This window comes from Synchiropus splendidus, chromosome 2 (genome assembly GCF_027744825.2).
Source record: "Synchiropus splendidus isolate RoL2022-P1 chromosome 2, RoL_Sspl_1.0, whole genome shotgun sequence".
NCBI lineage: Eukaryota > Metazoa > Chordata > Actinopteri > Syngnathiformes > Callionymidae > Synchiropus > Synchiropus splendidus.
This window is the reverse complement of record NC_071335.1, coordinates 39596927-39669015: the sequence shown is the minus strand read 5'-3', so window position 1 is coordinate 39669015 and position 72089 is coordinate 39596927. Positions and strand designations below refer to the sequence as shown.

At 43.2% G+C, this 72089-nt stretch overlaps 3 long non-coding RNA genes across 3 annotated transcripts; 1 reads left to right on the top strand and 2 right to left on the bottom strand.

The window, feature by feature from the left end:
* Nucleotides 1-47788: 47788 nt before the first annotated feature.
* Nucleotides 47789-48694, top strand: LOC128754955 (uncharacterized). Its single transcript, XR_008413991.1, has 4 exons — nucleotides 47789-47853; nucleotides 47927-48019; nucleotides 48104-48265; nucleotides 48586-48694. It is a non-coding gene; the product is annotated as an uncharacterized LOC128754955 (long non-coding RNA).
* A 7130-nt stretch (nucleotides 48695-55824) lies between these two features.
* LOC128755022 (uncharacterized) lies at nucleotides 55825-56711 on the bottom strand. The gene is made up of 4 exons (XR_008414011.1): nucleotides 56647-56711; nucleotides 56481-56573; nucleotides 56235-56396; nucleotides 55825-55911 (listed from the first exon to the last, which is right to left on the bottom strand). It is a non-coding gene; the product is annotated as an uncharacterized LOC128755022 (long non-coding RNA).
* A 679-nt stretch (nucleotides 56712-57390) lies between these two features.
* LOC128754915 (uncharacterized) lies at nucleotides 57391-57998 on the bottom strand. Its single transcript, XR_008413987.1, has 3 exons — nucleotides 57851-57998; nucleotides 57578-57673; nucleotides 57391-57508 (listed from the first exon to the last, which is right to left on the bottom strand). It is a non-coding gene; the product is annotated as an uncharacterized LOC128754915 (long non-coding RNA).
* Nucleotides 57999-72089: the final 14091 nt, after the last annotated feature.

Here is a 72089-nt window from a genome sequence, read left to right as displayed (position 1 = left end):
GCGCCGGGTGGGATGGTCACTCCTCAAGGGGGAGGTCAAGCTCCAGGTGCGAGGGCATCGCGCATGACCGCTGAGTGAGAGGGAACGCTGCGCCACAAATCCAAACCCTCCACCTATTAAGCTCCGTACCTGACCACGTGCGGTCCTCGTGCCAGTAGAGTGTCAGAACTGCGCCGGGAAATAGTCCGGATTGAATGAGACTAGCAGTGGATGTTTACCCAACAGACGGCAGTCCACACCCATTTGGCATTATTTGCTTTGAGTGTTGCGGGTGCTTTAGCATTTCGAATAGTGAACTGCACTTAGGGGGGCAGAGGACTGCCTGCTAGCCTTGAAGTAGCCATGCTTTGGGGGGACGCCCCAGGATTGGAGGTCCGCTCAAAATTTCTGCCCCGTGCTAAAGGACTGTTTGCGAGGGAGGCAGGCTCCACGGACAGCTGGACACAAACATATTCCAGGAATATTACACCAGCCTTTCTACTTCACTGGAAGTGCCAGGGCACTCCGCAAAATGTGATTGTGAAATTACAGAGGCGTGAATGAGTGACTCTGTAATTGTGAAATTACAGCTGGAGCCGGCGCATCTGGCACATCAAGAGAAGAAGCTTGAGACTTGAAGGGGTGTGGAGCGGCTCATCTGGACCACGGAAACTTCAGGCAGGACTGAGGTCTCATCGCAGTGACGGCAGAGACTTGTCGCATCACCGCAGGAGTGGATTTAACAGCAGGAGACTCAGCGCTTGTGCCGCTCTGTGCGTGGACGATCATCGGCAGCAGCTTCTCCCGGGGTAGTTGGCTGACTTTTTTTTTTATTATTATTCGTATTGAATTCGCTCCTTCCAGCGCCTCGGCCTCGAGCGCTCTTCCGGGCCTGGTCGCCTATTCTGAAAACTTCTGAACCGAGCATGTTGATCATGCTGAACTTTCTGGTTTGACTGTTTCAGTTCCACTTTCTTCTTCAAATTTGGGTGTAGCAGATCCAACATGCACCTCAACTTCCTCCCCATCAACATTTCTGCAGGAGACAGTCCTGTTGTTGACTATGAAGTTATCCGATAACTGAATAAAACTCTACTGTCGAAACAGGGTAGACCTCCAACCACTTTGAATGTGCATCAATCACCACCAAGAACATCTTTCCCATGAACGGCCCAGCATAATCAACATAAAGTCGTCGTCACCGTTGGTCAGGTCACTCCCATGGGTGTAGCGGTGCACAGGCCGAAGCGTTCTGGTGTTCCTGACAAGTGGAACACGATTTGACCGAACTTTCAATATCACTGTCTATATTAGGCCACCACATATAGCTACGAGCCAAACCCTTCATTTAACTCATTTCAGGGTGCAATTGATGCTGCTTCCACGTAAGACCACATCCTTTTTCCCGAATCACCACACGGCACACCCACAGTACACACCCATCTTGTACACTCAGCTCTTGTTGCTTCATAGTGTATGGACTGAAAGCAACATCCAGGTTACAGGGCCACCCTCTGAGTATGTATTTATTCTCTCGGGCGAGTACGGGGTCTTTACTGGTCCACCTACAAAGCTCTTCCGAGTTGACCACTGAACTCTGATCCTGCTCTACCAATAATACCTGGTCTTCTGAGTCTGGATGCCCAAGTTTCTCTGGAAGTGGAAGTCTACTGAGAGCATCTGCGTTTGCATTGTCCTGTCCACGTCGGTACACCATGGCATATTCATATGCTCTTAACAGAATAGCCCATCTCATGATCCTCTGAGAACTCATGCGTCACACACACTCACAGCAGCAGAAAAAAACTATTCGCAGTTGGATAAAGAGGGCTTAGCAGTTATTTTTGGGGTGCAGTACTTTCACAAATATTTGTGTGGACTTAAATTTGTGATTTGTACACAGACCATAAGCCCTTATTCAGTCTGTTTCATGAAGGAAAAGCTGTGCCTCCCATGAGTTTTCTGCTCCCCCTTCCAGTCTGTGTGCCAAGACTGCCCCCACCCCATAAGGTGAGGTATCACATGACAGTACCAGTTGTTTTTGTTCATCGTAATGAACCAACACTTGACTGCTTTGTAGTAACTTCTTTGCCTGCTTAAAAGCCTCTTCTTGCTCAACCGCCCACCTCCATTTCTCATCTTTCCTCAGTAACTTGTGTAATGGAGCCGGCACAGAAGACAAGTTCGGCAAGAATTTGTTATAAAAGTTTAGCAAACCTAGAAAAGCTTTAACCCTCGTATTATGCTTAGGGTCAATTTGACCCATATCCGTTTTTGTGTTCATAAAAGTAGTGGTTATCCTGACTTTTTCTTCATGAAATTTTGTGACTTTTCCTCATTAAGGGTCATGAACAGATGTGTAAAATCTGGACAATTTGATGTCAAGTGAAGTGTCTGTACAGAGTTGGTACACAAAGATGATGTTGCAGGTCATTTTGACCCGGATTCTTTAATGTGGGTAAGTGGCTGTTCAGACCCAAAATAAACATGTCTCTCTGATATACCTATTTAGACTGCCCAGCTATGTGTATTTTGATTGATTTGATTGTCTGAATAGCCATTCAGACCCAGCTGTGTGTAGAGGGGAAACTTTCTCTCCCTTGTTCTTGTCAGTGTTCTCTTTGACAAACACACCAAAAATGAGCTCCAGAAGGTTTACAGTACATGCCTAACAAGCCCGCCAAGTATGGCATCAAAATATGGGTGGCCTGTGAAGCAAAATCTAGCTATGCCGGGAATATGCACGTATACAGTGGAAAGCTACCTGGAGGAGCAGCCGAGAAGAATCAGGGGATGCGTGTGGTGCTGGAGATGAATAAAGGGCTGCAATGTCATAAAATCACGTGACGTCACATTTACATTTACATCCTATCGCCTTGGAGATGAACTGCAGAATAGAAAGCTGAACAGTGGGAACAGTCAGAAAAAATAAGCCAGAACTTCCCAAGGAAATTCTGAAGGTGCAGGGCAGACCTCTGCATTGCTCAATATTTGCTCAAACGGAACCGACGTCGGCTTTTCCTGGAAGAACTTGGCAAAGCACTTGTCACTCCCAAGCTGCAGAGTCGAGCCAGGCCACCTCGATGCCCAGCAACTGCCGTCATTGAAAAGGTCAAGCTCACATCACCCAACCAATCTGCAATGGATGCATTGGATACAATTGTGAAGAAACGGAAAAGATGCCAGATCTGACAGTAAAACAAGTACCTGTTTTGTGAAATGCAAGAATAACATCTGTTACATTCTGTCCATTATGTGGAGAGCATTGAACAAGATGAACATTAAAAAATGGGGCAAATATGGTACCAGAGCATCCTGGACTGCTTTGACCTTCGCTGACATTGGATGCAGGCCTGTCCTGTCCACTTGATTACTCAAGAATGTTACTTTGTTTTCCATGAACTGACGCTTGCTCCGTTTCAACCACAGCCCTTTATCCTCCAACCTCTGCAGCACTTCATTGAGTGTTTGCAGATGCTGTCATCTCTTCCTCTCAATATAATGTCCTCTAAATACACTGCCACATTTGCCATACCTTGAAGTACATTCTCCATGGTGCGTTGGAAAATAGCAGGACTGGAGTTTACTCCAAAAGGCAGACGTGTATATGTAAAAAGACCTTTGTGAGTGCTGACACTCACAAACTTCCTTGATTCCTCTTCAAGGACTATTTGCTGATATGCATGGCTCATATTGAGTTTTGTGAACTTCTGTCCCCCTGCCAGGCTTGACATCATATCCTCCATTCTTGGAATCGGATGCTGTTCGGTCGTGGAGACTTTGAAGTTCCATTTCCACTTTTCTTTTAATGGCAAATGAAACCGACCTGGGTTTGTAAAATAAGGGTGTGAGAGAGTAGAAGCATACACCAAAATGTCAAACCTGTATTGCTTTATGGTCCCCCGGAGGTAATAAAACCCCTCCCGCCCCTTTTTTATATAAAAAAGAAATTAAAATAACAACCCCTCCCCCTTTTTATATCAAAAAGTAATTAAAATAATACCCCTCTCCCTTTTTTATATCAAAAGGAAATTAAAATAGTAACCACCCCGCTTGTTTTATGACAAGAAGGGGAATAATTAACCCTATCCTACCTTGTTTTATAACTGGAAGGAAAATAACGAAGGGAGGGGTTTGGACAGCTGTATAAATATCACCCTGTGTGTATAAATATATATATATATATATATATATATATATATATATATATATATATATATATATATATATATATATATATATATATATATATATATATATATATATATATATATATATATATATATATATATATATATATATACGTCGGCTTTTCCTGGAAGAACTTGGCAAAGCACTTGTCACTACCAAGCTGCAGAGTCGAGCCAGGCCACCTCGATGCCCAGCAACTGCCGTCATTGAAAAGGTCAAGCTCACATCACCCAACCAATCTGCAATGGATGCATTGGATACAGTTGTGAAGAAACGGAAAAGATGCCAGATCTTACAGTAAAACAAGTACCTGTTTTGTGAAATGCAAGAATATATATATATATATATATATATACATATTTTTTATGTGTATATATGTATATATATTTAATATCTTTTTATATCTTATATCTTCGTATAGCATTACGTTCGAATGCTGACATAACCTGTTGAATAAAAAACATTAAGAAGCATATTCGGATCTCAGCTCATTCATTTCTCGTTTAACATGTCGGTGAAACACATCATTAAAAGAGTTTATTACAATCCTCTTCACCCCGGGAGCTATGGAGGGGTGGATCGCCTTCGTCTCCCGGTAGGACATGCCCCGAACACCTCCCCAGGGAAGCGTCCAGGATCAGATGCCCGAGCCACCTCAACTGGTTCCTCTCGATGTGGAGGAGCAGCGGCTCCACCCCGAGCTCCTCCCGGATGACCAAACTCCTCACCCTATCTCTAAGGGTGCGCCCAGCCACCGGGCGGAGGAAACTCATTTCAGCCGGTTGTATCCGCGATCTCATCCTTTCGGTCATTACCCAAAGCTTGTGACCATAGGTGAGGGTGGGAACGTAGATCGATCGGTAAATCGAGAGCTTCCTCTTGCGACTCAGCTCCCTCTTCACCACGACGGTCCGATACAGCGACCGCATCACTGCTGCCGCTGCACCGACCCGTTTATCAATCTCACGCTCCCCTTTTGCCTCACTCGAGAACAAGACCCCGAGATACTTAAATTCCACCACTTGGGGCAAGAACTCTCCACCGACCCGGAGAAAGCAAACCACCTTATTCCGGTCGAGAACCATGGCCTCAGACTTGGAGGTGCTGATCCTCATCCCGGCCGCTTCACACTCGGCTGCAAACCCCCCCAGTGCATGCTGAAGGTCCCGGTCCGATGAGGCCAGCAGAACAACATCGTCCGCAAATAGCAGAGATGAAATTCTGTGGTTCCCGAACCGGATCCCCTCCAACCCCTGGCTACGCCTAGAAATTCTGTCCATAAAAGTGATGAACAGAAGACATGCAGGCATTGGCTAGATATAACGACGATCAAAATTACTTGTTGACCGTTATCGATGTATTTTCAAAAAAGGCCTATGTACGCGTTTTAAAAAGAAAGACTGCGATTGAGACAGTGAAGGCGTTCGAATCAGTGCTGCAGGAGAGCGAGACGCCTGCAAAGCTACAGACGGATGACGGTAAAAATTTTTTTTAAGAAGAGTTTCCGGGCTTTGATGGAAATTTTTCAACAGCGAGTGACGTTAAGGCCCCTGTGGTAAAGAGATTTAACCGCACTCTTAAAAATCTGATGTGGAGATATTTTACAGCTAAAAACATTACATTACACAAACGTTACATCGAGGTTTTACAGGATCTAGTAAAGAGTTATAATCACAGCTATCACAGTCGTATAAAAATGACACCGATGGAAGTAAGTAAATAAATTTTGCCTCCTGTCGAAATTTCTTTAGATTGGTGTTTGACAATCTTTACATTAGACCGTCAAAAGGTCGGCAGAAGCCAAATTTATGGAGGGCGATCATGTTAGGATATCAAAACTACGAGGTGTATTTGACAAAAAGTACGAGCAGAGTTTTACAGATGAGATATTTACAATAACTGAATGTATTCATCGCAACCCGCCTGTGTATAAATTGAAAGATTTCGATGGCAAACCCATCCAGGGGTCATTTTATGATCAAGAATTACAAAAAGTACAACTCGTAAAGGATAACGTATTTCACGTTGAAAAGATTCTCAAGGAACGCGCCGTTAAAGGAGAGAGACAAGTCTTTGTCCAGTGGAAGAACTGGCCTGAAAAATTCAACAGCTGGGTAAAAGCTTCAGATGTAAAATATATATAAGACGATCCTCCTTGACACCAGGCATCATATCATCATGTAGGGCTCAAAGAACACTGGCTTCTATGTGACTTTACCATCAAACGCCAGTGCAAAAGTTTTTAAAGACAACTCAATTGGTACTTTCCGCATTTAGCACAACATATCGATTTAAACGGAAAATGGGAGGTTGCTTTGACGGAGATTACATACCCTCACACGTGGCATAATATTCCAGAGGATACGTCGTCATTTTACTGGAAACCAAACCATAGAGGAGCTGACTCCAACACCAACACGGCTGCTCCGAGAGGATCAGATTCAGATTCAGAACACGTCGCGGCTTCATAAAGATGAATTTCATAGAGCCATGGCGAGACTTTGGGCTCCGGATCCTGACGCCAGCGCCTCACCTCAGAGGAAAAAAGACGGTTGGATATTACAGCTCACTTAATCAGATTACAACCGAGATGGAGCAAACTTAAAAAAAAAAACAATGAGAATATACGCTTCCTGTTTGACCGTGCACGGCAAAACATTGATCTTCAAGGAGCCAGTCAGAACCTAATGCTTTTTAACTCGCCTTTGGCTTACATGTTAGGTGTAGATCCTGCTAATTGCATCATTTATTGCGAGTTCAGAGCGCCCCATCCTGTTGATTTAAAAGTGGGGTTTTACCATCTCTACTGACGTTGTAAGACCGCAGCTTGTAGAGGATGCATATGCACCGCTTTTAAGAACGGTGGAAATCAAGGGTAGTTACTCAGATATAATCACACAGCATTTTAACCCTGCTTACTATTTACCGGTTGCCAAGAACCATATTGAAAATATTCAGACACAAATTAAACCAGATCTTAACAAACCAGTCAATTTTACATTTGGAAAGGTGGTGTTGACTCTACACTTTAGACCTGTTACTTGAGAGGATATTATATAGCCCTTGCATCGACGTCTGGAAATTCATTGATCACAACAACACCAAAGGGATAACCAGCCTTTGCAGACCAAGTCAAAAACAAACACAATGGTTCATGCAGGCTTAAGAGACGACCCGCACAGAGTTGTACAATATTATGAAAAACAGGTGGGCGGAGAGCTACCCGGTTTTGACGGTGCCCCGGTTATGTACGGACGAGGCATCGGTTCCCTCTTCTCAAAAATGTTTCGGTTTATATCACCTTTGTTGAAAAGAGGTATCGCCATAGCGAAACCCCATCTCAAATCAGCAGTGGGTAACATAGCCACAGATATGTTCACCTGTACCATGAGAGGAATGAGCGATCAACAGAGACAGGAAGGGTCAGGAGGTATAGCTGTCTTATCACGAAGAACAAAGAGACGCCCTCCAGGACGACATGTAACACAGAGCTCTAATAAACGTACAAACAAAAAAAGAAAGAAGTCAGTTGACAGAAGCAAACGGGCCAAGAGGAAGTCCAGAGGGAGCTCTGATATACTTTAAAAAACCTTATATACAGTAACATGGCACTCCTACACCAGAAATCTGCTGAATGCACATTGGCAGAACTGGATTTATTCACGCCGCCGATGACACGGCTTTCCATCGAGGACAAAATTTACACTGAAATTGCTCCAGTAGCCGCGATCAGCGATTGAGTTTTTTATACCAGGAGACGGCGAAAAGTATCTAGACCTAAACGACACCCTTCTACTCGTGCGTGCAAGAATTACTAACGCCGATGGCACACCGCTGGCTAACGACGCAGCAGTCGGTCTCATCAATTATCCTCTAAACACAATCTTTGACCAGTGCGATGTGGTTCTGGGGGATCGGATGATTTCGCAGTCCAGTTCCACTCACCCGTACAGAGCTATGATCGAAACACTTCTCAACGTCAACAGGCGACACTCTTAAAACACAGTTTAGCGCCGGCCTTTTTTACCAAGACACACCTGGGTCGGTTGACTCGATCATCACTGTAAACGGTCCCAACGCAGGCCTTAATAAACGGGCTGAGTTCACGAGCAGGTCCAGAGAAGTACATCTTCTCAGTCCTCTGCACAGCGACATATTTTTCTGTGAGAGACTGTTATTAAACTCGGTCGATTTAAGAATTAAACTCACCAGGGCGAATGATGCCTTCTGCCTGACCGGACCTCGCAACTCCACCTTTCGTCTGAAAATCCTTGGCACCTCTCTGTTTGTGAAGAAAGTCACTGTTTCGCCAGCTGTGAGAATACGTCATGCAGCGGGTTTGTTAAAAGGAAATGCTCTCTACCCCCTCTCACGAGTCAACGTAAAAACATACTCCATTCCAGAGAACTCGAGAATATGCACCCAGGAGAGTTTATTTCTGGGTTCAAGACCTAAATCCGTGGTTTTAGGGATGGTGCGTCATGAGGCATTTTCCGGTAGGAAAGATCTCTGCCCGTTCAACATGAATATCTAGCCCTCTGTCAGGACGGTCGACAGATCCCCGCTAAAGCTTTTCAACCTCAGTTTAACAACGGTATGGCGGTCAAAGAGTTTTATAACATGATTCTAGCTACAGGAAGACATTTGAAGTATCTAAGCATTGACCGCGAAGGTTTTAACAGCGGATATTCGCTGTTTGCATTTAATCTCAATCCAGCCGATGACAACGACGCTCTCTCAGCTGTCTCAAAAGGGAATTTAAGACTGGAGATGAGATTCAGAGTTGCTTCACCAAACACCCTAACACTGATTGTGTACGCTTGTTATGATTCCATTCTGGAGATTGATGCAAAAAGACAAGTGCTGGTGGACTATTATTATAAAAGTTATGGATAGTCTCCAGTTACAGAGGCTGCTGAGAGGTCTCTTGGGCGACACATTTTACGGTGTGTGGCCGTCGGATAAGTTGCCTCAATTGACACAACCCCTCAGACTGCCTGCATATTTCATCGTCAACACACATCCGGCACATAAACCAGAAGTGCACTGGCTGGCTTTAACTCTCAAAGAAGACGGGAGAACAACTTTCTTTGACTCGTTTGGAATGGGGCCCTACTTTGCACATTACCCTGAAAATATTTTAAAGTTCCTCAAGAAACATTCAGAGGTCATCAAGTACAACAATGGTCAACTACAGCACCCTCTATCGTTTGTATGTGGTCATCATTGCGTCTTCTACCTCTGTCATCGTGCTAGAGGGCTGTCTATCGGAGAAGTATTAAGTCTATACAGTGACGATAACTTAAAAAACGACCTCATGCTATACAACTTTGTGAAAGGACATCAACAATGTCTAAAAAGATGTGCACACTGTCCATGGAAACAACAAAACTGTTCTCTTCTGTATTTTAAAGACTATTGTAACGTGTGACTAATCTTATTGTGCGTGTGTGTATTTAAAAAAAATCTGTAATCTCATAGTAATTCAATAAAACATTTCTTTGATGAAAAGACAATAACTGTGTACAAGACAATTATTCAGGAAACCCATCGAGGTGTTAGAGACAATTTCTTCCCTTTGGTCACTACACGCGTCAAGCGTCGTTGAGGTGTCACTTTAGGGTCCTTTGGGTCGGGAGACCAGCTCTCAGCTATACTTTTCTTTCGTAAGATAGAATTCGATTTAGGTCTCTGATATTGAGCCCTCGATTCAGGATTGGACAGCAGTGTGAGAGGCATTTTAGCTTTAATAATGTGACGAGAAACTCAGACCATCCCTCAGGTAACGAAGAACTTGTTTTCTTATACGGTAGAGAAAGGTACTTGAATATATCGATCACATGAGAGCCTTTTACAGCACTTCCTTCATACATAAATTCACCATTCATATTCCAACCACCACCGTCTTTGGATATCCTCTGGATAATGTATTCAGCATTTCTTCGAGCTTTTGACGGAAGGCTATTTAGAATATCCTTACCCAAGTCATCTGTTACAGTGGGTGTTTTTAGAACACTTTCGACACGACTGTCAGAGTCGTGGGGATGATCGCTGACTCCATCTAATTGTAAAGTCAGAGTTACTCTCCTTTGGTCTCTCTGATCCTCTTTAGTAAAGGTTAAATATCTCTGCAATAGAGCATTATACTTTTTTATCTTCTCATACGAGTTAGACTGAGAATCATTTAGAATGGTCCTCATCTTCTCATTCAATTCATCTTTGGCAGTTTCACGGATGTCGGTGGTTGGACGTCATAACTGGATAATTTGCTGAGGAAAGACGAGATACATTTTCTGGACAGTCTTCATCGTGTTTTACTTCTTTACAAGTCGTCCTATTAGATTTCCAATGATTGGAACAGCTGCCGATAGCAACGGCAACAGCTTTTTAAGAATCCTTCACGCTTCACGCACACTTTTTTATTAGCCAAGAGTCTGATGTTTTTCTTCTGTTTTTTCAGTTTTTTGAACTGAGCCTGCGACAATGGTACAGTCCCCTTCAAAACGTTCAGGGCGATCTCACCGAGAGCTTGAATAAAGTCCCGAGAACTATGCATCAAAATGTCTTTACGTTTCTTTGAAGGAGCATGCTATAGTTCCTTAAGTAAACCCGCGTTTCTTTTTATACGCACTGACATAACTTAACGTTTTTGGTATGGACACAGTGTGACGTTGATGAGGAAGTATCCCAGTCCTTAGTCTGTAGCGTTCTGGACATGAGGGTGATAGATCAACAATTAAGTACCCGTGAGCGCCAGCTGTAACATCTTCAAAGATTTCTAGAAAGAAAGCTCTTTGAGACGGGTAAACCTGTTGAGCAACAACTTTTATCTACATTTTATCGCGAGGATTCTTAAACAATACAAAGTAATTGATATTCAGACTAATAGTACGACTATATTTACCACGATGAAATAAGTTTTGCGTAAGCATTATAACACTCATATTTTTATGATGTCTCTACTGTGTAAAAATGCCTCAGGGTTTTCAGAAGTTTCAAAAATAACATTGTCAAGAATAATCAAATGTTTTCTATCAGAAGGAAATAGATCTTCATTTTCAAAAGATTCAGGTAAACCTTCAATGAATTTGATATTTTTATTCATCTTTTGCAATTCACTGTACAAAGGTTGAAAAGAAGTATAAATCCGTACAATATTTACATTGACATCATCCATTACATTTTTTTCAAGTCCACACAATTTTCAAGTATACATTTTATAAAATTGGTCTTTCCTGACCCTGATCGTCCCACCACTAGACATGAAAATGGTGTTTTCAAATGTGGATCGAAATTAATTTCTTCAATAATGACCCCTCATCCACCCAAAACTCAGAACCCGAAAGGTTTGGTTGTCCCATCCGAAAATAATCGCCTCTTATCGTACACGACCCGGAGTTTTTTAATAACTGATCTGTTTTTTACTGCGATGTTCTTTTTATCCCTCTCAATGTTGTGTTGGCAGGTCTCAAGCACCCCATCAGGTGAATTCTGCAAATAGCCCTCTACAGACGGAGTCAAAGTTTATCCGCTCACAAGATTCTTTTGTTTGCATGATACCTTTAATTTTAATCACAACCTTCTTCTGTCCTTTGTTCCTATAAGCTTACGACCTAGGACCCGCCGAAACAAAGTCCTTGATGCTATCCCCGTCGAGTTCATCAGTCAGATCACCGAGATAGTTACCTAATTTTAAAGGCGTCTTGCCGTCTTTCACCACATATATGAAGCTGTCTGTGTCAACATAGAGAACATTCTCCTGCAATTTCTCCATGTAACTGTACAACGTCAGACGAGCATAAGTAGTGGTAAAAGCTCTGATAAAAACATTGCTGCATTTACCGGGAGGGTAGAGACCCTTGAAACGCCACTGGATCACAACTTTTTTTGTCATCCAGCACGTTAAAGTAGCTGACCTCGTATTTCCCTGAAAACAAGAAACTGAAAAACTCGTTGGGGTCTGACACTACAGAAACCTGAGACATGTTCTCTTTCTGATGAAACTTGCCCCACAGGCTATTAATTCAAGCCTTAGCCACCTGTCTCTTTGCTGGGTTGTGACAAATCTTATCAGCGCAAAGCAAAATCCCCTGATGGGCTTGATAATCCTCAATGTATTTGTCACGGCTTTCCTGATCAACGGCCTCAGCAGGGTAACCAGAAGCCTCCTGCTTGTCCTTCAGGAATGTACGGATGTAACCTGCGAAAATACAATTGCTAGATCTATCAAAATGCCATACTTCGAAAATCTTGGCCACCTTGTATCCCTTGTCCAGAGCCTTGTTGAACTGAACCGTGACCCAGACCCCTGTCAAAACAAGTTCGTCATCATTATGCGTACAGTCACTGCCTTGAACATTACGACTTGAACAGATACTGCACAACGTGAAGTGTAATTTACCCCCGGTCCTCTGTAGGGTAAAACAGGTACATATAAACCCCGAGGAGGATAGACAACCGCCTTGATAAGACCGAAGTACTGTCTGGGATCCCCGAAGTCTTCGTGAATTATTCGGGGGTGACCTAGGAGGTAGGAGCACGTGCTGTTGACGTAAGGATACAGAGAGGTGACATCAGCGTAATAAACTTTTTCATCAGGCTTGGCCGTGTAACGCAGCTTTAAAGCGCTGGTTCTATCGCCGTAGAGGGCATTACGAGGGTTGAGAGGCTCAGGGGTGTCAAAATCTAAGAGAAAATCTCTGAGATCATCAAACGACTGTCGAAGCGAATGCCATTCGTGTTCCCAGATGGTAAAAAGACGCACCCCATGATCAGACTTTAACGCCTGCTCTCTCTCCATCGTAGCAGAGTAGAATTCACCATATGGTCTACCTCTTAACAGAAAAACTGCATGAGGGTCAACACATGAAGGACAACCGTGGAATAAACATCCGTAAAACTCCCAGACCTGCGTAACACCGTCAACTTCAGGATAACCGTCAACAAAATACTGGCCAAACACCATCTCCCCACGGTTCAAGGCATGTTGTATGAAAATGCCCTGTCTGTGTGATTGTGCAGCCACTGGATGGAAGCATCTGAGAACCTCTTGTTACCGCTCGTTACATAATTGTTGGGACATGGCTAATGTGTCTGGTTTTAAAAAGTTGGTCCTGACAACAGCCATACACGCAGAGGCGATTGTTATGGACGAGAGTGCATCAACACCTGTTTCTTTTTTGGATATCCTCCGGATAATGTGTTCAGCATTTCTTCGAGCTTTTGACGGAAGGCTATTTAGAATATCCTTACCCAGGTCATCTGTTACAGAGGGTGTTTTTAGAACGCTTTCGACACGTCTGTCAGAGTCGAGGGGATGATCGCTGACTCCGTCTCGTTGTAAAGTCAGAGTTACTCTCCTTTGGTCTCTCTGATCCTGTTTAGTAAAGGTTAAATATCTCTGCAATAGAGCATCGTAGTTTTTAATCTTCTCATACGAGTTTAACTGAGAATCATTTAGAATGGTCCTCATCTTCTCATTCAATTCATCTTTGGCAGTTTCACGGATGTCAGAGGTTGGACGTGATAACTGGTTAATTTGTCGAGGAGAGACGAGATACACTTTCTGGACAGTCTTCATAGCGTTTTACTATCCCCATCGAGTTCATCAGTCAGATCACCGAGATAGTTACCTAATTTTAAAGGTGTCTCGCCGTCTTTCACAACATATATCAAGCTGTCTGGGTCAACGTAGAGAACATTCTCCTGCAATTTCTCCATGTAACTGTACAACTTCAGACGAGCATAAGCAGTGGTAAAAGCTCCGATAAAAACATTGCTGCTTTTACCAGGAGGGTAGAGACCATTGTAACGCCACTGGATCACAACTTTTTTCTCATCCAGCACGTTAAAGTAGCTGACCTCGTATTTCCCTGAAAACATGAAACTGAAAAACTCGTTGGGGTCTGACACTACAGAAACCTGAGACATGTTCACTCTCTGACAAAACTTTCCCCAAAGGCTATTAAGACAAGCCTTAGCCACCTGTCTCTTTGCTGGGTTGTGACAAACCCTGCGACAGTCGTCACAAGTTACCGGGTCTGGGACCTCTGTAGGGCAAACAGGATCGTGACAAACGCTACAGTGAGCTTTGCATATGTGTTTTGATTTATCTTCATACCCCTTATGACAGCTGACGCAAAAGTAACGTGTTCCTAACAAACCTTTAGGGTTCTTCACCCCGTAATAGTGTCCCTGAAGTAGAAACAAGAATAAGGGCTCCGAACCATCAGCAAAACCAGTGGCATAATGCGCTAATGGCTGGTTTGCTGTCGTTTTATTAAACACAACAATTTTACGCCTCACTATCCGTTCAAACAGGGGTATATCTGTGAATATGATAGGTGTTTGAGAATCTAAACCAGCTTTGTTTAATAATTCCCTCCCCAACTCAACACAATCTTGATACGCACGGTTAGGATTAAGGAGACAAGAAAGGCTGATTGCAACGCAAAGCTGCTTGGTTCCATCACCACCAACTACATAGAGATGTCGTCTTTTTTTAACAAAAATTTCGGCATCCAGCGTCTTCTCGAGCTTGCGTTTCGCGCCTCCTCGAGGGTTATGTACAATTTGGACCGTTAATTCAATTCTCTTACCCATAGCAATGACTCTGTCAGATTGCACTGTGTTGCTAAGGAGGTCCTCAAAAGCAGGGTAGATATTTCCACCGTCGCCTTCAACCACAACATTAACGTGTTCTTGAACATCTTCACCTACCACTTCAAGCTGAACCACATCCTCTCGATCTGCCAGTCTCTGCGCTTCATCAGCCAACTCCCTGACCTGTTGCATCCAACCTCTGTAGAAAGTAGCTAAATCAGGAGTGTCCGGTACAGCAGGACGTGTTAGCACCCTTCTTATCCTATCGGTGTTAAAAGGCTCTATGACTTCTGATTCAATACCGGTACCTCTAATACAACATCCTTCCTGAAGCGAATCACCGTCATCATCAACATTGTCATCGCTACAGTTAGAGTCAGACACATCTACCAGAGGGTCAAGAGCAGTTGTCCCTGAATCAGTCGTCTGCAGATTATCAACAAACCTTTCTAACCAATCGCCATTGTCTAAAGAGGTATCAGCCCTACCCTCACGAGATGATGCAGGAACCATATTTAAAATTCGGTTATCCTCTCTCTCGCCGAAAAAAATTGACTCCATGTTTTCATTTATACTCGGATCATAGACCTGCACTACATCCTCCTCAGACACGTTGTCAAACAAGTGAGACAGAAACATACGTGTTGGTGAAGCACTCTGGTCAATGAGGTGTGGTGTAGTGTCCTGGTTGTGTGTGGATTCAGGGTCAGAACCGGAAGGAAAACCATCATGGTTGGCCATAGCGTAATAACAATAATAACAATAACAATAAAATAATAATTAAAAAACATTTAATAAACAAAACAACAGTCTCAAAACACAATCACCCGTGATGCAACAGCGACCTCAAAACACAATCACCCGCAGTGCAACAGCAACCTCAAACCGTAATCACCCAGCACTGCTTTTAAATAATGAGGATCCAAATGGACCTTACTGGGGTCGAACTTCAGTCAGATCAGTCCACGACGTCTGTTACCACCAGGTCCTTGTTGTTTTAGGAGTGTCAGAACTTCAGACACCAGCGCTTTATTCGTGACGTCCTTAACGATGAGTTCTGTAACGATTATCATAATATTTAAGACATATGCATCCCTGCTGATTACTCGTTGAAATGGTTGTTAATCTTACCTTCACGTATATTTCTCGCCGAACGGCGGTATTTACGTGCTTGACGCGCTTGACGTGCTAGACGACGACTCTGTATTTCACTCTGATGAAGACGACGTTCAAGCGTACGTACTCTGAATTCAAGCTGTTGTTTTACAGCCGTTGCATCATGGAACGCTAATAGGGTCGGCGACACTGGAGCGTGGGGTCTGTCTTGGGTAGCTGTGACAGAGCGCTCGGGGGCAGGGGGTAGAGGCAGGGTTTGGTCAGGGGGTGATGCGGCGCAAGTCGACGTTGGTGTCCGGGGTGCTATCCGCGGGTTGTCTGTGGTTGCTGGCGGTGCTGATGGTGGCGGCGACGGTGGCTGTGGAGGTGCGGATAGCCCAGATGCCGACGTCGAGTCTTCAGTAGGGAACGATCCGGATAGTAGATCCAGAGGTACTGAGGAAACCGACGTCGATGTCTCCCACAAAGGCCAAGACCCAGAGGGGAGAGCTGAAACAGAATTTCGACAACAATACAAATGTAAATACAATCTAGAAGCAAGACCTCGGATAGCAGTTAATATGATATTAATATAAACAGAGTAGTATGAAAATAACCCTAGTACAATATGAAAAAATACGACCTGCGGAAAAACAAAATTACGTAATCATATAACCGGTGTTGAGCCGTGTTGTTTTCTAGCGATGGCTATAATAAAACAACAACACGTGTAGCATACATATCAATACTCATGGACAAAACCATCATCACAACAGAAGCAAATCCTAGCAAATCACGAATCATTAGTGTATAAGAATACTATATATATATATATATATATATATATATATATATATATATATATATAGTATATAGTATAATACATAGTGTATATGTATTAAAGCACATTACAATTACCTCTAGTGGTCATCATCGTTAAAGCACAGTGTAAATAGCAATCGCGACCTCTACTGACCGCCGTCGTTAAAGCATAGTGTTAATAGTAATTGCGACCTCTAGCGACCGGTGACGTTAAAGCATAGTGCAAATAGTAATCGTGACCTCTAGTGGTCATCGTCGTTAAAGCATAGTGTAAATAGTAATCACGACCTCTAGTGGCCGCAGTCATTAAAGCATAGTGTTAATAGTAATTGCGACCTCTAGCGACCAGTGACGTTAAAGCATAGTGCAAATAGTAATCGTGACCTCTAGTGGTCATCGTCGTTAAAGCATAGTGTAAATAGTAATCGCGACCTCTAGTGGCCGGCGCCGTTAAAGCATAGTAGTAAAATCACAATGTTGTTTAGCAGTAACAGTTACCCAAACACCTTCAATAATAAAATTACGCTATCTAAAAGCATAAAGCCGGAACATAGATAAACCACATTACAGATAACAGGCACCTTGATGCTCTAACACAACGAATTGCAGACACATCATTAAACCACACACACACACACACACACACACACACACACACACACACACACACACACACACACACACACTCACACACACACACACACACACACACACACACATAATAGCGAACATACAACCATTCAGCTGATACTGAACGGTAGAGATGTGTTGAAAAAACATTGGAGATTTACATCTTACCAAACGGTGGTGGTGGCGTTGAAGCGACAGGCAGAAGGTGTGGCGTGCTCGTTGCCTTTGTACCTGTTTTCATGTGAAAAAATAAATAAATAAATACAGCAGTGAAACGTAAACTATCACTCCAAATGTTTTTTCCCGCCTCCTATCAGCTGAGGCGTCTGGTGAGTGAAAGAATCCACGAGCGGGCGCCCTACTCCTTCGACCTCTGACTGGCTGTCTGTTTTCATACGCACAGGTGTTGAATAAAACAAAAACATAGGTAGTTAAATATAAAACACATCAACAGAATGTGGTTAAAATACTTTTTTTGTTTTGCTCTCACCGTCGAACAGTTGGAGCGACCCGTCCAATGAATGATCAGCATCCACAGGGTCCGGATGACTTCCCGGTCGTGTCTGATTTCCGGGTTCCGGGTGATCTTTTCATGCACACACACACACACACACACACACACACACACACACACACACGCACACACACACACATACGCATGTATATACACTTAATAAATACCGCTGTTCTTTACCTAGTTATCGTAATTATGATTAGAATCGCTGTCTCCTTCTCACCAATGACTCGCGCCGGTCCTGTCTTCCGTGCCGAATTATACCGTCGCTTACGGCTCAGAGAGCGTTGGTTACTCCCCTTCGGTCGATTTCCTGTACTCGGCCCCGGACGAACTCGTCCTCGCTGTCGATTATTATAATACACGGCGTGTTCTGAGCCTCGGTGCCGCTGTCTTGAAGACTCGCTCTCGGATTCACAGCCGACAGATCCGCACGGGCATCTCCGTCTTCAAAAGTTACACGCATTAACCGCTCAAGCTCCTCAGCGCCGATCAGCGTCTCCGGGAAGTTATTCGCGGAGGCGATAATATCTGAAAAATAGAAGTGCGGCTGTTGTAACACATAATAGAGATATTAACAACGAATGATAAAATAATTCAATATTTTTACCAGTATCACTCTGCGTTAAATGAACGTCACACAGATGAGTGACGACGTCTGTCAATGAAAAGAGACATGGTACGTGATAAACATGGCGTAACGTTTTTATTATACTTATATATGTAAATGTAAATACATAGATACACATATATGTATATACTTATATGTATACTGTATAGATATAGATAGATGGATAGATAAACAGATAAATATTCACCTACGACGTGCAGAGGAAGAGGCATCCATGGGTAGTCTGGAGTCCTTTTGGAAAGGAGGATGAAGTTCTGGAAGGTCTGGTCAACAGCGAAGGTTACCCCGGAACTGATGTAAAATGTGGTCTGAATCGGGTCACCTAAATACTCCGTCCGTGTGGGTAGGTCCTCGGTGACGTCTTTGTTGATTTGGATCGGGTCACCCACTCTGCCATTGTCGCCAATTAAAGACAGATGTATAAATATTCTAAAGGTGTTTCCAGATGTGGTGGAGACAGCACAAGATCTGGAATTTGACCCATGACGACCTGGACCATTAGAAGACCAGGATCAATGTCTGCTAGGTAGCTCAGAGGTATGAACCGCGGCGACGTAAAACAAATAATCAGATGGAGAACGGACATGGTGACAGAAGCAGGATGCCAAAAAAAGAATGGCTTGGGTCATCCGCTCTGCCATTGTCGCCAATTAAAGACAGATGTATGAATATTCTAAAGGTGTTTCCAGATGTGGTGGAGACGGCACAAGATCTGGAATTTGACCCATGACGACCTGGACCGTAAGAAGACCAGGATCAATCAGTGGAGACTGCAACTCCAAAATGAACTGAAATGTGTAATAAAAGGGGTCAGGGCCTGAGATAGTCTTTGTCACTCTACACCATCGGAGCTGAGGCAAAGCCAGGTGTAGTTGCGGGCCCAGAGCTCTGTTAGGGTAATTAGACGCCTCTGTCAGGGTGTAAATTCTTTTGGATTTTAAGTTGGGGTGTTTTTGGTTGTCATTCTCACGAGAAAACGAACACGTGGAAGGTACAGAAGTGTATTTCCTACAGCCTAAACAATGTTGTCTGAAGACAATGAGGTCCGCCTTCAGACTGTCTCTTTTGAAGATTCAACCGTCCAGGAAAGAACTCGCGTCTCCGCAGCAAATTAACTGGTTATCACAGACTCTAAAAATGCATCGTTTCAAACTCACACAGGGTGTAAAATTAAATAGACTGATTCAACAGAAACTCATGTGAGTTGAATAGCTGTGTCATTTGAACTAATGCTGAAAACTAAAGTATTTCTTTCTTTTTTGTTTCATCATTGTTCACTCAACCTTATTTTCTGAAAACTAAAAGTATTTCTTTCTTTTGTTCTATTCTGAAAACTAAAAGTATTTCTCAAACAAGTTCAAATTATCTGTTTAAAAGCATTTTGAAAAAATGGTGCATGAGTTGGGTAGCTGTGTCGTTTGAACTATTAGTGAAGACTAAAAAGTGTTTTCTTTCTACTGTTTTATCTTGAAGAAATATTTCAAGAATGAAAAACTTCTTCATAAGATGTTAAATAACTTCTAAAATGTAGAAACCCGAAATAATATTGTACCTACTAACGTGTTTTGATTATTTAGCCTACAATGCAGAAACAGTTCAAACATTGACTAATGCTGAAAACGAAAAGTATTTCTTTCTTTTTGTTTTGGTATCCGGGGCGATGTCCGCGGCTTGTCTGTGGTTGCTGGCGGTGCTGATGGTGTCGGCGACGGTGGCTGTGGAGGTGCGGATAGCCCAGATGCCGACGTCGAGTCTTCAGCAGGGAACGGTCCGGATAGAAGATCCAGAGGTACTGAGTAAACCGGCGTCGATGTCTTCCACAAAGGCCAAGACCCAGAGGGGAGAGCTGAAACAGAATACCGACAACAACACAAATGTAAATACAATCTAGAAACAAGACCTCGGATAGCAGTTAATATGATATTAATATAAACAGAGTGTAAATGTAGGGATCAACTAAGGATCAACATTTAAAGCGTAAAAACAAATAGTAAATCACTCGTGTTTTCTCTCATCAAACCACTTTACAATAAGTAAAATCACGACCTCTAGTGGACGACGTCGTTAAACCACATTACAGTTAGTAAAATCACGACCTCTAGTGGCCGCCGTCGTTAAACCACATTACAGTTAGTAAAATCACGACCTCTAGTGGACGCCGTAGTTAATCCACATTACAATTAGTAAAATCACGACCTCTAGTGGCCGTCGTCGTTAAAGCACATTACAGTTAGTAAAATCACGACCTCTAGTGGCCGCCGTCGTTAAAGCACATTACAATTAGTAAAATCACGACCTCTAGTGGCCGCCGTCGTTAAAGCACATTACAATTAGTAAAATCACGACCTCTAGTGGCCGCCGTCGTTAAAGCACATTACAATTAGTAAAATCACGACCTCTAGTGGACGCCGTCGTTAAACCACATTTCAATGAGTAAAATCACGACCTCTAGTGGCCGCCGTCGTTAAACCACATTACAATTAGTAAAATCACGACCTCTAGCGGCCGCCGTCGTTAAACCACATTACAGTTAGTAAAATCACGACCTCTAGTGGACGCCGTCATTAAACCACATTACAGTTAGTAAAATCACGACCTCTAGTGGCCGCCGTCGTTAAAGCACATTACAGTTAGTAAAATCACGTCCTCTAGTGGCCGCCGTCGTTAAAGCACATTACAGTTAGTAAAATCACGACCTCTAGTGGCCGCCGTCGTTAAAGCACATTACAGTTAGTAAAATCACGACCTCTAGTGGCCGCCGTCGTTAAAGCACATTACAATTAGTAAAATCACGACCTCTAGTGGCCGCCGTCGTTAAAGCATAGTGTAAAATAGTAATCCCGACCTCTTGTGGTCGCCGTCGTTAAGGCACAGTGTGAAATAGTAATCGCGACCTCTAGTGTCCGTCGTCGTTAAAGCATAGTAGTAAAATCACAATGACGCTTAGCAGCAACAGTTACTCAAACACCTTCAATAGTAAAATGACACCGTCTAAAAGCACATAGCCGGAACATAGACAAACCGCATTACAGATAAAACACACACACACGCACACACACACACACGCACGCACGCACGCACGTACGCGCACACACACACACACACACACACAATAGCGAACATACAACCATTCAACTGATACTGAACGGTAGAGATGTGTTGAAAAAAATTGAGATTCGTATCTTACCAAACGTTGGTGTTGGTGTTGAAGCGACAGGTAGAAGGTGTGGCGTGCTCGTTGTCTTTGTATCTGTTTTCATGTGAAAAAATAAATAAATAAATACAGCAGTGAAACGTAAACTATCACTCCAAAATGTTTTTTCCCACCTCCTATCAGCTGAGGCGTCTGGTGAGTTAAAGAATCAACGAGCGGGTGCCCTACTCCTTCGACCTCTGACTGATCGTCTATTTTCATACGCACAGGCGTTGAATAAAACAAAAAACATAGGTAGTTAAATATAAAATACATCGACAGACTGTGGTTAAAATACATTTTTTTTATTGAACTGAATGTTTTGCTCTCACCGTTGAACAGTTGGAGCGACCCGTTCAATGAATGATCAGCATCCACAGGGTCCGGATGACTTCCCGGTCGTCTCTGATTTCCGGGTTCCGGGTGATCTTTTCATGCACACACACACACACACACACACAAGTATTTCTTTCTTCTTGTTTTGGTATCCGGGGCGATGTCCGCGGCTTGTCTGTGGTTGCTGGCTGTGCTGATGGTGTCGGCGACGGTGGCTGTGGAGGTGCGGATAGCCCAGATGCCGACGTCGAGTCTTCAGCAGGGAACGGTCCGGATAGTAGATCCAGAGGTACTGAGGAAACCGGCGTCGATGTCTCCCACAAAGGCCAAGACCCAGTGGGGAGAGCTGAAACAGAATACCGACAACAATACAAATGTAAATACAATCTAGAAGCAAGACCTCGGATAGCAGTTAATATGATATTAATATAAACAGAGTGTAAATGTAGGGATCTACTAAGGATCAACATTTAAAGCGTAAAAACAAATAGTAAATCACTCGTGTTTTCTCTCATCAAACCACTTTACAATAAGTAAAATCACGACCTCTAGTGGACGACGTCGTTAAACCACATTACAGTTAGTAAAATCACGACCTCTAGTGGCCGCCGTCGTTAAACCACATTACAGTTAGTAAAATCACGACCTCTAGTGGACGCCGTAGTTAAACCACATTACAATTAGTAAAATCACGACCTCTAGTGGCCGTCGTCGTTAAAGCACATTACAATTAGTAAAATTACGACCTCTAGTGGCCGCCGTCGTTAAAGCACATTACAATTAGTAAAATCACGACCTCTAGTGGCCGCCGTCGTTAAAGCACATTACAATTAGTAAAATCACGACCTCTAGTGGCCGCCGTCGTTAAAGCACATTACAATTAGTAAAATCACGACCTCTAGTGGCCGCCGTCGTTAAAGCACATTACAATTAGTAAAATCACGACCTCTAGTGGCCGCCGTCGTTAAAGCACATTACAATTAGTAAAATCACGACCTCTAGCGGCCGCCGTCGTTAAACCACAATACAGTTAGTAAAATCACGACCTCTAGTGGACGCCGTCATTAAACCACATTACAGTTAGTAAAATCACGACCTCTAGTGGCCGACGTCGTTAAAGCACATTACAGTTAGTAAAATCACGTCCTCTAGTGGCCGCCGTCGTTAAAGCACATTGCAGTTAGTAAAATCACGACCTCTAGTGGCCGCCGTCGTTAAAGCACATTACAATTAGTAAAATCACGACCTCTAGCGGCCGCCGTCGTTAAAGCACATTGCAGTTAGTAAAATCACGACCTCTAGCGGCCGCCGTCGTTAAAGCACATTACAATTAGTAAAATCACGACCTCTAGCGGCCGCCGTCGTTAAAGCACATTGCAGTTAGTAAAATCACGACCTCTAGCGGCCGACGTCGTTAAAGCACATTACAGTTAGTAAAATCACGACCTCTAGTGGCCGCCGTCGTTAAAGCATAGTGTAAAATAGTAATCCCGACCTCTAGTGGTCGCCGTCGTTAAGGCACAGTGTGAAATAGTAATCGCGACCTCTAGTGTCCGTCGTCGTTAAAGCATAGTAGTAAAATCACAATGACGCTTAGCAGCAACAGTTACTCAAACACCTTCAACAGTAAAATGACACCGTCTAAAAGCACATAGCCGGAACATAGACAAACCGCATTACAGATAAAACACACACACACGCACACACACACACACGCACGCACGCACGCACGTACGCGCACACACACACACACACACACAATAGCGAACATACAACCATTCAACTGATACTGAACGGTAGAGATGTGTTGAAAAAAATTGAGATTCGTATCTTACCAAACGTTGGTGTTGGTGTTGGTGTTGAAGCGACAGGTAGAAGGTGTGGCGTGCTCGTTATCTTTGTATCTGTTTTCATGTGAAAAAATAAATAAATAAATAGAGCAGTGAAACGTAAACTATCACTCCAAAATGTTTTTTCCCACCTCCTATCAGCTGAGGCGTCTGGTGAGTTAAAGAATCAACGAGCGGGTGCCCTACTCCTTCGACCTCTGACTGATCGTCTGTTTTCATACGCACAGGCGTTGAATAAAACAAAAAACATAGGTAGTTAAATATAAAATACATCGACAGACTGTGGTTAAAATACTTTTTTTTTATTGAACTGAATGTTTTGCTCTCACCGTTGAACAGTTGGAGCGACCCGTTCAATGAATGATCAGCATCCACAGGGTCCGGATGACTTCCCGGTCGTGTCTGATTTCCGGGTTCCGGGTGATCTTTTCATGCACACACACACACACACACACAAGTATTTCTTTCTTTTTGTTTTGGTATCCGGGGCGATGTCCGCGGCTTGTCTGTGGTTGCTGGCTGTGCTGATGGTGTCGGCGACGGTGGCTGTGGAGGTGCGGATAGCCCAGATGCCGACGTCGAGTCTTCAGCAGGGAACGGTCCGGATAGTAGATCCAGAGGTACTGAGGAAACCGGCGTCGATGTCTCCCACAAAGGCCAAGACCCAGAGGGGAGAGCTGAAACAGAATACCGACAACAATACAAATGTAAATACAATCTAGAAGCAAGACCTCGGATAGCAGTTAATATGATATTAATATAAACAGAGTGTAAATGTAGGGATCTACTAAGGATCAACATTTAAAGCGTAAAAACAAATAGTAAATCACTAGTGTATACTGTCATTAAACCACATTACAATTAGTAAAATCACGACCTCTAGTGGACGCCGTCGTTAAAGCACATTACAATTAGTAAAATCACGACCTCTAGTGGCCGCCGTCGTTAAAGCACATTACAATTAGTAAAATCACGACCTCTAGCGGCCGCCGTCGTTAAACCACATAACAGTTAGTAAAATCACGACCTCTAGCGGCCGCTGTCGTTAAAGCACATTACAGTTAGTAAAATCACGTCCTCTAGCGGCCGCCGTCGTTAAAGCACATTACAATTTGTAAAATCCCGACCTCTAGTGGCCGCCCTCATTAAAGCACATTACAGTTAGTAAAATCACGACCTCTAGTGGCCGCCGTCGTTAAAGCACATTACAGTTAGTAAAATCACGACCTCTAGTGGCCGCCGTCGTTAAAGCATAGTGTAAAATAGTAATCCCGACCTCTAGTGGTCGCCGTCGTTAAGGCACAGTGTGAAATAGTAATCGCGGCCTCTAGTGTCCGTCGTCGTTAAAGCATAGTAGTAAAATCACAATGACGCTTAGCAGCAACAGTTACTCAAACACCTTCAATAGTAAAATGACACTGTCTAAAAGCACATAGCCGGAACATAGACAAACCGCATTACAGATAAAACACACACACACGCACAAACACACACGCACGCACGCACGCACGTACGCACGTACGCGCACACACACACACACACAATAGCGAACATACAACCATTCAACTGATACTGAACGGTAGAGATGTGTTGAAAGAAATTGAGATTCGTATCTTACCAAACGTTGGTGTTGGTGTTGGTGTTGAAGCGACAGGTAGAAGGTGTGGCGTGCTCGTTGTCTTTGTGTCTGTTTTCATGTGAAAAAATAAATAAATAAATACAGCAGTGAAACGTAAACTATCACTCCAAAATGTTTTTTCCCACCTCCTATCAGCTGAGGCGTCTGGTGAGTTAAAGAATCAACGAGCGGGTGCCCTACTCCTTCGACCTCTGACTGATCGTCTGTTTTCATACGCACAGGCGTTGAATAAAACAAAAAACATAGGTAGTTAAATATAAAATACATCGACAGACTGTGGTTAAAATACTTTTTTTTTATTGAACTGAATGTTTTGCTCTCACCGTTGAACAGTTGGAGCGACCCGTTCAATGAATGATCAGCATCCACAGGGTCCGGATGACTTCCCGGTCGTCTCTGATTTCCGGGTTCCGGGTGATCTTTTCATGCACACACACACACACACACACACAAGTATTTCTTTCTTCTTGTTTTGGTATCCGGGGCGATGTCCGCGGCTTGTCTGTGGTTGCTGGCTGTGCTGATGGTGTCGGCGACGGTGGCTGTGGAGGTGCGGATAGCCCAGATGCCGACGTCGAGTCTTCAGCAGGGAACGGTCCGGATAGTAGATCCAGAGGTACTGAGGAAACCGGCGTCGATGTCTCCCACAAAGGCCAAGACCCAGTGGGGAGAGCTGAAACAGAATACCGACAACAATACAAATGTAAATACAATCTAGAAGCAAGACCTCGGATAGCAGTTAATATGATATTAATATAAACAGAGTGTAAATGTAGGGATCTACTAAGGATCAACATTTAAAGCGTAAAAACAAATAGTAAATCACTCGTGTTTTCTCTCATCAAACCACTTTACAATAAGTAAAATCACGACCTCTAGTGGACGACGTCGTTAAACCACATTACAGTTAGTAAAATCACTACCTCTAGTGGCCGCCGTCGTTAAACCACATTACAGTTAGTAAAATCACGACCTATAGTGGACGCCGTAGTTAAACCACATTACAATTAGTAAAATCACGACCTCTAGTGGCCGTCGTCGTTAAAGCACATTACAGTTAGTAAAATCACGACCTCTAGTGGCCGCCGTCGTTAAAGCACATTACAATTAGTAAAATCCCGACCTCTAGTGGCCGCCGTCGTTAAACCACATTACAGTTAGTAAAATCACGACCTCTAGTGGTCGCCATCGTTAAAGCATAGTGTGAAATAGTAATCTCGACCTCTAGTGGTCGCCGTCGTTAAGGCACAGTGTGAAATAGTAATCGCGACCTCTAGTGTCCGTCGTCGTTAAAGCATAGTAGTAAAATCACAATGACGCTTAGCAGCAACAGTTACTCAAACACCTTCAATAGTAAAATGACACCGTCTAAAAGCACATAGCCGGAACATAGACAAACCGCATTACAGATAAAACACACACACACGCACACACACACGCACGCACGAACGTACGCACGTACGCGCACACACACACACACACAAGTATTTCTTTCTTTTTGTTTTGGTATCCGGGGCGATGTCCGCGGCTTGTCTGTGGTTGCTGGCGGTGCTGATGGTGTCGGCGACGGTGGCTGTGGAGGTGCGGATAGCCCAGATGCCGACGTCGAGTCTTCAGTAGGGAACGGTCCGGATAGTAGATCCAGAGGTACTGAGGAAACCGGCGTCAATGTCTCCCACAAAGGCCAAGACCCAGAGGGGAGAGCTGAAACAGAATACCGACAACAACACAAATGTAAATACAATCTAGAAGCAAGACCTCGGATAGCAGTTAATATGATATTAATATAAACAGAGTGTAAATGTAGGGATCTACTAAGGATCAACATTTAAAGCGTAAAAACAAATAGTAAATCACTAGTGTATACTGTCATTAAACCACATTACAATTAGTAAAATCACGACCTCTAGTGGACGCCGTCGTTAAAGCAAATTACAGTTAGTAAAATCACGACCTCTAGTGGCCGCCGTCGTTAAAGCACATTACAATTAGTAAAATCACGACCTCTAGCGGCCGCCGTCGTTAAACCACATAACAGTTAGTGAAATCACGACCTCTAGTGGCCGCCGTCGATAAAGCACATTACAATTAGTAAAATTACGACCTCTAGTGGCCGCCGTCGTTAAAGCACATCACAGTTAGTAAAATCCCGACCTCTAGCGGCCGCCGTCGTTAAAGCACATTACAGTTAGTAAAATCACGACCTCTAGTGGCCGCCATCGTTAAAGCACATTACAGTGAGTAAAATCACGACCTCTAGTGGCCGCCGTCGTTAAACCACATTACAGTTAGTAAAATCACGACCTCTAGTGGACGCCGTAGTTAAACCACATTACAATTAGTAAAATCACGACCTCTAGTGGCCGTCGTCGTTAAAGCACATTACAGTTAGTAAAATCACGACCTCTAGTGGACGACGTCGTTAAAGCACATTACAATTAGTAAAATCACGACCTCTAGTGGCCGCCGTCGTTAAAGCACATTACAATTAGTAAAATCACGACCTCTAGTGGCCGCCGTCGTTAAAGCACATTACAATTAGTAAAATCACGACCTCGAGTGGACGCCGTCGTTAAACTACATTTCAATGAGTAAAATCACGTCCTCTAGTGGCCGCCGTCGTTAAAGCACATTACAATTAGTAAAATCACGACCTCTAGCGGCCGCCGTCGTTAAACCACATTACAGTTAGTAAAATCACGACCTCTAGTGGACGCCGTCATTAAACCACATTACAGTTAGTAAAATCACGACCTCTAGTGGCCGCCGTCGTTAAAGCACATTACAGTTAGTAAAATCACGTCCTCTAGTGGCCGCCGTCGTTAAAGCACATTACAGTTAGTAAAATCACGACCTCTAGTGGCCGCCGTCGTTAAAGCACATTACAATTAGTAAAATCACGACCTCTAGTGGCCGCCGTCGTTAAAGCATAGTGTAAAATAGTAATCCCGACCTCTAGTGTCCGTCGTCGTTAAAGCATAGTAGTAAAATCACAATGACGCTTAGCAGCAACAGTTACTCAAACACCTTCAATAGTAAAATGACACCGTCTAAAAGCACATAGCCGGAACATAGACAAACCGCATTACAGATAAAACACACACACACGCACACACACACACACACACGCACGCACGTACGCGCACACACACACACACACACACACACAATAGCGAACATACAACCATTCAACTGATACTGAACGGTAGAGATGTGTTGAAAAAAATTGAGATTCGTATCTTACCAAACGTTGGTGTTGGTGTTGGTGTTGAAGCGACAGGTAGAAGGTGTGGCGTGCTCGTTATCTTTGTATCTGTTTTCAAGTGAAAAAATAAATAAATAAATACAGCAGTGAAACGTAAACTATCACTCCAAAATGTTTTTCCCCACCTCCTATCAGCTGAGGCGTCTGGTGAGTTAAAGAATCAACGAGCGGGTGCCCTACTCCTTCGACCTCTGACTGATCGTCTGTTTTCATACGCACAGGCGTTGAATAAAACAAAAAACATAGGTAGTTAAATATAAAATACATCGACAGACTGTGGTTAAAATACTTTTTTTTTTATTGAACTGAATGTTTTGCTCTCACCGTTGAACAGTTGGAGCGACCCGTTCAATGAATGATCAGCATCCACAGGGTACGGATGACTTCCCGGTCGTGTCTGATTTCCGGGTTCCGGGTGATCTTTTCATGCACACACACACACACACACACAAGTATTTCTTTCTTTTTGTTTTGGTATCCGGGGCGATGTCCGCGGCTTGTCTGTGGTTGCTGGCTGTGCTGATGGTGTCGGCGACGGTGGCTGTGGAGGTGCGGATAGCCCAGATGCCGACGTCGAGTCTTCAGCAGGGAACGGTCAGGATAGTAGATCCAGAGGTACTGAGGAAACCGGCGTCGATGTCTCCCACAAAGGCCAAGACCCAGAGGGGAGAGCTGAAACAGAATACCGACAACAATACAAATGTAAATACAATCTAGAAGCAAGACCTCGGATAGCAGTTAATATGATATTAATATAAACAGAGTGTAAATGTAGGGATCTACTATGGATCAACATTTAAAGCGTAAAAACAAATAGTAAATCACTAGTGTATACTGTCATTAAACCACATTACAATTAGTAAAATCACGACCTCTAGTGGACGCCGTCGTTTAACCACATTACAGTTAGTAAAATCACGACCTCTAGTGGACGCCGTCGTTAAAGCACATTACAGTTAGTAAAATCACGACCTCTAGTGGCCGCCGTCGTTAAAGCACATTACAATTAGTAAAATCACGACCTCTAGCGGCCGCCGTCGTTAAACCACATAACAGTTAGTAAAATCACGACCTCTAGTGGCCGCCGTCGTTAAAGCACATTACAATTAGTAAAATTACGACCTCTAGTGGCCGCCGTCGTTAAAGCACATTACAGTTAGTAAAATCCCGACCTCTAGCGGCCGCCGTCGTTAAAGCACATTACAGTTAGTAAAATCACGACCTCTAGCGGCCGCTGTCGTTAAAGCACATTGCAGTTAGTAAAATCACGACCTCTAGCGGCCGCCGTCGTTAAAGCACATTACAATTAGTAAAATCACGACCTCTAGTGGCCGCTCTCATTAAAGCACATTACAGTTAATAAAATCACGACCTCTAGTGGCCGCCGTCGTTAAAGCACATTACAGTTAGTAAAATCACGACCTCTAGTGGCCGCCGTCGTTAAAGCATAGTGTAAAATAGTAATCCCGACCTCTAGTGGTCGCCGTCGTTAAGGCACAGTGTGAAATAGTAATCGCGACCTCTAGTGTCCGTCGTCGTTAAAGCATAGTAGTAAAATCACAATGACGCTGAGCAGCAACAGTTACTCAAACACCTTCAATAGTAAAATGACACCGTCTAAAAGCACATAGCCGGAACATAGACAAACCGCATTACAGATAAAACACACACACACGCACACACACACACACACACGCACGCACGTACGCACGTACGCGCACACACACACACACACACACACACAATAGCGAACATACAACCATTCAACTGATACTGAACGGTAGAGATGTGTTGAAAAAAATTGAGATTCGTATCTTACCAAACGTTGGTGTTGGTGTTGGTGTTGAAGCGACAGGTAGAAGGTGTGGCGTGCTCGTTGTCTTTGTATCTGTTTTCATGTGAAAAAATAAATAAATAAATACAGCAGTGAAACGTAAACTATCACTCCAAAATGTTTTTTCCCACCTCCTATCAGCTGAGGCGTCTGGTGAGTTAAAGAATCAACGAGCGGGTGCCCTACTCCTTCGACCTCTGACTGATCGTCTGTTTTCATACGCACAGGCGTTGAATAAAACAAAAAACATAGGTAGTTAAATATAAAATACATCGACAGACTGTGGTTAAAATACTTTTTTTTTATTGAACTGAATGTTTTGCTCTCACCGTTGAACAGTTGGAGCGACCCGTTCAATGAATGATCAGCATCCACAGGGTCCGGATGAGTTCCCGGTCGTCTCTGATTTCCGGGTTCCGGGTGATCTTTTCATGCACACACACACACACACACACAAGTATTTCTTTCTTCTTGTTTTGGTATCCGGGGCGATGTCCGCGGCTTGTCTGTGGTTGCTGGCGGTGCTGATGGTGTCGGCGACGGTGGCTGTGGAGGTGCGGATAGCCCAGATGCCGACGTCGAGTCTTCAGCAGGGAACGGTCCGGATAGTAGATCCAGAGGTACTGAGGAAACCGGCGTCGATGTCTCCCACAAAGGCCAAGACCCAGTGGGGAGAGCTGAAACAGAATACCGACAACAATACAAATGTAAATACAATCTAGAAGCAAGACCTCGGATAGCAGTTAATATGATATTAATATAAACAGAGTGTAAATGTAGGGATCTACTAAGGATCAACATTTAAAGCGTAAAAACAAATAGTAAATCACTCGTGTTTTCTCTCATCAAACCACTTTACAATAAGTAAAATCACGACCTCTAGTGGACGCCGTCGTTAAACCACATTACAGTTAGTAAAATCACGACCTCTAGCGGCCGCCGTCGTTAAACCACATTACAGTTAGTAAAATCACGACCTCTAGTGGACGCCGTCGTTAAACCACATTACAGTTAGTAAAATCACGACCTCTAGTGGCCGCCGTCGTTAAAGCACATTACAGTTAGTAAAATCACGACCTCTAGTGGCCGCCGTCGTTAAAGCACATTACAGTTAGTAAAATCACGACCTCTAGTGGCCGCCGTCGTTAAAGCACATTACAATTAGTAAAATCACGACCTCTAGCGGCCGCCGTCGTTAAAGCACATTGTAGTTAGTAAAATCACGACCTCTAGCGGCCGGCGTCGTTAAAGCACATTACAGTTAGTAAAATCACGACCTCTAGCGGCCGCCGTCGTTAAAGCACATTACAGTTAGTAAAATCACGACCTCTAGTGGCCGCCGTCGTTAAAGCATAGTGTAAAATAGTAATCCCGACCTCTAGTGGTCGCCATCGTTAAAGCATAGTGTGAAATAGTAATCTCGACCTCACGTGGCCGCCGTCGTTAAAGCATAGTGTGAAATAGTAATCTCGACCTCTAGTGTCCGTCGTCGTTAAAGCATAGTAGTAAAATCACAATGACGCTTAGCAGCAACAGTTACTCAAACACCTTCAATAGTAAAATGACACCGTCTAAAAGCACATAGCCGGAACATAGACAAACCGCATTACAGATAAAACACACACACACGCACGCACGCACGCACGTACGCGCACACACACACACACACAACAGCGAACATACAACCATTCAACTGATACTGAACGGTAGAGATGTGTTGAAAAAAATTGAGATTCGTATCTTACCAAACGTTGGTGTTGGTGTTGGTGTTGAAGCGACAGGTAGAAGGTGTGGCGTGCTCGTTGTCTTTGTATCTGTTTTCATGTGAAAAAATAAATAAATAAATACAGCAGTGAAACGTAAACTATCACTCCAAAATGTTTTTTCCCACCTCCTATCAGCTGAGGCGTCTGGTGAGTTAAAGAATCAACGAGCGGGTGCCCTACTCCTTCGACCTCTGACTGATCGTCTGTTTTCATACGCACAGGCGTTGAATAAAACAAAAAACATAGGTAGTTAAATATAAAATACATCGACAGACTGTGGTTAAAATACTTTTTTTTTATTGAACTGAATGTTTTGCTCTCACCGTTGAACAGTTGGAGCGACCCGTTCAATGAATGATCAGCATCCACAGGGTCCGGATGACTTCCCGGTCGTGTCTGATTTCCGGGTTCCGGGTGATCTTTTCATGCACACACACACACACACACACACACACACACACACACACACACACACACACACACATACGCATGTAAATACACTTAATAAATACCGCTATTCTTTACCTAGTTATCGTAATTATGATTAGAATCGCTGTCTCCTTCTCACCAATGACTCGCGTCGGTCCTGTCTTCCGTGCCGAATTATACCGTCGCTTACGGCTCAGAGAGCGTTGGTTACTCCCCTTCGATCGATTTCCTGTACTCGGCCCCGGACGAACTCGTCCTCGCTGTCGATTATTATAATACACGGCGTGTTCTGAGCCTCGGTGCCGCTGTCTTGAAGACTCGCTCTCGGATTCACAGCCGACAGATCCGCACGGGCATCTCCGTCTTCAAAAGTTACACGCATTAACCGCTCAAGCTCCTCAGCGCCGATCAGCGTCTCCGGGAAGTTATTCGCGGAGGCGATAATATCTGAAAAATAGAAGTGCGGCTGTTGTAACACATAATAGAGATATTAACAACGAATTATAAAATAATTCAATATTTTTATCAGTATCACTCTGCGTTAAATGAACGTCACACAGATGAGTGACGACGTCTGTCAATGAAAAGAGACATGGTACGTGATAAACATGGCGTAACGTTTTTATTATACTTATATATGTAAATGTAAATACATAGATACACATATATGTATATACTTATATGTATACTGTATAGATATAGATAGATGGATAGATAGACAGATAAATATTCACCTACGACGTGCAGAGGAAGAGGCATCCATGGGTAGTCTGGAGTCCTTTTGGAAAGGAGGATGAAGTTCTGGAAGGTCTGGTCAACAGCGAAGGTTACCCCGGAACTGATGTAAAATGTGGTATGTTTCGGTGTCTGAGAAAGAGTCAGGCATAATGCCTGTTGTCACACCGCTGTTTACCCCTTTTTTAAGTATTTCCTGAGTAAGTAAAATTGCATCGTTTCAAACTCACACAGGGTGTAAAATTAAATAGACTGATTCAACAGAAACTCATATGAGTTGAATAGCTGTGTCATTTGAACTAATGCTGAAAACTAAAGTATTTCTTTCTTTTGTTTTATCCTTGTTGACTCAACCTTATTTTCTGAAAACTAAAAGTATTTCTTTCTTTTGTTTTATCCTTGTTCACTCAACCTTATTTTCTGAAAACTAAAAGTATTTCTTTCTTTTGTTCTATTCTGAAAACTAAAAGTATTTCTCAAACAAGTACAAATTATCTGTTTAAACGCATTTTGAAAAATGGTGCATGAGTTGGGTAGCTGCGTCGTTTGAACTATTAGTGAAGACTAAAAAGTGTTTTCTTTCTACTGTTTTATCTTTAAGAAATATTTCAAGAATGAAAAACTTCTTCATAAGATGTCAAATAACTTCTAAAATGTTTAAACCCGAAATAATATTGTAGCTACTAATGTGTTTTGATTATTTAGCCTGCAATGCAGAAACAGTTCAAACATTGACTCATGCTGAAAACTAAAAGTATTTCTTTCTTTTTGTTTTACCCCTTTTTTTTTACCCACACCCCTAAGGTAATCCTCCCGGTGTCTCATCACACACCCACCCTCCCGCTGACCCTGCCTGACCCTTGCGTCTGTGAGGATGTAGCTGACCCCCACCCCCTGCATCACACAAGGGTGAAGCTACCCCTTGGACCTTCATTATTTTAATTTCCTGTTGATATAAAAATGGGGAGGGTAATTATTTTAATTTCTTTTTGATATAAAAAGGGGTGGGGTTTATTACTTCCGGAAGGGGAGGGTTTTATTACTCCCGGGGGCCATCAATCATACAGATTTGACATATAGTGGTCTCCTTCATCTCTCTGTCTATTTATAGAATCCCAAATCAAAAAATGCAGAGGAAAACATGAACTCAGCGGCAGATGGTTCCTGTGAGCATGTTTACAAATCAGGTTTCAGCACAGTCTGAGGTGCAAGAGAGACAAAGGTTTCCCACCTCCCTGCCTGTTACCATCTGCAGCTCTCTGTACTCTCTGGGCACCGAGCGAGCAACACGCGCCAAAACTGCACACATTAAAAACGCAGCTCAAGATTGCATGACGCTTATTGACTCAGTGCTTGAAACAGACCCAACTCAAAGGAGGTTTCAGAACACAGTGATGGGCCCTGGTATGTTGTGTTTCATTTGAACGAAACAGTAAATAGAGCCGTGCTTGTTGTTCAGTATAAAATAAGGAAAGACAGTCCCCACGAAGTGGATTCAAGATCGTTGCCATTGCAATCACACACACAGTCAAAGAGCCTCTGGGAGCTTTTGAAGCCTCCAGGAACATGCTGTCCTCTTCTCAACATTACACCAACAAAACAGCACAGGGGGAAATGCTTTTCTGCGAGATTTCACTAAATAGCTTCACGATTGCTTTCATTGCTACTTCCTGCCACTGCATATGTTTGATTTCCCTTAAGTTTCTCAGATAAATGTCTCATAAATGTCACAAGATGCAGATCAGTCAATTCAGTCAATAGAAGCTGTGAAATCCTACAGTATATTAACTTCCTGTCCACTTTTCCATGACCACCTGAACTTACTCCCAGGTTGTCCCACGACTTTTGACTTCCATACTTAGCAAAGATGACCACACAAAAATGCTACGCTGATTCGACATTAGCATCATGAATAATAACCGTTTTATAGCACAGTACCCTTGTAATGCTCTTTCGTTGCAACAGCTCTTACACTTCTGTGTTCTCATAACTACGATCTACATATGTCTGTTATTAGCATTATCATTAGCATATTATAAACAGAATGTATAAACAAGGAAACCAAAGGGAAAATGTAAATTATGCACTAATAAAACATGTTTTTTGATTATACATTATTTTGTGGCAAAAGCAAGAGCAGGCGATGAGACGGCAAACTTCCAACAACTTTATTTACTCCAGAACAGAACTCACTCCCCTCCCCTCACAGTCAATATATACATCACCACGCCCCATACCCATAAACCATCTGGGTGAGAGAACACACCCCTTAATGTACACCACACAGCCCCCCCCCGAACACCCAGAGGGAAAGATCAATCCCTCTTTGGAGGCTTAATGAGTCTTCCAAAACGGTTACGCCACCCAACCTCTGGAACCACTGGGGGGCGACAGGCAGGAGAGACGTCATCTGAACACGGCTCCCGACCAGGACATTCAACTGGAGGAGACAGAACAGTGGCTTTAGAAGGGGGACGACCTCTTCGGGGAACCCGGGCCGGTAAAACCTCCTCCCCTGCCAGAAAATGAGCCGGCTTGATTCTGTCTAAAGACACGCGCTCTCTACGCCCGCCCATGTCCAGCACGTAACTCTTAGACCCCGCCTCCAGTACCCTAAAGGGGCCATCATAAGGGGGTTGGAGGGGTGACCTGTGAGCGTCGTGGCGCACAAAAACAAAACGAGATGACGCAAGCTCTGCAGGCACAAAGGTCCGAGGGGAAAAGTGGTGAACCGGCACTGGTGCAACCATGGTTTCAGTCGAAAGTGGCATTACCGGAAAGGGGAAAGGGGCTGGAATCTCAGGTAAAAATTCCCCCGGAACACGAAGTGGTTGTCCAAAAACTAATTCTGCGGGTGAGGCATTTAGGTCCTCCTTGGGAGCTGAACGCAACCCCAACATGACCCACGGCAGACGGTCCACCCAGTTGGCATCCGAGAGTGCAGCGCGCAACGACGCTTTAAGCGACCTGTGAAAACGCTCACACAAACCGTTAGCCTGAGGATGATATGCAGTCGTACGGTGAACCTGCGTACCCAGAGACCTTGCCATTGCTGACCAGAGCTCAGAAACAAACTGTGGGCCTCTGTCCGAGGTGATGTCTGATGGTGGACCGAAACGTGCGACCCAAGTTGAAATGAATGCGCGTGCCAAGTCCGCGGACGAAGTGGAGGACAGAGGGACTGCCTCTGGCCACCTGGTGGTCCGATCCACCATTGTGAAAAGATGTGTGAATCCCTGAGAGGGAGGAAAAGGCCCCACCAAGTCCACATGCACATGATCAAAACGCTTGGCGGGAATTGTAAATGGTTCCAGGGGCGTTTTAGTGTGTTGATGAACTTTAGCACGCTGACACGCCACGCATGCGGACGCCCACTCTTTGACTTCTTTGCGAAGGCCAGGCCAGACGAACTTCGATGCCACCAGTCTTACTGATGCACGGAGTCCTGGATGCGAGAGTGCATGAACCAAATCGAAAACTCGACGGCGCCAAGCGATCGGTACGACCGGGCGAGGTCGCCCTGTTGAGACGTCGCAAAGGAGGGTAGGACCACCACTTTGCACAACCACATCCTTCAATTTGAGACCTGTACTGCCAGAACGCAGCGACCGGACATCTGTGTCATTAGGTTGATCAGCAGCCATAGCCGAAAAATCAACTCCGAGCTGCACAGGACACACCAGCGCCCGAGACAGGCAATCAGCGACAGGGTTTTCTTTGCCAGCTACATGCTGAATGTCGGTCGTAAACTCGGATATGGAGGCAAGGTGGCGCTGCTGGCGAGCAGACCACGGTTCAGACACCTTTGCCATAGCAAATGTCAACGGCTTGTGATCTACAAAAGCGGTGAAGGAGCGTCCCTCGAGTAAAAAGCGAAAATGTCTCGTGGCCAGGTACAACGCCAGTAGTTCTCTGTCGAAAACACTGTATTTACACTCGTTCTCCCGCAACCTACGACTAAAAAACGCAAGGGGCTGCCATGAACCTGCCACAAACTGCTCAACGACTGCCCCCACGGCCACATCAGATGCATCCGTTGTAAGAGCAATAGGTGCACCAGACTTGGGATGAGTAAGGAGCGCTGCATTAGCCAGGGCTGCCTTAGCCCCGTCGAAGGCCTGGACACGTTCTGGGGTCCAGATGACCTGGTCGTTTGCCTTTTTTAGCTTCAGGGCCGCATACAGTGGCTGCATGAGGTGTGCTGCGTGAGGTAGGAAACGGTTATAGAAGTTCACCATTCCCAAAAATTCCTGCAGGGATTTGACTGAGACTGGCAGGGGAAAATCCAAGACCGCCTGCACCTTGGAAGGCAAGGGAACGGCGCCTCGCGACGAAATCCGATGGCCTAAAAAGTCAATCACCGGCAGCCCAAACTGACACTTCGCTGTGTTGACAATCAAACCATGGACATCGAGACGCTGAAAAACCTGCTTCAGATGCAACAAGTGTTCTTCAACTGAAGGGCTGGCGACCAAAATGTCGTCCAGATAAACAAAAACAAATGGAAGATCGCGCAACACAGAGTCCATCAGTCTCTGGAAGGTTTGTGCTGCCCCTTTAAGGCCGAAAGGCATGCGCAGAAACTCAAAAAGACCAAATGGAGTAATAACTGCAGTCTTTGGCACGTCTTCTGCATGCACAGGAACCTGGTGATAACCCCGCACCAGATCCACCTTGGAGAAAATAGTTGCGCCCGCCAGGTGGACCGAAAAATCCTGAATGTGTGGTATCGGATATCGATCATGTGTAGTAATGTTGTTCAAACGGCGAAAGTCGCCACACGGACGCCAAGATCCGTCCGCTTTGGGCACCATATGAAGCGGCGACGCCCACGGGCTGTTGGACCGCCTTACAATACCCAAGCGTTCCATGGTGGAGAACTCCTGTTTAGCCGTGGCCAACTTGACAGAGTCCAGGCGTCGTGCGCGCGCGAACACTGGCGGGCCTACCGTCGGGATAAAATGTTCCACGCCGTGTTTGGCAACTGCGGTGGAAAACTCTGGCCTAGTCAACGCCGGAAATTCCGCAAGCAAAGGCAGAAAAACGTCACATGACGCCACAACGTTAGAGTGTGTCAATGGCCCGGGTCCTCCAGTCTGACATGGAACCATAGCAAAAGACACAGCTTCAATTAACCGACGGTTGGCGACATCCACCAGCAAGCCATTATCACACAGGAAGTCTGCCCCGATAATGGGAACTGTAACAGAGGCCAACACAAAGTCAAAGTGAAAACTGCGTCCACTGAAACACACAGTGACCGACCTGGTACCAAAAGTTTCAATAGACGACCCGTTGGCTGCCTTCAAAACCGGGCCAGTACCGCGGGCTGCCAAGTCTGACTCGGCTGGAGGGAGGAGGCTTTTCTGTGAGCCAGAGTCCACCAGGAACCGTCGTCCAGACACGGAGTCCTTAACGAAAAGCAGCTCTTCTCGATCGCCAGCGCCCACAGCCGCTACTGAGCGCTGGCTCTTCCGTTTCCCGAAGTGTTGAAGGAGCAGGGAGGGACACAACGCCGAGCCTTGACGCCGAAACGATGGTGGAAGAAACACAAGTCCCCCCGTCGTCTTCGGGAGGAGACTCCAGCAGTCATCGCAGGTTCCGCGCCCTCCGCCGTCGACTGTTGGGGAGCCACCACGAACGTGTGCTCTGCTGCTCGTCTGATCGTCAGAAGGATTCGGTCCGCTTCCTCCGCCAAACCGCGGAAATCGCCAGCGGCGAGGCACGGGGAGTTGGCCAGGGCGGCGCGCACCGACGGTGGAAACTGGCGCAGAAAGATGTGCGGGAACAAGAAACCGCCGTCCTCCGACCCCAGCAGAGACAACATTTCGTCCATTAAGTCCACTGCCGAACCGTCACCAAGCCCAGGAAGCGAAAGCAGTTTATCCGCTCTCTCTGCCGCGGACGGGCTGAAACGCCGAAGGAGAAGCCGTTTGAGAGCGTCGTATTTCCCGCGATGTGGCGGTGCCCGTAAAAGCTGCATCACCCGCCGAGTAGACTGCTGGTCCAGCGCCGCTACCACCAGGTAATATCTGGCGTCGTCCGCCGTTATACCCCGCAGATGAAAAAGCGCCTCCACGTGCTGGAACCACGGCGCTGGGTCGCTGTGCCAAAACTCCGGCAGCTTCATCGATGCGGTGCAAACGGCTGGTTGCGGCCGTTGATGCTCCATGGCCGAACTTGAAGCGCTCTGCTGAGCCTCAGAAGAGGAGACGTCCTCCTCTACCTCGTGTAACATGTCCAACTCGGGGTCACCAATGTGGCAAAAGCAAGAGCAGGCGATGAGACGGCAAACTTCCAACAACTTTATTTACTCCAGAACAGAACTCACTCCCCTCCCCTCACAGTCAATATATACATCACCACGCCCCATACCCATAAACCATCTGGGTGAGAGAACACACCCCTTAATGTACACCACAATTTAATTTTAAGTACATTATAACGGGTGATTCTTAATGTTCTGTACGTTATAAATATTGGAGGGTCTTCATAAGAGGTATTATGGAAACCACTTGGGCATTAAGTCTTTAGCAGAGTCACACAGAGCTCATCTCTAGGGTTTAAAGGCATCATGCATAACAATAGTGAATTATTATTCATGTTTTCAGGATATAGGGTCAAAAATGAGAAAAGCATATGTCATCCAATTAAAAGGGGTAGGCTTCAAGAACCTGCACTTTGATTTAAAGAATCTTGTTTTAAATCTCTCTGCGTTCATGTGGCTGCACATTTCAATCCTTGATATGTAATGCATATGGCAGAATTGACAATAAATCTACCTTTACCTTCACGCACGACTCTAGTCAAATCTGACCTTCAGAGGTGGAGAAATTTAAAAAGAAAAAAAAAAAATCATTGATAAACTACAGCAAGTGATTTTGTTTGGAGTGGGAAGTCTCCTCGGGTCAGCAGATCGTTACTCCATAAGTGTAAATTCAAAACAGTTTTATTATTGAGCCTCTTATATTCATAAAATCTGCTGTCTTACTGATGTTTACCTTAGTCCAAACTGGAAATGTTTTCATGCTCATCCTCTATTAATGCTCCGGTATATTCCTCACTGCCTATGAAAAGACCTACCAATGTCAAGAATCCCAAGGTTACGTTCCATGCTATTAAAGTTTGCTCCCAATTTCAGAAGCGCTGTAAATATAATTCAGCCACTTGCTTAATTTTCTCAGGAATATTTACTCAGAATTCTGGCCCAAAAAGAGAATCGTGTGTTTCCTCCCTCTTACTTGGAGAAATGCTTGTCACGCTCGTACAATAGTCTCTCAAAACAATATCAAATCATATATTTTGTCTAAAATAAATAAAAAAATAAAAACTTTCACAGGTTTCCTTCTCTACCTCCTGACTCAGCAACAATCTACTCAGCCCTAGAAGAGAATTGTTTCTGAAATATATTAATGAGATTGAGGTCAAAAACGAGAGGAGCATACAACAGGGAATCAGGTTTTCAAATAGATGAAAGTTGGTGGGAGAAAACGATCACTGAATTTCAGTAAGTTACATCATGCGCATGCCCGATCCTTATTCATTTCAAGGTCATATGTGGGGTCCCCTTCAGCAAAGATAAAAATAAACATTTCAATATTACTATTAATAGCTATGGGAGAAGGAAAACACGCCTAAAATTTCCCTTTATGCCTTTACCATCAATAAAATTTGTCAAACGCCTTGTTTTTCTGCGCTTAAATTGGCCGCAGATACAAAGATGGTGACGTGTGATCCAGTTACACCTGATTCAGCTGGACACTGGCAGTACATCTTCATTCACAGAAACACTGCTGTGACATCAAATATGAGCTGGACAGTGAGGCAGCTGCCAGGACAGCAACTCCAGCTGGACGGGTGAGATGTTTCTCCAAGGAAGTTATCGCTAAATTATTAATTATCCTGGCTCAGCATCGACCAAATGACCTGCTGATGATTGTCTAAATGCATCCACCAGTGCGGATGTTGGATGCGTTTATTCAGCAAGCTACAGTCAAGTTTAAAGGGCGTTTCTTTTCTCTTGTTTTTATTAAATGCAGTAATTTCAAGTGACGGTGCAAGCAAGCCGAGGTCAAGCACCAGCATGTTAGTGACGTGCAGGTGCAAAAGACGATGTGATTCATTCAATATATTTGAGGAGCAAAAAGGGAATCTTAAAAAGTGAACGTGATCGGTTGCAAAACAAATGGCAAACAGATTCAAACCCTTAATTCGGATGCAGAGCCATTTGAGTCTCTGATAACTTTGTGAGACACTTTGCTTTGTTAGACACGATCAAAGAAAGTGAAAGGTTATTTTTGCCATAGTTTAGTCATGGTTTATTTGTTGTATAACTTCTCTGTGAATTACTTCACTCAGTGATGCTGCAATAGTGGCATGTCCGTCCGGAGAAGAAGAATGATCTTGTTTAATAGCTTTACATTCCTTGGATGAATGCAGACACTAACAATGTTGGAACGTGGCAATGGCTGGTGCAGAAACACACCTTGTTTACCTGTGTGGATGCTGCGCTTCCTTTCACCCTGGTGCTGAGCTCATCCTGGCCGATCTGGCTGTGGTTGTGTCTACTGTAGAGCAGTCTGAGAGGCACCGTGTCCTCCTTCCCCACCGACCTGCTTTCATCGCGGATATCCTTCCAGCTCGCCGCTGCACAGAGAGAACCGGTAGTAACTGATTAAAAAAAAACATCGCCGTCTGAAAATCAATGCCGGTTGTTTTTCTCGCCGAACACCTATCATTTATCACGAAATGTATCACCAAGCTGTGAATAGTGACTCTGATACAAACAAAGGCCTGTTTATCTGTAGAGGCGAGTTCTTTTTCGAGAAATATCACATTAGCATTCCGGCAGATTTTGCCCTGCCGCCCATAAATCCACTCCAAATTGTGGGTTTTTTTAAATGACTTTATTGGCTTTTGATCACATTTCTAGCGACAAATATATCCCACATTGTAATATTATATGCTTGTTTTATGTAAATAACGCTTATTTTCTTTCGTTTGGACCGAGATAGTTTTGTGATTCCCTGTTAAATCGTAGTATTGTGACGTTACCGTTTACGACAAATATATTCTATTTTGGGTCGGTTATCTGCGCGCACTGAAAAACGTGCAATAACTACGTTTGTTCACTTGGCATACCGTAATCCTTTGAATACTTTGCCTCAAAAATCCTTTCTCTCGTACGCGTCATTTCTCAATGGCTTTGTGAATGGCCTCTGGTCACGTGACTGATAGAACACAAAAACATGGCGGACACCCGTTCTAGTTTTGCTTTAAATTGTGAGATTTTAAAACAATTAAAAGCTATTGTTGCGTTTTGATCACATTTCTAGCGACAAATGTACGCCTTACTTTCATTTTTTCCGCTCGTTTCATGTATATGACGCTTCGTTTTTTTCGTTTTGACCCAGATTATCTCGTAGGTCTCAATTCAATGTATTATTGTACAGCTGGCCAGTAATTCCGCAGCCAATTTTTGGCTGGTTTTGTTGAGTTGTAATCACATGTAATGTACCTTTAATTTTTAAATATTATGTCATGAAAATGATATAATATTTATTATCCGACTGGGGAAGGAAGTGGATGGCAGGAACTGACGTCACGGACCAAATACGTTATTTATTATTGGTATCGAATACATTTCTACGCCAAATAGTATTATCGGATATTTAAAATCGTATCAACTGCATATAAAGTCTTTTGACAAGAAAGGAAGTTCCATGATTTATTCGTTTTGCTGAATCACGCTTCGTTCTCCGTCACTGACGTCAGCGGAAGCGCAAGCGGACAATTTCAAACCTCCCAAGCCGTAGTTTCTATTTTTATTCTGTTTAAATATGTACACGTGATGTGGACGCCGACGTCTCTTTGGAGATGTGAATTTATGCTTTGGATGAATAATTCAATTATACAAACACGTTGGACTTTGACGTCATCAGTGGTCGACCAGAACAAAAACATGGCGGAAAGTCATTCGGCTTGACTTCGGTAAAAACTCCTCTTCTTTTTTGTTTATCATCCTTTCGTCTATTTAGAGTCTGTCAGAGATTTTGTAGAATTGCAATACTGCATTCGCTGTTGGTACTGTAGAAGCTTATTTTGTTCTCCGGGAGTTGCCATAGTTGGCAGGGGGGTGTTATGTTGGACTGCGCGGGTTTTTGGGTCGTGTCTAACGGAGACTGAAGGCACGAATAATGTTGTTATCTTGCTGCACCAACGAACTTGGACCTTATTGACAGCTGTCCCTGTGGATTTACCAAATATAACCCTCGGCTACAATACTCGGACACCAAAGACACGGAGCTGAATGATTTTGACGTGAGTTATGTATTTATTCTATTTCTTAATATTTGAATTTATTTAGTTTGTTTTTTGATAACCTTTCTCCGTGTCGATGGTTGTTAATATGGGGGTAACTTATCCGGTTTCCATTTCTTTTCTTTTCTTCTTGCTGATTTGCATAGTCACGCCCACTGTGTTTAAAATCAAGTGGCCACTGATAAATTGGTATTCAGGCTGTACTCACTCAACTGAGGAGCATCATGGATGACGATGATGCCTTATTTCTTGCTGATTTGCTGTTGGAGGAATGCAAGGTCGGCATTTAATGCTCTCATGATCTGTCCTGAGACTTTCTAACAATATGTAATATTGTGTATTAGGTGACGCTAACATTTTCCATTATCTTTATTTTAAGAATACTCAACCTAAAGAATCCTCAGAAGTGTCTGGACCGGACAAATTTACTTTTTTTTGGGTTGAGGAGGACGAGGAAGGGAGTCCTATCCCAAAGAGGAGGAGAACAGGGAAGAAGCGGGCAAAGAGTTCATCCTCAGGTGATTTTTGTTCACTAACTTTATGGTCTCTATTGCCTGTCTTTGGCTGACTACATTGGTTATGTATTATTATAGAACTAATGTCAGTCAACTGCTTCAGTATTTGATTGATTTGTCATGGTTGTGGGGCTAACTATTTGACACGACACTGTCCTAGTGAGGACATTTCGCTGAATACAGGACATAATGTTTACATGGTGGAGTAGTTAGTATAAGTGGTTTACTGTAATGCGGTTAACTGGTTTATTTAATTTCAGAGTCCTGCTTAATGTTAGTAATTTGTTTTGGATGTTTGTTGTTGTTGTTGTTGTTTAAGGTGAGAGACAATGGTCAATTGTCAATTGGGTCAATGAGTCCTCACAAAGTCCTCACAAAACACAATTATGTGTGTGAGTTACAAAACTCTACTGAAAACAATGGTGTCAAAAATATTGGCTAAAGGGAGACGTGTCTTGAAATAGTTAAAGAAGCCACTTTGACCAGAGGGGAAATCCTTCTTTCAACATGAGGTCTTGACTTGGACCCTATCTTTCAGCTTCATACAATGATGTCCTGAACACCCCCCTCAGGTACATCAACATGTGAATAGAGCCTTTGTCTTTCATAACTAGCTGATGTTGATGGGCCATTATGATTAACAACAATTGCTCCCTTGGACAGGGACTTATGGCATTCAAGTACACACACATTACCATATTGCACCCACCCAGTGAATACATCCTACTGGGTGGATCCTCTACTACACTTGGACGGGTGACTATTACAAATGAATACATCAGCAGTAACCATCAAGCAATCCATTGTTAGAAATGTGCATGTAACCCAGGAGTACCGGTTCTTGACAGTTGGAATGTTTGATTTGACTAGTACCTGCTCTGACTTTCTTCTTAGCCTCAGTAGTTTAATGTCGAACTGTCAACAGATCTATGGATTTATTTTCAACATACTACTATTTTCCTGCTTTTTATTGTGACGTTTCGAGTCCATTTGTCCATTTAAACAAATCTCCCTACTCTCAACAGTGACTTCTGGGAGCATGCACTCATTGCCATGTGCTCCATCTACAAGTGGACATCAGCACGTGACTGAGACCGTTCAAGATATATATTTTAGCAGCAGTTTATTTACCCTCTTCTTTCCATGTTTGTCTTATTGCTGCTACATTTGGTTACCTTACCCTGTTTTCTAGGATCCCTCATTCAAGAGGTGCAGGACCTTTTGGGACCTGCCATAGACCCAGCACCTTCACACTGGAAAGACAGGAAAGCTTCAACTCTGGAAAAGTGGACTGTGTTAAGGCCGTATATGGTTAATCAGATGTTACAGTCTGAGAAGCCTATAGAGGGAACTTGTCACCACTGCAGATCTAAGACTGCTGTTGTGAAATGTCAGGATTGTTTGCCTAGACCACTTCACTGTGCAGCCTGTGATGTTTCCATCCACAATTCCATGGTTTTCCATAACAGATCATCCATGATAAAGGGATTCTACAGGCCACTGCCACCAACCACTCACATCAGGGAAGAGAAGGGAGGAAAATTCTCCTTCCATGAAAGAGGTCTGTACTGAGATAATATATGCCACCAATATTGTGTGTGTGTGTATATATATATATATATATATATATATATATATATATATATATATATATATATATATATATATATATATATATATATATATATATATATATATATATACACACAACCTCTTTTAAATTATGTTCGTTTCCTATCTTCCCAGAGTGCATTTTGCCAGTAATGCATCCATGCTGCGACTGCTGCTCTGGGCAAACAACCTTTTCTGCAGGAAAGCAAGTAATTCTGATTGGAATGAATGGTGAGTTCCTTGTGTATGAATTATATTTTCTATTTTCTGTTCGAAAATTTTGTTATGTACATATTTTAGGTCGATACAATGTGTCCCTCCCAACTGTCAGCTGCTCCTGTGGGAAAGCTTTGGATGTCGGTATTAGTGAGCTGATTGAAAGTGGCTACTGGCCAGCTACAGTCCATTTTGAGACGCTGTACACAGTGGATTTGATCGCTACATACGAAGAGCTCAAGATTACTGCACCAGGAATGTAACGACAAGCTTTCGTTGGTATGCTTGAGCAGCGCACAAAACTCTTTGGTCGGGTTAGTACATCATTGGACTAATTGCCTGCAGAATTGAAAGAGTTTATGTGGCAACACCATACAAAAATCATTCCTGGAATGGTCGTACGCAAAATTTGAAGTTGAGAGGCTGTCTGAAGTCGATCAGTTTCGGTGCCCAGCCTGCACACCCTCAATGTTAGCTGTCTCAGTGGATGGGAACCGCAAGCTTTATCGCTTTAGAGCCATTCAGGGTATGTATAAGTTGTTTCTACGGCATGCAATACATGGAACCTTGATAAAGGTCACCCCTGCTTTATGTCTTTTAGACCAAATGGCTTTTTCGAAGGTGTCTTCTTGGCCAACGACACCGAGGTGACCTCCTTCGTCAACCACATCAGGGCATCAACAGGACATGTAAAGTTTATTTAAATTTCACTGCACGCTTTGCTCTGTCTACATCTGTTTTTCTTCATCTTGAACAGAATCCTGGGAAAGGCAGGTGTGGTGGAAGCGAATGGGTGGCTGCACGAGAGTCCTCCAACAAGTCTGCGAGTAAAGTAGATGAGGAACGGGTCGAGGTTGCAGTGTGTCGTCATGGCATTTTGCTGAAGGGACTGAACATGTTCCGTGGGGAGATATTTGCCTATCCTTTATATCTCCAGAAACAGCTTGTTTCACACAATGTTCAGTTTTTTTGCTCTGATGTGGTATGCAAATATTGGCCATATTTGCAGAGGGTTGTTGGCCACTGTCCTGAGTTACAGGTCCTGTTGAACATGCAGCCCTTTCTCTCCATCATGCACGCTAAAGCACATTCATGGATGTGTGAGGTAATGATTGTCAGGGGCTTTAATTTCACATTATTTCTCTCCGTCCTCGTCCAAATGGTAACATGCATATTTCTTTCAGTTGGAATGGGGTGGACGGAACCAAGAGGGAGCAGGAACAACAATAGGGGAGGAAGTTGAACAGGTGAACAGTTTCCTTTCTCGAGCAGCCCTATGTTCCAAGTACATGTCAAAAGCTGGTAAGTACATTTTTTTTTTGTGTGAAAAAAAAGTTACAGCTAAAGTTGTACAAATCAACTAGTAACATAAACGTGTGTCCATTGTGCATTCAGCCCGCACAGACATCCTTACCATCCAGGCCATTGGCTGGAACAAGCGGAAGACAGAAAATCTTGACCGGACTTTGGCCAAACGACACATCAAGGTAAAGACCACACTTGTGTGTTTCATGGTGCATTAGACTAGTTGCAATTGTTTGTTAATCCAACACGGGTTTTCACAGACTGTGCAGAGGATTGCTGAAGCGTCTGAGGAGCTCAAGAAATTGGTTGGAGAGTTGTCTATTCAGGAAGACACTGTTCAGCAATGGGTGTCTGATGTTCAACAGTGGACTGCAGGTGAATACCTCAGTGTTTTATGTACAATTCTGACGTAAAATAAATATAAATTATTTTTTCTATATTCAATCAGAAGGACCATGCAGTCAAAATGAACTTGAAAAAACCATTGAAGGACTGTATCTCAGCATTAAGCAGCGGAAATATCAGCTGTATCGTCAGGCTGGTAAGAACAGAACGAAAGAAAACAAGTTTTTGATAATAATGTGTGACTGAGCACATATTCAGTGTTTTCTGTTTAATATTCTAGATGGCAACAAGAGAAGACATCTGCTTAGAAAAAAGATTTCAGTGGAAAAGAGATCCTTAGAAGATGCCATCACAAAATACAATGCTGTTGTGCCAGAAACTGGCAAACTCCCTTCTCCCAACAAGCTCCTGGCTGAGGAAAACTATTCCTGGCCTTGGGAATGTAAGTACATCTAGGATGTGTTCAGTTGTCTTCATATCTATAGGCTATTTTTAATTACATTGTAAAGGCTTTAGATGAAACAATTACAGGTTTGACCGAGGTTGCTGTGATTGGATCAGACAAGCTCCAGAGACAACTTCCTTTTTACTTTTGAAAACTGAAAGAGACACTCTTCTATATAATTCTGTCCCATGGGATAAATTGCCTGGTGTCATTAGGAGGAGATTATGCAGTGTAATAGAACCCACCTTTGAAAGTACACAGACACTGCGGGAAGTAGTTCACCACTATTTATAAAAAATGTATATGATGATTTGCAGGTCATGGTGATATGTTAAAGAAAAAAAAGGTCTTCGACAAGGTAATGCTGCTGAACCGACTGAAGGAAGAGGAGGTCATTGTTGTCCGTGAAGTCAAGCAGCACTGGGACTACATGAGGAATATGGCTGGAAATATTAAAGAGATTTCCTCCCAGCTTTCAGAAGGGATCACTCAGCAAAGTAAGTACAGTTCTATTTGCTACTTGTACTGATATACTAGGTTAGTAGTCTAACTTATTGTAATGTCACTGTCAGGCGGCACAGAAGCATTTACTGGGAGAGGACGTGACGGGCTACTCTTGTCTGCTGAAGAGAAGACTGTCAGCAATTCAAGCTCAGCAGGGTGCAGCTCGCTCAACGTACCAACATGTTTTTGGATCGCAAGCCTTGTCTCTCGATGATTCGTCCACTGATGATGAAGAACCCCATGATAGCAGCTCCTCCACCGAAGATGAAGAACACTAGGATTGTAGCTCCTCTTCTGAACTTTGACCTCCCTCATTAAAAAATGAGGAAAACTGTTGTAATTACCTGGCCTGCGGTATGAATGTGAAATGTTAAAATAAACTGTCCTGCAATTGACACTTTTTCTGAGTTATGTACTATTACTATTTTGAAGTAGATGCTGATGCTTTTTATGGAAATTATGAATTATTAATTTGAGATTTGTTGGTAGGGCAGTGAAATACAGCTTTTCATGCAGCCTCAATAAAGTCAATTAACAGGCTATGTTCACTCACTTCACTGACTTTCTTTTGCCACTAAAATTGTCTGTACAATGCTCATGTATGTTATTCAATCATGTGCAAGTACACATAGGAACTTAGTAAAACCAAAGCAGTACGATGAATGAGACTGCTGTTTTGTTGCAGGAATAATGAGTCAAATGGTATGAGCAGGTGTTGCAATGCATTATCTTACTTATTTCTGAATGTTATTAGGGTTAGAATTAGGGGTTTCCATGGCCTCTGTCTAAGTTAGCTTAGAACAGGTAGAAATATCATAACCTGGATTACATCCTGAATACTGCTGACAAAGGCACTAAGAGTACACAAGTCACAGATCCTAATTTTGAGTTAAAGGAAGAGTTCAATAATTTTAACCCGAGAAGACATCTTATTATTTAACATCTGGATGTGCCACCGTATCTTTCTGACTACGTCTGGATAGGAAGGGAAGTCATCTCATTTATCTCTGAGTTCAAGTCTGAATGAAAAGGGCCAACAGGCGTCATGTATTTGTTAGGCATCACTATGTTTGTTGAGCTTGTTGGCGCTCTTTTGATGGGAGGATCTGACAATTGCTGAGATGGGAATTTTCTTCTACTCTCCCCGACTTGGGAAGGCAACTGGGCATGGTGGAAAGGGGCAAAAAAAAAACAATTCAACCATTAAACAATGAAAGACAAACACAGAGTAGCAAGTTTGGTGACACATCTGAAAGATTCAGCCATGAGGTACTAACTGACATGAAACAATGGTCTATCAGTGTTGCCAATGTTGTATGGTCTGGAAACAGTGGCACTGAGGAAAAAAGGTAGCAGAGATGAAGATGCTGAGCTTCTCTTTGGGAGTGAGCAGGATGGATAGGATCAGGAAGCTGTAGATCAGAGGGACAGCACATGTCAGGTGTTTAGGAGACCAAGTCAGAGAGGCTAGATGGAGATGGTTTGGACATGCCCAGAGGAGAGAGAGCCAGTACATTGGTAGGAAGATGTTGAGGTTGGAACTGCCAGGCAGAAGGTGGAGAGGAAGGCCAAAGAGGAGATTGATGGAGGTGGTGAAGGAGGACATGAGGTCTGTAGGTTTGAGAGAAGAGGAAGCAGAGGACAGGGTGAGATGGAAGAAGACGATCCACCACTGAAGGGAGAAACCCAAAGAGAGAGAAGAAGAAGACGTAATCGCATATTGTGTCTCTCTAATTTGGTTATATTTGTCAAGCTTTAAAACAAGAGAAAGCCACACCAAAGAAGATAGCTGGAAGATCTCCTTTGCATAGCACGTACACAATTGACACACAAATTCCTTTCTCACCTATCTTTGAAATATGGTCCACACTGGCACCTTCTCACTAAATGTAGTTTTCTCAAGTCTGACAATTTATCTATTGATCTTCCAGTCTTGAGGTTTTCAACCAATATAGAAGACAACATTTGCATCTTTCATAGGATGTGCCAAGGGTCAGGGCATTGGCTGTATCAGTCCATCAGGTGACTCATTTGGAGATACAAGATGATTATTGTATGAATGAATATTAAGACATTCATGTTTCAAGCTTAGTGTCAAATTATACTCATAATATTTTATATATTTGAAAAGACATAATACTTCATTTGCTCATGAGCAAAAAACGCACGAAAACAAGCTATTGATGACAGAGAACCTATACGACGAGATTTAAAGCAAACGTTTATTTGAGTGTGATTCCCTCTTTTAAGGTGTTGACACTATACGTTTTGAAAATTTAAAGGTATGTTACGTTTTAAGGTGATATGTTTTATTTTTTATTTTTTTTATTTTACATTACGAACAGTAGAAATTAAGGAATTGTGGGTAAAAGCCCATCGTGTGCGCGCGTAGACTGCTGGGAGGAAGAAGTTTCATGCGACGAACTTGCTCTAAATATTGAAAGGTAAGAAATTATCACGCAAGGGGTCATATATGGCGAAATATATGAAGTGTTTGCCATCATTTCGGGCAACCATCGCTTCCATGTTTGTAACTGTCAAATTCGCGGTTTACAGTGGATGCTGTAACCGCAATACTCCGCGGTAACATAAAGAAGAACAAACGTTGTCTTTGCAGTACTCTACAAGTGATTGTTTACATTACATTATGGCTAAAACACTTCTTTTTCACCTGAAAGGGATTAGGTCTAATATATGTACGTGTGTGTGGAAAAAAATGATATGTGGATCATACATGGTACAAACGTTTTGTTTTTTTCCAGTTCGAGATGCCACGGGGATCCACTAATAAGCACTGCAATAACTGCATTGCAGTTATTGCAGTGGCTTGCAAGACCTGCAAAATTTGCCAAGCAGAGCAGCCCAGGCGACAGAGGCTGGCAAAACGACTGAAAACTTTTGAAAATAAAAAAGAGGAGTGGTTGAAAAACCAAAAAAAAAAACAACACCGCCTCACGTGTGATGGATGAGGCACAAATGCTGGTATGTTTGACATCAGTAATTGTATTTTTCAAATTTATGGCTTAACATATGGCGATTTCATTTTTTTTTTTCAGCTGGAAAAACTGCACACTTTGGGCCACAGAGCTGTGGTGTTTCTAGCTCGGCCAGGCAAGAAACCTGGCACTTGGTCCAGTCAGGTGGTCCACTCCAAGTGGCATCTGACTGACCATGCCAGCAAGTGCCTGGACCGGATGAAGGACCTATATATGGCGGTTGTTAGAGGTAAGTTTGTTAATGTATTTGCATCTTCAGGCACATGTAATAATGGGCCGGATTCAGATCAGGCCATCATTCATTATTAGCCCTTTTTTGACTTCATTAGTCACCAGCAACCTCTTTCCCTCATATAACTGCATATGTGTTAATGCATAAATGTTTTTATATATAGTGGAACAATACACCACATTAGCATCTGCTCCAGAGTCTAACCACAGTTCTGTGGTGGAGGATTGTTGGTCCCTGCAAAGCTTTCTGACCATTTTACCTTGTTGTCTCACTGTTATTTCCCTGCTCTGACACATCTTTCCCACAGTGCCAGTAGCTGTAGAATGTTCCTCAGTGTAGACAAAAACAGCTGAAAGCAACAAGATCCAAAGTTGTGCTTTAGAATTATACACAATTTTAATTTATCTGAGAGCTTTTTTGATGTTGAATTCTGGAAAATAATTTTAAGTTTATGTGGTGTAAATCAGTCTTTTAAGGCTGAGTATCTCTGGAAGATTAGAAATTTCTGTGTGTGTATATACAAAAATCTCACTCTGATCATATTGTCTATCTGTTCCACAAAGGTTGGACAGATATGCAGCCATCAACCTCCTCCACCATCCATCCATCCACAACCTCTGTCAACCAGCCGTCAACCTCCTCCACCATCCATCCGTCCACAACCTCTGCCAGCCAGCCATCAACCTCCTCCACCATCCATCTGTCCACAATCTCTGCCAGCCAGCCATCAACCTCCTCCACCATCCATCTGTCCACAACCTCTGCCAGCCAGCCATCAACCTCCTCCACCATCCATCCGTCCACAATCTCTGCCAGCCAGCCGTCAACCACCTCCACCATCCATCCGTCCACAACCTCTGCCAGCCAGCCATCAACCTCCTCCACCATCCATCCGTCCACAATCTCTGCCAGCCAGCCGTCAACCACCTCCACCATCCATCCGCCCACAACCTCTGCCAGCCAGCCATCAACCTCCTCCACCATCCATCCGTCCACAACCTCTGTCAGCCAGCCATCAACCTCCTCCACCATCCATCCGTCCACAACCTCTGCCAGCCAGCCGTCAACCACCTCCACCATCCATCCGTCCACAACCTCTGCCAGCCAGCCATCAACCTCCTCCACCATCCATCCGTCCACAACCTCTGCCAGCCAGCCGTCAACCTCCTCCAAAAGAGCCTCCACAGTCCCTCTGAGTATGTAGTAATTAGATCTTTGAGACATGTCTGCAATCCAATTACCAGAATATCTGTTTTGGTTCATAAATTATTTGTAGACATTATAATATTTAGGTGAAAGACTTTTTATAGTTCAGGTTGCTATGACAAAGCCTGACATGTCAGAGATTAGCATGTTATGACATGGTTTATTTGCACGAGATGCGTCATTGGTTTTTGGTCGTTAGTCTATTGGATGTTATATGTAATAAAATATAGTGGGAATTATTCTGTACAAACAGTTATATTTATCCTCAACAGGCTTACCTCCAAGAAAAAGCACCAGAAGGAAGACAGAAGATGGATCGAAAGGTTCTTACATATTATACATCATACATTGCCTGGCAAAGATGTAAAAAGTGATGTTATAAAACCATAAGACTTGAAATACAAATATGAAATTAGACACAAAACAAAGAAATTAGAATTATGACCACACAAACTAAAAATTATTTTAATATCCCTACATCAAAGTGTTGCCATTCTTAAATCCAATGCACACAGTCCACTGTTGCTGACATAAGTCTAGTGACTGCCCTGGCCTCTAAACATGATGTATCTCATAAAGGCAATACAATGCAAGATTGTGCAGTGCCTTAAAACTATTACATACAGAAATATCACATGCAGCTGTAAATGATTTTATTTGTACTTTCTTAATATTTTAGTGAATGTTCATTGCAGTATATATTTTTGCCTGAAGACGTAGTGGGCACATCTGATGGTAATTTTTCACCACAAACACCACACCTTGCTCACTTGTGCAGAACCTATGTATAATCTGGAAAAGCAAGAAGAAACCATATATAGTATCTATTTTGAATGATGAATTTGTCAGTGCACTGTATATGCCTTGATGTTTTTTCACTCAACGCTTTAACAATTTAAACGTACACTTTTTGCTCTTTCAGAATGCAGCCATATGGTTGGAGATGACGGGTATTACCCAGTGAAACGGGTAGTAAAAACAAAAAAACAAAAGGTTCTGTTTTGTCATTACTTGATGTAGATATGTAATGTAAATATACACATTAACTGTGGATGTGTTGTTAATTTCAATGCCAATTTTTTGTTTCAGGGGAAAATAATGGAACTAATCGAGTGGGAGCCCTGCTCCATGTGGTATGTACATTTTCTCTCTTCTTTATGATGAAATTTGAGGTTTGACTCAGGCAGCCAGAGAAGGTATGAGTCACATTCCAACATAGAACATTCCAACTTCTGTCGAGAAGTGGGGTGCATGCACCTTTCGAACAATGAATAGTGCTGGATGGTTACTGCAGATGTATTCATTTGTAATAGTCACCCATCCAAGTGTAGTAGAGGATCAACCCAATAGGATGCATTCACTGGGTGGGTGGTTGTTTTAAAATCTCACAATTTAAAGCAAAACTAGAACGGGTGTCCGCCATGTTTTGCGCTCTATCAGTCACGTGACCAGAGGCACGCCATTCACAAATCCATTGAGAAATGACCCGTACGAGAGAAACGATTTTTGAGGCAAAGTCGTCAAATTGTAACGGTATGCCAAGTGGACAAACGTAGTTATTGCACGTTTTTCAGTGCGAGCGGATAACCCCAATATAGAATATATTTGTCGCTAGAAATGCGATCAAAAGTCAACAAAAGGTTTTGTTTTAAAATCTCACAATTTAGAGCGAAATAGAACGGATGTCCACCATGTTTTGTGTTCAGACAGGAGAGCAGGCTGTCAGTCACGTGACCGGAGGCACGCCCTTCATAAAGCCATTGACAAATGAAACGTAAGAGTGAAACGATTTTTGAGGCAAATTCGTCAAACCACTACGTTTTCATGAAGTGGACAAACGTTGTGATTGCACGTTTTTTTGTGAGACTGGGTTGTTTACTAAGTTCCTATGTGTACTTGCACATGATTGAATAACATACATGAGCATTGTACAGACAATTTTAGTGCCAAAAGAAAGTCAGTGAAGTGAGTGAACATAGCCTGTTAATTGACTTTATTGAGGCTGCATGAAAAGCCGTATTTCACTGCCCTACCAACAAATCTCAAATTAATAATTCATAATTTCCATAAAAAGCATCAGCATCTACTTCAAAATAGTAATAGTACATAACTCAGAAAAAGTGTCAATTGCAGGACAGTTTATTTTAACATTTCACATTCATACCGCAGGCCAGGTAATTACAACAGTTTTCCTCATTTTTTAATGAGGGAGGTCAAAGTTCAGAAGAGGAGCTACAATCCTAGTGTTCTTCATCTTCGGTGGAGGAGCTGCTATCATGGGGTTCTTCATCATCAGTGGACGAATCATCGAGAGACAAGGCTTGCGATCCAAAAACATGTTGGTACGTTGAGCGAGCTGCACCCTGCTGAGCTTGAATTGCTGACAGTCTTCTCTTCAGCAGACAAGAGTAGCCCCTCACGTCCTCTCCCAGTAAATGCTTCTGTGCCGCCTGACAGTGACATTACAATAAGTTAGACTACTAACCTAGTATATCAGTACAAGTAGCAAATAGAACTGTACTTACTTTGCTGAGTGATCCCTTCTGAAAGCTGGGAGGAAATCTCTTTAATATTTCCAGCCATATTCCTCATGTAGTCCCAGTGCTGCTTGACTTCACGGACAACAATGACCTCCTCTTCCTTCAGTCGGTTCAGCAGCATTACCTTGTCGAAGACCTTTTTTTTCTTTAACATATCACCATGACCTGCAAATCATCATATACATTTTTTATAAATAGTGGTGAACTACTTCCCGCAGTGTCTGTGTACTTTCAAAGGTGGGTTCTATTACACTGCATACTCATCTCCTCCTAATGACACCAGGCAATTTCTCCCATGGGACAGAATTATATAGAAGAGTGTCTCTTTCAGTTTTCAAAAGTAAAAAGGAAGTTGTCTCTGGAGCTTGTCTGATCCAATCACAGCAACCTCGGTCAAACCTGTAATTGTTTCATCTAAAGCCTTTACAATGTAATTAAAAATAGCCTATAGATATGAAGACAACTGAACACATCCAAGATGTACTTACATTCCCAAGGCCAGGAATAGTTTTCCTCAGCCAGGAGCTCGTTGGGAGAAGGGAGTTTGCCAGTTTCTGGCACAACAGCATTGTATTTTGTGATGGCATCTTCTAAGGATCTCTTTTCCACTGAAATCTTTTTTCTAAGCAGATGTCTTCTCTTGTTGCCATCTAGAATATTAAACCGAAAACACTGAATATGTGCTCAGTCACACATTATTATCAAAAACTTGTTTTCTTTCGTTCTGTTCTTACCAGCCTGACGATACAGCTGATATTTCCGCTGCTTAATGCTGAGATACAGTCCTTCAATGGTTTTTTCAAGTTCATTTTGACTGCATGGTCCTTCTGATTGAATATAGAAAAAATAATTTATATTTATTTTACGTCAGAATTGTACATAAAACACTGAGGTATTCACCTGCAGTCCACTGTTGAACATCAGACACCCATTGCTGAACAGTGTCTTCCTGAATAGACAACTCTCCAGTCAATTTCTTGAGCTCCTCAGAACTCTCGTGCAGCCACCCATTCGCTTCCACCACACCTGCCTTTCCCCGGATTCTGTTCAAGATGAAGAAAAACAGATGTAGACAGAGCAAAGCGTGCAGTGAAATTTAAATAAACTTTACATGTCCTGTTGATGCCCTGATGTGGTTGACGAAAGAGGTCACCTCTGTGTCGTTGGCCAAAAAGACACCTTCGAAAAAGCCATTTGGTCTAAAAGACATAAAGCAGGGGTGACCTTTATCAAGGTTCCATGTATTGCATGCCGTAGAAACAACTTATACATACCCTGAATGGCTCTAAAGCGATAAAGCTTGCGGTTCCCATCCACTGAGACAGCTAACATTGAGGGTGTGCAGGCTGGGCACCGAAACTGATCGACTTCAGACAGCCTCTCAACTTCAAATTTTGCGTACGACCATTCCAGGAATGATTTTTGCATGGTGTCGCCACATATTTTACCACACTGTAAAAGGAAAATCAAGCATATAAATACGTCTAAAACTCTTTCAATTCTGCAGGCAATTAGTCCAATGATGTACTAACCCGACCAAAGAGTTTTGTGCGCTGCTCAAGCATACCAACGAAAGCTTGTCGTGACATTCCTGGTGCAGTAATCTTGAGATCTTCGTATGTCGCGAACAAATCCACTGTGTACATCGTCTCAAAATTGACTGTAGCTGGCCAGTAGCCACTTTCAATCAGCTCACTAATACCGACATCCAAAGCTTTCCCACAGGAGCAGCTGACAGTTGGGAGGGACACATTGTATCGACCTAAAATATGTACATAAAAAAATTTTAGAACAGAAAATAGAAAATATAATTCATACACAAGGAACTCACCATTCATTCCAATCAGAATTACTTGCTTTCCTGCAGAAAAGGTTGTTTGCCCAGAGCAGCAGTCGCAGCATGGATGCATTACTGGCAAAATGCACTCTGGGAAGATAGGAAACGAACATAATTTAAAAGAGGTTGTGTGTGTGTGTATATACATATATATATATATATATATATATATATATATATATATATATATATATATATATATATATATATATATATATATATATATATATACACAATATTGGTGGCATATATTATCTCAGTACAGACCTCTTTCATTGAAGGAGAATTTTCCTCCCTTCTCTTCCCTGATGTGAGTGGTTGGTGGCAGTGGCCTGTAGAATCCCTCTATCATGGATGATCTATTATGTAAAACCATGGAATTGTGGATGGAAACATCACAGGCTGCACAGTGAAGTGGTCTAGGCAAACAATCCTGACATTTCACAACAGCAGTCTTGGATCTGCAGTGGTGACAAGTTCCCTCTGTAGGCTTCTCAGACTGTAACTGCTGTACTGCTGCTAAAAACTACCTATATCTTGAACGGTCTCAGTCACGTGCTGATGTCCACTTGTAGATGGAGCACATGGCAATGAGTGCATGCTCCCAGAAGTCACTGTTGAGAGTAGGGAGATTTGTTTAAATGGACAAATGGACTAGAAACGTCACAATAAAAAGCAGGAAAATAGTAGTATGTTGAAAATAAATCCATAGATCTGTTGACAGTTCGACATTAAACTACTAAGGCTAAGAAGAAAGTCAGAGCAGGTACTAGTCAAATCAAACATTCCAACTGTCAAGAACCGGTACTCCTGGGTTACATGCACATTTCTAACAATGGATTGCTTGACGGTTACTGCTGATGTATTCATTTGTAATAGTCACCCGTCCAAGCGTAGTAGAGGATCCACGCAGTAGGATGTATTCACTGGATGGGTGCAGTATGTGAGGACTCATTGACCCAATTGACAATTGACCATTGTCTCTCACCTTAAACAACAACAACAAACATCCAAAACAAATTAGTAAAATTAAGCAGGACTCTGAAATTAATTAAACCACTAAACCGCATTACAGTAAACCACTTATACTGACTACTCAACCATGTAAACATTATGTCCTGTATTCAGCGAAATGTCCTCACTAGGACAGTGTCGTGTCAAATAGTTAGCCCCACAACCATGACAAATCAATCAAATACTGAAGCAGTTGACTGACATTAGTTCTATAATAATACATAACCAATGTAGTCAGCCAAAGACAGGCAATAGAGACCATAAAGTTAGTGAACAAAAATCACCTGAGGATGAACTCTTTGCCCGCTTCTTCCCTGTTCTCCTCCTCTTTGGGATAGGACTCCCTTCCTCGTCCTCCTCAACCCAAACAAATGAAAATTTGTCCGGTCCAGACACTTCTGAGGATTCTTGAGGTTGAGTATTCTTAAAATAAAGATAATGGAAAATGTTAGCGTCACCTAATACACAATATTACATATTGTTAGAAAGTCTCAGGACAGATCATGAGAGCATTAAATGCCTACCTTTGATTCCTCCAACAGCAAATCATCATCGTCATCCATGATGCTCCTCAGTTGAGTGAGTACAGCCTGAATACCAATTTATCAGTGGCCACTTGATTTTAAACACAGTGGACGTGACTATGCAAATCAGCAAGAAGAAAAGAAAAGAAATGGAAACCGGATAAGTTACCCCCATATTAACAACCATCGACACGACATGACTCCCGTCAAAATCATTCAGCTTCGTGTCTTTGGTGTCCGCAGTATTGTAGCCGAGGGTTATATTTGGTAAATCCACAGGGACAGCTGTCAATAAGGTCCAAGTTCGTTGGTGCAGCAAGATAACAACATTATTCGTGCCTTCAGTCTCCGTTAGACACGACCCAAAAACCCGCGCAGTCCAACATAACACCCCCCTGCCAACTATGGCAACTCCCGGAGAACAAAATAAGCTTCTACAGTACCAACAGCGAACGCAGTATTGCAATTCTACAAAATCATTGACAGACTCAACATAGACGGAAGGATGATAAACAAAAAAAGAAGAGAAGTTTCTACCGAAGTCAAGCCGAATGACTTTCCGCCATGTTTTTGTTCTTGTCGACCATAGATGACGTCAAAGTCCGACGTGTTTGTATAATTGAATTATTCATCCAAAGCATAAATTCACATATCCAAAGAAACGTCGGTGTCCACATCACGTGTACATATTTAAACAGAATGAAAACTAGAAACTACGGCTTGGGAGGTTTGGAATGGTCCGCTTGCGTTTCAGCTGACGTCAGTGACGGAGAACGAAGCGTGAGTCAGCAAAACGAATAAATCACGGAACTTCCTTTCTTGCCAAAAGACTTTATATGCACTTGACACGATTTTAAATATCCGATAATACTATCTGGCGTAGAAATGTATTCGATACAAATGATAAATAAATAACGTATTCGGTCCGTGACGTCAGTCCTGCCATCCACTTCCTTCTCCAGTCGGATAATAAATATTATATCATTTTCATGACATAATAAAAATTAAAGGTACATTACATGTCATTACAACTCAACAAATCAAATATCAATAATACCATTGAATTGAGACCGACGAGATAATCTGGGTCAAAACGAAAAAAACGAAGCGTCATATTCATGAAACGAGCGGAAAAAATGAAAGTCAGGTGTACATTTGTCGCTAGAAATGTGATCAAAACGCAACAATAGCTTTTAATTGTTTTAAAATCTCACAATTTAAAGCAAAACTAGAACGGGTGTCCGCCATGTTTTGTGCTCTATCAGTCACGTGACCAGAGGCATGCCATTCACAAATCCATTGAGAAATGACGCGTACGAGAGAAACGATTTTTGAGGCAAAGTATTCAAAGGATTACGGTATGCCAAGTGGACAAGCGTAGTTATTGCACGTTTTTCAGTGCGAGCAGATAACCGACCCAAAATAGAATATATTTGTCGCTAGAAATGCGATCAAAAGTCAACAAAAGGTTTTGTTTTAAAATCTCACAATTTAGAGCGAAATAGAACGGATGTCGACCATGTTTCGGTCAAAACGAAAGAAAATAAGCGTTATTTGCATAAAACAAGCACATAAAATTACAACGTGGGATATATTTGTCGCTAGAAATGTGATCAAAAGCCAATAAAGTTATTTAAAAAACCCACAATTTGGAGCGGATTTATGGGCGGCAATGCAAACGTCAGAATACTACGTTTTATTGGGAATCACAAATCAATCTCGGCCCAAACGAAAGAAAATAAGCTTTATTTACATAAAACAAGCACATAATATTATAATGTAGGATATATTTGTCGCTAGAAATGTGATCAAAAGCCAATAAAGTTATTTTAAAAATCCGCAATTTGGAGCGTATTTATGGCCAGCAGGGTAAACGTTACAATACTACGATTTAACAGGGAATCACAAAACTATCTCGGTCCAAACGAAAGAAAATAAGCGTTATTTACATAAAACAAGCACATAATATTACAATGTGGGATATATTTGTCGCTAGAAATGTGATAAAAAGCCAATAAAGTCATTTAAAAAAACCCACAATTTGGAGTGGATTTATAGCCAGCAGGGCAAACGTCACAATACTACGATTTCAGTGAGCACCACTAAAAAATCTGGGTCAAAACGATAAAACGAAGCGCCATAAACATACATCGAGCAGAAAATATGAAAATAAAGTGTACATTTGTCACTAGAAATGTGATCAAAACTCAACAAAAACATTTAATTGTTTTAAAATCTCACAATTTAGAGCAAAAATAGAACGGATGTCCGCCATGTTTTATGTTCAGACAGGGGAGAAAGCTGTCAGTCACGTGACCAAAGGAACGCCCTTCACTAAGCCATTGAGAAATTAAATGTACCTGGGATACGTTTTTTGAGGCAAATTCGTCTAACCATTACGTTTTCTCTAAGTGGACAAACGTCGTCATTGTACGTTTTTCTGTGAGACTGGGTTGTTTTCGAAAGTTATCAACATTTTTATGTTTGGCATTGCGAAACCCACATTATCTCAGGCTGAAAACGCGTTTTTTGCATTGTGCCATAACTTCAAAGGGAAGCTTCAGAACACAAAATTTTCACCTCACACTATTGCAGAAAGATTCTTTCTAGTAGTTGCACATCAAATCTAAGCTGTCTGAAGTGTTTTTCGAAAGTTATCAACATTTTTATGTTTTGCGTTCCGAAACGCGCCTTATCTCAGGCTGAAAACGCGTTTTGTGCATTGTGCCATAACTTCTCAGGGAAGCTTCAGAACATGAAATTTTCACCTCCCACTATAGCAGAAAGGGACTTTCTAGTAGTTGCACGTCAAATCTAAGCTGTCATAAGTGTTTTTCAAAACTTATCAACATTTTTATGTTTGGCGTTCCGAAACCCACCTTATCTCAGGCTGAAAACGCGTTTTGTGCATTGTGCTATAACTTCTCAGGGAAGCTTCAGAATATTAAATTTTCATCTCCCACTAGAGCAGAAAGGGTCTTTCTAGTAGTTGCACATCAACTCTAAGCTGTGTGAAGTGTTTTTAGAAAGCTATCAACATTTTTATGTTTGGCGTTCCGAAACCCACCTTGTCTCAGGCTGAAAACGCATTTTGTGCATTGTGCCATAACTTCTCAGGGAAGCTTCAGAACTTGAAATTTTCACCCCCCACTATAGCAGAAAGGGTCTTTCTAGTAGTTGCACATCAAATCTAAGCTGTCTGAAGTGTTTTTCAAAAGTTATCTGTTGTAAAATCGATAATATTATAACCAAGTGCTACACTTATTATGAGCACTTATTGAACCTGTATGCTTCGCACTTTTGAACTCGAAGGCAGGACATGCTCTAACCTCAGGGTGAACTTGTAAGCAGAACAATGTTTTTAAGCTGAGCTTGCGATTATGGTTAACGCTTAGAAGGTACATTGTATTAATAGAACATTGCGGTCTTCACTTAGAGACTAAGTTACATTCATCAAAACATTGAAACTAACACTCAGCATGTTCAATGAATCTAAAACATTTGCATAAGATATGAGGGGTGTCTCTAATGAAGTTAAAACTTTCCACTAAGGACGACAGCTAGAACACGTGATGAAAATTAAAACTTTCCACTGAAGATGGCAAGAACACGTCATCCATTAATGACGCGTTGGGGGATTGTTTATTGAAATCAGCAATGTTGCTATAAATGTCTAGGATAAACTGACCCTTCTCTCTTGCTCCACGCTTTTGGCTTCATCCGTTTGCAGTAAGGTCTTGTATCTTAACTTGGGACGGTGCTCTTGCTCTTGCTCTTAGGATATTTGATTTAACTCTTTTTATTGTTCTCTTATGGTTTTTATTATTGATTGGTTGATTTTTATTATCAATTCTTTTGACTTAATCTCTTTTATTGCATATACTTTGATTATACTTTTTATGATCTTTGACTTCATTCTTTTTATTGTACGCATTTTGATTATATGATTTTATGACATTTATGTATGTGCACTAGCGTCTGGCAGTGCCTTTGACTTGGTTGGGTATTAGCGTCTGGCGATACCCTTGAGTTTATTGATGTTTATTGATTTTATTGTTTTTTTTATCCTTTTTTGAATTTTATTGTTTTATTATCCTTTTATCATATTTGTATTGAATTTTATTCTTTATTGATTTTACTGTTTTGTACTGTTATCCTTTTTATCAATTTCTTGAAGAAATACTTTTGATATAAGAACAAAATAAAACTGAATACGAATTAAGTACTGAAAAGGCACAACGGCATTGATCCCTGACTACTAAAGAATCGACTGGCTCCTGTACTACCATCAACTGGGTTATAGGTGAGTTAATGCTCGATTGAATTAATGTTTGATTTCCTTCCCATGTAGTGAATGTCTCGACTGGTAGCATTATTCCATCCTGAATTATTATGTCAATGATAAAGTGGTAATTCAGAAGGCTGCGGTAATATTTCATTTAAGGAATGGATTGAGGATCTAATCACGTGTCCCTAAACGAAGCTAAGTAAAGAGACTACGGTAGAAGGTGTAGCATTATAAGGTCAAGAACCTGTTTCTCAACAGGTTGGGCGAATTAAAAAACCCGTTCAGTGAAGCGCCGACACTACTCACTAATATAATCAGATGAAGTTGATACATCTATTATAGTTTTAGAACCGTGTCTGCAACAATAGGCTGACTGAGTTGACCACACGAGGGGGCCCTTTACCAAGAAAGGTAAAGGGAGGTAGTGTACTCACCCAATTGCCCTGTACACAAAACATTGAAATCCAAACCCGACCGACATGGCGCCCGAACAGGGACATGATTGAAAAACGTACAATCTATTTGTGAGTAACTGGACCCCAGATTGAAACTCTGACGGGAAAAGTTCGGGAGTAAATAGATGGATCCTACTATCTCTGAGTTTTGAATCAATGATATAGATTCAGAATCTATCACTCGACAAAGTACGATTTAGTTGACTCTGTAATTTACCAAGGAGCTGCCCCTTGGGACCGATCACCCCGAGTAGGGCAGTTAAAGTATTAAGGCAATTACAGTGCAACTGCTATAATAGCTGGAATACAGAAGTACAGCAAAAAGTCCCGTGAGGCCTTATAACGGGCACCCCATAAGAAGTCCGCCAGGGACAACTGGGGAACTGCAGTAGGAAGCAGCGGCATAGTTCGGGAAACTGTTCATAGCCGGTAAAGTGAATTCCTTGAATAATTTGACTGAGACTGCAGAATAAAAATGAGCAAAGAGGTTGTGCCTGAAAGCAGTGGAGTCTCTAAGAAAAGAGCCTCCATAGCCGAATCTGAGGTTTTGACTGCCCCCCATGATATGTGGGTTGTAGCATCTTTTCTGATAATCGATGCACGATTAGAAAATCAGGAATTATGGGATATTTTGCCTTTCGGTTCGTATACGCTCCTTAATCCACGGAGGTGCCCAAGACCTACCGATAGTGCGGGTATAGTTTGTTGGGTGAAAGAGAGTTTTCCTGAAGCGGTGAAAGACTTTGACCAGGAGCACCCGGGGGACTGGGCCCCAGGTGAGGCGCGTCCCTTGGACACCGGGGACTCGAGATTGCATACAATATTAATGGCCCATTACTTGCCCTTTGACTACAAGGACCCTGAGGGTTCCTTTAAGATACTTTCGACAACTTATCACAACTCCTTGACTCATGCCGGAACGTGGGCCGTCATTGTTCCTGTTTTGGGGACAGGAGTGTTCAATTTCCCTCTCAGAAGGGCAGTGGAAATTTGTATTGATCACACTCGGGAATGGGTAAACCGTGACCCCGATTTTAATCGAATGGTAGTCCTCCTGGCTCCTGAGGCTGGGCTGCGGAAGGAAATACTCTGCCAATTAAAAGGGCGATTTAAAGCGGATCCAGTGAAAGTTCAGGACTATGCAGCGTCCAGTAATTATCAAGTTGATGCGACATTAATTGCTGAACTAATGGGGATGCCCGTAGTGGGCAAGTCATATAAGGAGTTTATCTTTGACCGTGCCGTAGGGAATATTACTGACAGCTTTGTTCGTCAATACCAGCGCTACCCCGGTAAATCGGGAATGTATCCCCACGCTGATCTCAAAGAACACCAAACCATCACTACTGACAAATATGGGGTCATTGGACACTGCATTACAAGAAATAGCCCATACTCCGACTGCGACTGCGCCACCCGCCTATGAAACTAGTGAAGCTCTCAGGGACCATGGCTATGCCACTCCAGTGAGGGTCCACTTCTCCCCCCCGTCAGAGATTGACTCTGATGAGGGAGAACCCCTGCGCATGAGTGAAAACAGCAGAGAAATTATTACTAGTCTGGAAAAAATGGCGGGACAACTTAGTGCGATGTCACAACAAATAGAAAGTCATCGGGATCAGATCAATAGAAGTTTAAGCCAGGGAAGATTAGAATATATTTCAGGTTCCCCGGAAAATCGCCCACAGCCTATGCAACCACTTAATCCCTCTAATGGCTTGATAGAGGCCTCGGGCCTGAATGCCCCAGGATGCCAGAGACCCAGGGTTGAGGGAGTCAACTCCGGATGACATCCCGGTTATTAGAATGGACAATGGATCCATGTTTATTATTCTGCCCACTTCTACGGCCAAATATAAACCCACTGGGGACAATGTAGTGATCCCCTTAAGAAAGTGGAACGGACTAGATGAGGTGAGGGCATTTATTCCGTGGAAAAAGAAGATTGGCAGAAAGGACCTCGATTATCAACTTTCACTTTTGAGTGAAGAAGTTCGTGACCGGAGTCACCGAGCCTTTGAGCGGGTCAATCACCTTGACTTCAATGATTGCGAAGATTCCTCCGTGGCTACTGTCTGTTTGACACTGTTGGTGCATTCGCGCTCAGTAGAAGGTCAAATACACACGGGAGCCAGCAAAATGGCCCGGCTTGAATTGTCTAAGGTGACCCTTGACCTCAATCCTCCTGAATCGTTGGGGGTTGTCACAAATACGCAATTAGCACGATGGATGACGGCTACTTATGTGACGCTGGCCTCACTGGGGTATTTTGAAACAGTTAAGTGTCTGGTAGGAAACCGACAGCTGGCAAAAACACTCTATGACACAATATTACTTTTAAACTTTTAACTTTGCAAAGTATCTAGATAAGGAGCGCAGAGAGCCAGAGGAGCCTCGGGTTTCCTTCCGACCCTCCTCTGCGTCTACAACACGCCCCTCAACCCCTCTACCCAGGTCCCCACGTGACGAACGACCCTCCTCTGCGTCTGCACCACGCCCCTCAACCCCTCTACCCAGGTCCCCACAGGGCGAACGACCATCAACGCCCCCTGTTAACCGCCAGCCCACCCGAATGGTTCGAGCAAAAGACTCTAGAGGGCGTAGGATAACCTGGGGAGAGTACGACGCCACCAAGTGGCCGTGCGACCCCGGCGAGGAAGAATTAAGAGAACACCCTATGGCTCATGACTATGATCCGCTGGTACACCAGCAGCCCCCGGAGCCAGGGTGGAATAAAGAAATAATTACACCCCAGTGGTTTCCTCATGATAGGAAGGAATGGGCCCGGAGAATGCGATCTCCCTCAGCTGAGGAAATAGGTGAGTGGCAAGGACTGTCAAAATCTTTTAAGCGGGCGTATCTTGCACGAGGGTATGATGCACACCGTGATTCATTAACTGATATTTACTCTCATATGCCCAGGGCCACTCGCCAGCCGACTGGGAGGGACAGTCTCAATGTCCCTCTGAACCCGACGATCAGAGTAGCGATGAATCCGGCAGCGATAGTGACCCGCCTCTGGGTCCGCAGCCAGATCCCCCAACTCCTCCATGACAGGGTGGCAGGATGGCCCCCACAGGTAGGATAGGACGGCAGCGCACCCAGCTGGCAGTGTCGATTCTAGCAGGAGGCCCCCTATCGGAGCCCAGGCAAGACAGTGACGTCAGGGTGTCGAATAGAATTACCCTGGCAGACCTATGCAAAGCACTCCCAAAAAGAAGAGATAAAGAATCCAACTGTGAGTATTTCAGGAGATTGAATAAGGAGTTGTCTCCTGCTCAAATGACTGACCCATTTATTAGTAAATATGTCTCCAGAGAGAATGGATTAGATTTAGTCCAAGGGCAGACATTAATGGATTTGTTAACCTCCGATGTGGCTACTCTACTTACTAGTCAGGTAGAAGCAACCATACGAGATCTGGTTGATAAAGTAAATAGAGGAGAAATGTCTCTTTTACAGGCTTATTCTATTCTGGCAGAAGAGGGGGCCGATGAGTCACAGGTTAAGAGTTTTCTGATTCAGATTAACTGCCCCGAGCAAGCAAAGTGAGTTCTGGAGTTCCTCCAAGCGAAGGGACTCGATGCAAAAACTGAGGTTATCACACGTCACAGCTCCCTTATGGGTGTGAGAAGAGCTCTTAGAAAGCAAAAAGAGAAACAGGATGTATCTGAACCTCGACAGCCAAAAAAACGAGCAGAGGGGGAAGTCCCTTAACCCTACCGAATCGAAACCAGCAAACCCACAACGCGCCCCGCCTCGCACTCGATCTTCCTTCCGACCCAGAAAGGATCGAAACCAGCAAGACATCAGACCCGAGAGACAGGGTGGGGCCAAGCGCCCGCCATTCAACAAGAATATGAATGGCTCACTCATGAATACCCACAGGCAGCCACGCTGGGGCAGAATCATGCCGACAATCGACCCCAAACAAAGGGGCAAGATCGCCCCCGTCCGAAACCAGTGTCCGACGAGGACTGAAAAACGATGACCCAAGAGCAAAAAGAAGCGGTAATACTTGCAGCGGCGCGGCGAAATCAGGATCAGGGAAGGGAACTGACCGCAGCCCAGAGGAAAGTGTTAGAGAAACACGAACCCAAAACCCAATAATGAGGCCTTATAAAGTGCAGGTATGGGTTAAAGATCAAAAAAAGAGATTGCTATTATGATACTGGAACAGATATATCCATATTACCGAGAGAATGGTTAGATGAAGAACTCGATCAGAAGATACTCTTAAAATTGGCTAATGGAGATGTCGTTATGATGGCCCTAGGTATATTTAATGGAAAAACTGTGGCAATAGGGCCTAACCCTTTATTGTCTCCGAATGATTCAGAATGGATTATTGATGCCCCTTCCTCAAATTGGATGAGAGAAGTTAACAGGATTACGGGCATAGAAAAATTAGTATGTGCCTCGCACATAAAAGACAAGGCACGCTTAGAAAAGATTTTCTATTCGGCCGAAGTGGCTCGATTTAAAAATGATGTAGGATTAAAGAAAAGAGAACCATATGTCATTAGGGGTGGTCTCCCCGGTAAACAAAAACAATACCCATTAGGAAAATATGCAATGGATCTTCCATTGCTGGCAGTGTTTAAAGAATTAGAACAATTAGGGGTCATTGAGAAAATTAAGGAACCACCCTGCTTAATGCCAGTGCAGGCAGTACCAAAAAAGGACGGTACCGTTAGGTCTGTCCATAATCTGAAAATGTTAAATGATGTGACAGTGAAATATACTAGACAAATAATTAATCCCCGACAAACCATGTTAAAAATACGCCCGGGAGAATATAACTCCAGTATTGACCTCGCTAATGGATTCTGGTCAGTGCCACTGGCGGAGGAGAGCAGGCCGAAAACTTGTTTTATGATAAAAGGACAGGGCTACATGTGGACCAGGCTGCCCCAAGGATTTGTAAATTCCCCAAACGCATTTCAGGAAAGAATGGAGAAATTGTTGCATGACTTGCCAGTCACGTGTTATATAGACGATATATTTATCTCCACAGAGACAGAAGAAGAACATCTCAAGCTTTTAGAGGAAGTGATCCAGAGACTGAAGGATCATGGAATGAAGATTGGAATTGCTAAATGTGAGATAGGAGTACCGCAAGTTAAATATCTGGGTGTTTAGGTTACAAAGCACGGGATAACTTCCACTAACGAATATCTCCAAAATCTTCACCCTACTTCGCTTAAAGAGCTAGAAAAATGCTTAGGAAAATTGGGGTGGCTGCGAAGTATGATTCCTTATTACTCTACTTTAGCGAGACCTGTTGAGATAATTAAAAATAAGGTCAGGTCATTCGACAAGCGGTCCCTAAAATTAATAGAGCACAATAGAATGCTAACGCCGGAAGAAACAGAAACCTGGAACTGTCTTATTCAACACATTCTTACAGATGGGGTGAAGCTCGCTCCGTATCGAGATGGACAGAATATCTCCGTGGTAGTTTTGGAGGAAAAGGAAAATGGGGGATGCGCGGCAGTCTACGAGGAAAGTAATGACACACCGATTTGCTACGTATCTGTCAGATATTCACCCACTGAAAGTCGATTTGCCCCAGCAGAAAGAGAACTGAGGTTATTATGGAAAGTCTATACTGAACTGGCTTCTAACTTAGGCCAGGTTTATGTAAAATGTACAGTACAGAATGACCCCACTAAAGAAATGGTCAAGGACACGGTGGAGTTTGCTAAAGCTTATGCCTCTAGATGGTGAAAGTGGAAGCAAATGCTTCTCGATCCGAATTGGTCATTTGAAATGGCTAAGTCTAGGCAGCAGCCTAAAATCCCTACGATGTCTCAACCAGACTATACAGGGATATACACCCTTTTTACTGACGGTAGTAAAACATCTCAGGATCCCGAGGGATATTGGGGTTTTGTGTTGTACAAATGAGACAAACCGATATATAAGGAAAAAGGAAGAATGGGCAAAACAGCACAGGAAGCCGAGCTACAGGCAGTTGTCAGCGGGCTACAATATGTGAAAAAGAAGGGAATAAAATCCATACGGATTGTGACCGATAGTTGGTATGTGTTGGAAGGGCAGAAAGATAACCTTAAATACTGGCAGCAACAAGACTTCCAGAATTATAAAGGTAAAGAGCTGGAGCACCGTGACTTATGGATAGTGGTGAACCAGCTGTTGCAACATATAAAATTGTGGGTGACACATGTCAATAGTCACACGGGACTCCAAGATTTTGATCACATGGGAAATGATGTGGTCGACAGACTAGTGCAGACTAGAGCAGTTGTAGTGGGCACCTTGAGTTTTCCTGATAAATGGAAGAATGATCAAGGGAAGCCTGTCATCCCTCAGGAAGAGAGGCTGGATTATGTCCAGCATATACATCGCGCTTTGCTGCATGTTGGTAATGAGAGAACGCGGCGATGGATGGTTGATAACGGGATTGAGGCCGGCCCTCTCAAAGACACAATATCGCTGGTTAGACATAATTGTGAGATATGCATGGAGAAGGGATTGTTACCTCCTATTGCTTATCAAGAAGGCAAAATAGCTGAAGAATTCCCAGGCATTTCCGTGTCTATGGACGTAGGTGTCCTGGGAAGTCACTTCGGTCATTATAAAAAATTCCTGGTAATAGCTGATAATGGGGGAGGACACACACGTGTCTACCCCATCAAAAAAGAAACCACAAAGACAGCAAAAGAGTGTGTGATGTCATTTATTCAGGGGAACCCAGTCAAAAGCCTCAGATCGGATAATGCCGCCATGTTTACTTCTAAACACTTTCGTTCGTGGTTGGAACAGGTGGGGATACGACATGTCTTATCTATCCCGCACCAATCCAACACTAATGGAGTCGCGGAACGCGCAGTGCGCGCGGCAAAATCGCAAATACTGTTGAATAAACATAGATGGCACTTACCTGAAAACCTCTTTGCCATTAACCAACTGCTCAGTCTCCCTAAGTTGCGGGGTCATGACCCTGCCCGCTCTCACGGGCCCTCTGTATCGTTACAGGTGGGCAGTGAGGTGTGGATACTCGCCACTGGAAGGTCTACTACGATAGTGAAAGTCAAAGGGAACGTACTTACGGGAAAAGATGGCCACAAGTACCACCCCAAGCAACTACGACTTAAGTGTAAAAATCAGGATGAAAGCTAACCGAGACCATGTGCCAGGATGGGTTCAATTGGTAGGAGAGGACTATGTTAAAATGCACCCCGATCGAGTCTTCCCGAATAATGGCCTCCTTGTTATGGCCTGGGATGGTTCTAATCGTTCCTGGAAAAAGGGGATTGTTATGCCTTATACTCACCCCACCACCAGTGTTAGGTGGTCTAATTATGAACCTGGTGATTGTGCCCTTTGTGCTAAGCCCGTTTTTGTCCTCATCTGGTCTGGTGATGCAAGGTACAAGCATGAGCACCGTCCTGAGCAAACGGAGGTAGGAGCTGAAAACCTGGTGGGGGGGGTCGAATTAATGGGATCTGCTCTTTTCACGTTCTGCATGTGGTGCTGGGAGTCGTGGGGGGGTCGATACCAAATATTACGTAAAGACACCCACTGCAAGCCATGCATCTGTGGCCGAAGTGCGGGGGACTGGGCTGTGTGCGATACAGGCATCCCCTGGCAGATAAACCCAGCACAATTTTTGGCGCTGCTGTATATGAGATTGGTCCAGAGGGCGAGAGGAATAATCCCAAAAACAACCCGGCTATTATGAACCAATCAGGAGAAAAAAGGGAGTCCGAGATGCAAGAATTAATGCCACCGCCCTCTTCTCACCCACAGGATCTCGATAATCCTGGGTCAGAAGAGGAAGAGGCCCCTAAAAAACACGATAACGGCAAACGGCCAGCTAACGGTAAGCAATCGAGAGTAGCCCGCCTTCTTAAAAGAAGGAAGGGGAAGAAGGAATAATGAATTTATGGGACAAATTCTGGTATTGGAAAGCTAGGCGCTGGTGGCAATTTAAGGCAAGACAACAATTGGCATATATAGATCAAGCCAAAGATATGCAACACCAGACGCCAGCTACAATTTCCAGGAAACAAATGAAACGAGACAAAATGATCAAGGAATGGGAGAAAACCACTAGGATGTCTCCCTTGAGTCTTTTTATAATTGGAATGTTATTATTCGTACTAATATTAGTGATAGCCTCATGGTCAAATATAGTCTATGAACACATGACTCATACTAGCAGTGTCACCCGACGTTGGAAATTAAAAACAGTACAC